At 39.2% G+C, this 71,056-nt stretch overlaps 5 protein-coding genes and 1 long non-coding RNA gene across 8 annotated transcripts; 4 read left to right on the forward strand and 2 right to left on the reverse strand.

Moving 5' to 3' along the window:
- The first annotated feature begins 380 nt into the window (after positions 1 to 380).
- Positions 381 to 2,604, forward strand: LOC141847981 (pentatricopeptide repeat-containing protein At3g24000, mitochondrial-like). Its single transcript, XM_074736088.1, has one exon. It carries the CDS (start codon positions 381 to 383, stop codon positions 2,373 to 2,375), a length of 1,995 nt encoding a protein of 664 aa, XP_074592189.1. The 3' UTR covers positions 2,376 to 2,604.
- Positions 2,605 to 3,468: 864 nt separating this feature from the next.
- LOC141847993 (small nuclear ribonucleoprotein SmD1b-like) lies at positions 3,469 to 5,422 on the reverse strand. The gene is made up of 4 exons (XM_074736106.1): positions 5,351 to 5,422; positions 5,169 to 5,245; positions 3,839 to 4,030; positions 3,469 to 3,748 (listed from the first exon to the last, which is right to left on the reverse strand). The coding sequence occupies exons 1-4, from the start codon at positions 5,362 to 5,364 to the stop codon at positions 3,687 to 3,689; spliced, it is 345 nt and encodes a 114-aa protein (XP_074592207.1). The 5' UTR covers positions 5,365 to 5,422; the 3' UTR covers positions 3,469 to 3,686.
- Positions 5,423 to 6,977: 1,555 nt separating this feature from the next.
- LOC141847236 (protease Do-like 9) lies at positions 6,978 to 14,228 on the forward strand. The gene is made up of 9 exons (XM_074735226.1): positions 6,978 to 7,667; positions 8,903 to 9,102; positions 9,244 to 9,424; positions 10,234 to 10,425; positions 11,598 to 11,830; positions 12,823 to 12,924; positions 13,275 to 13,325; positions 13,473 to 13,577; positions 13,798 to 14,228. The coding sequence occupies exons 1-9, from the start codon at positions 7,112 to 7,114 to the stop codon at positions 13,894 to 13,896; spliced, it is 1,719 nt and encodes a 572-aa protein (XP_074591327.1). The 5' UTR covers positions 6,978 to 7,111; the 3' UTR covers positions 13,897 to 14,228.
- A 2,333-nt stretch (positions 14,229 to 16,561) lies between these two features.
- Positions 16,562 to 21,528, forward strand: LOC141847237 (uncharacterized). The gene is made up of 5 exons (XM_074735227.1): positions 16,562 to 16,834; positions 19,004 to 19,934; positions 20,093 to 20,188; positions 20,380 to 20,516; positions 21,111 to 21,528. Exons 1-5 carry the CDS (start codon positions 16,614 to 16,616, stop codon positions 21,286 to 21,288), a joined length of 1,563 nt encoding a protein of 520 aa, XP_074591328.1. The 5' UTR covers positions 16,562 to 16,613; the 3' UTR covers positions 21,289 to 21,528.
- Positions 21,529 to 36,001: 14,473 nt separating this feature from the next.
- On the reverse strand, positions 36,002 to 42,598 carry LOC141846926 (uncharacterized). 2 transcript variants are annotated; one of them, XR_012603390.1, is made up of 4 exons: positions 42,242 to 42,598; positions 42,090 to 42,167; positions 41,955 to 42,014; positions 36,002 to 36,887 (listed from the first exon to the last, which is right to left on the reverse strand). It is a non-coding gene; the product is annotated as an uncharacterized LOC141846926 (long non-coding RNA). The 2 variants fall into 2 exon arrangements; XR_012603389.1 differs by lacking the exons at positions 41,955 to 42,014; positions 42,090 to 42,167; positions 42,242 to 42,598 and adding an exon at positions 37,288 to 37,964.
- A 15,771-nt stretch (positions 42,599 to 58,369) lies between these two features.
- LOC141847726 (3-oxoacyl-[acyl-carrier-protein] synthase I, chloroplastic-like) lies at positions 58,370 to 67,076 on the forward strand. Of its 2 annotated transcripts, XM_074735794.1 has the most exons (8): positions 58,370 to 58,853; positions 61,130 to 61,561; positions 62,935 to 63,108; positions 63,959 to 64,072; positions 64,154 to 64,255; positions 66,459 to 66,525; positions 66,624 to 66,728; positions 66,916 to 67,076. In XM_074735794.1, exons 1-7 carry the CDS (start codon positions 58,410 to 58,412, stop codon positions 66,689 to 66,691), a joined length of 1,401 nt encoding a protein of 466 aa, XP_074591895.1. In that variant the 5' UTR covers positions 58,370 to 58,409; the 3' UTR covers positions 66,692 to 66,728; positions 66,916 to 67,076. The 2 variants fall into 2 exon arrangements, with proteins under 2 accessions (XP_074591895.1, XP_074591894.1); XM_074735793.1 differs by lacking the exon at positions 66,916 to 67,076 and having other exon boundaries at positions 58,371 to 58,853; positions 66,624 to 66,858.
- The last annotated feature ends 3,980 nt before the right edge of the window (positions 67,077 to 71,056 follow it).

Below are 71,056 nucleotides of genomic sequence, written 5' to 3' on the forward strand. Positions count from 1 at the left end.
TAAATTGATTAAATTGAAATTTTTAAGTTTGAATTATAATTTTTAAGTTTCAATTGTAATTTAAGTGGATCAAATCTACTAATTTATTAAGTTTTTTATTTTAATTTTAAAATTTAAAATAAATAAATAAACTTTCTCAATCCGTGGGTCAACTTAAATCGACCGCAGGCCAACTCAAGCCCGTCACAAGCTAACTCATACAAATTACAGACTTAGACGGATCAATCCATCTGAATCCATCTTAAAATGGATTGACAACATTTCAATCCAATTCCTTTACATTATTTGACAGGCAGGTTAATTCGAAGGACCCAACTTGACTGCTGTATAAATAAGTGAAATGTCAGCTCCAGAATTTTCTTCTCCTGAAATTTGAATCCATGAAGAAGAAGAAGCAGCTCTGGTCGTTTCCACTCTCTCCATTCGCTTCCTCTCCCTCCTTATTCTCGTTCCTATCCACCTACTACTCTTCCTCCGCAGCCTCCGCCGCCGCCGCCACTCCGGCCGCCCTCGACTCTTCCTCCTCCGACGACCCAGACACCGGCCGCCTCCTTCCCCTCTCCTCGATCTTACTCAAGGACCTCCTCCTCAGGACCCCGCGTGGACTCCTCGTCCTCGTCCTCCTCGATTCGGGATCCCTCCGTCCCACCGCTAGCCTCTATTCCTTCCTCTTCAAGCGATGCGCCGACTCGAAGCGGATCGAAGAGGGAAGGTTCGTCCATTCCCACCTTCGTCGGTCCCGATTCCACTCCGATGTCTTCCTCCTCAACTCGGTCGTCAATATGTACTGCAAATGCGGGAGCTTGGAGGAGGCGCGTAAGGCGTTCGATGATATGCCTCTGAGGGACATGGTCACCTGGACCGCCCTCATCACGGGCTACGCCCAGAACAACAGGCCGAATGAAGCGCTGGCGTTGCTTCCGGAGATGCTTCGGATTCGGATGGCGCCCAATGGGTTCACCTTCGCCAGCCTCTTCAAGGCCTGTGGAGCTGCTTCAGTCGATAAGCATGGGGAAGAGATCCATGCTTTGAGCGTGAAGTCTGGCTGCAGTTCGGATGTGTATGTGGGCAGCGCAATACTAGACATGTACGCTCGTCTTGGAAGGATGAAAGATGCCTGCTTGGTGTTCGACCGGTTGCAATCAAAGAACGAGGTATCATGGAATGCGTTGATCGCAGGCTACGCGAGGAGAGAAAAAGTCGAAATGGCCATGAGAAAGTTCTCAGAGATGCAAAGCAGCTGTTTTGAGGCCACACATTTCACCTACTCGAGCATCTTTAGCGCTTGCGCTGGTCTTGGTGCACTAGAGCAAGGAAAGTGGGTGCATGCTCATATGATAAAATCTGGGCAGAAGCTTACAGCTTTCGTCGGCAATACGCTTCTAGACATGTATGCAAAGTCTGGAAGCATTCAAGATGCGAGGAAAGTCTTTGATCGACTGTATAATCGAGATGTTGTTTCTTGGAATTCAATGCTTACTGGGTATGCTCAGCATGGGCTTGTCAAGGAAGCAATCCACTGGTTCGAGGAGATGCGTAGGCTTGGAGTTCAGCCGAATCAAATTACCTTCCTCTGCATCCTTACTGCCTGCAGCCATGGCGGAATGGTGAGGGAAGGACAGTACTACTTCAACTTGATGGCAAGATACAAGGTGGAACCGGAGATTGAGCATTATGTAACAATGGTTGATCTTCTTGGCCGAGCTGGTCTTCTTGCTCGAGCACAGACATTCATTGGTGAAATGCCCATTCCATCTACTGCTGCGGTTTGGGGAGCTTTGCTTGGTGCTTGTAGGATGCACAAGAATGCAGAGTTAGGGAAATTTGCCGCCGAAAAGCTATTTGAACTCGACCCGCATGATGCTGGTCCTCATGTGTTGCTTTACAACCTCTACGCGTGTACCGGTAGATGGACTGATGCAGCTGAAGTGAGGAAGATGATGAAAGTTGGTGGAGTTAAGAAGGAACCTGCTTGTAGTTGGGTGGTGATCGAAAACTCTACCCACATGTTTGTAGCAAATGATGATTCCCATCCAAGAATGAAGGAGATAAATGAAATGTGGGAGAAAATTGATGCAAAGATCAAGGAAGCTGGATATGTTCCGGACACAAATTATGTGTTATTGCATGTGGATGAACATGAACGGGAAGCAAAATTGCAATACCACAGTGAGAGACTTGCTCTTGCATTTGCTCTGCTCAACAAGCCCCCAGGGGCTCCCATTCTAATTATGAAAAACATCAGAATGTGTGGAGATTGTCATTCCGCAATTAAGCATGTCTCCAAGGTAATGGAGAGGGAGATCACTGTGAGGGACACCAATCGGTTTCATCATTTCAGCACAGGTTCTTGTTCATGTAATGACTACTGGTAAGAAGAAACTACTCCTTAAGAATGGTTTGAGGTATGAGGAAGTAGTCACTTTAGCATGAGAGGATATCATGTTGTTCAATGGAACAAGCGCGCAAGATCATCTAGCTTATGAATTATTTGAAGCAGTGCATGATTGGCCAAGAAAGATGATTGCCCAGATTATTTGAGCTAGCTTTCTGCCATCTTTGTCAGGATGCCTAACAGTTAACCTTCCATATCCTATGTTATCTAGCAACTCAGCTCTCCAACCAATTGGCCAAGAAAGATGATTGCCCAGATTATTTGAGCTAGCTTTCTGCCATCTTTGTCAGGATGCCTAACAGTTAACCTTCCATATCCTATGTTATCTAGCAACTCTGAAGAAGGGAATAGAGCTCTCCAACCAATATGCCAAACTAGTCCAAAGTTTTACGAGGTAAGCTGTTGTTTTTTGTTCGAACTTGTTTTATAGGCATACGATCAATTTACAATTTGAATTCTTCTACTGTTTAGATTTGTTGAGCCTCCTACCTAACGCTGTGTAATTTTTCAATGAACATGAATGCTAAGACTTGCTTGATATTGGAAGTCCTCCATAACAGAAATTGTCTTAATGCATACTGTCTGCCAATGTCCACTTCCTATGAACAAGTACCTAGATACAATTGTTAAGCCAATGTTGAATATTAGATCAAAGCCCTTGAGGTATAACTGAGTTGGTTACGATGGAACAGAATTGCAGAAGAGGATAAGAATTCGAATCTTAACAAAGCCGAGATACTATCTTTTTCCGTCATGATCAACTGCAGTCGTAGAGTGAGTGATGAATTAAATTTATTAGTTTACTGAACTTAACAAAATAAACACTTCCATCAATCAGGGAGAACCTTAAGCATATTTGGTTAATTAGGGTCTGTTCACTGGGTGAGTTGGCCAATGAACTCTAGCAACACTATATATTTTTTAAGTGAGTTATTATTCGTATTTATGTTTTGTAGATGATATTTGAAGATTGAGAGGCCTATGCATGCACAATGATCTTTTGTGCTTCAGATGCTGTTCTTAGTAATTCCTTATTTCATTTCTAAGGGTAGAACAAGATTAAAATTGCAAGATAAGTAAAAAAATTCAGCAAATCCACAACAAGAACACACTTTACAAACCAAAATCCATGATGATTTCTAGTGGATTCAAGGTTTGGCTAATTAAAGAGTTTCCTTGGAGCTAAAATAAAGTCTTGCTTGCTGTCTTAAGCATAAATAATATTGACAATAACAGCAAGGTATTTGAACATAAACACATGCGGAAATAAAATCTGAAAAATTTGATGCTGCTAACGGCCACGGCCTCGTCCACGACTGCGCCCCCGGCCACGACCACGGCCCAGCGGTCTCCCTGGGTTTCAGATGAAACAGAACATAGATGTGAATCCTGATAGATTGAACTAACATTGAAGTGGAAAAACATCTAGAGAGAGAAGCATACCGGCAGTTGGCTTTTTCGGCTTCACCCTAGGTGTTTCCTCAACGAGTAAAGTCTCAAGGTTCAGGCTGTCAGGTAGGATATAGTACCGAATGTTATTGCCTCTCACACTGAGGTGATCAAGTGCAACTGGATTTTTCCCCTTCACTGTAAGTTTGACAGTCTTCAAGTGTGTGTTCATGCTGATATCCACACCTGTAAGAAGCAGAAAAGATTAAGCGTGATTAAACAAATGAGGGTGGGCTGTTAAAGTTAATTGTGAAAAACTGTATGTGCTAGCTTCCTAAAGCAAAAGGCATAACATCGTGAGTTTAACAATTTGAATCCAATGAAACTCGTGAAAGTTCAAAAAATTGTCAAATAAACCAAAATTAGAAAACACAATACTTGTAGCCTATCCTTTAAAATATGCATCCATCTTCAATACTTGTTCATCTTCTAAATCATTTTCACTACTACAATAGAAGCCTGATCCTCGAAAAGGCGAAGAAGATCTAAAACATGTCATATTTGCTCAAAAAGTCAAAATTAGTTTGCTCGAACATTTATCTAGAACTATTAAAGAAAAAATAATATTATTATAACAGAGCAATCATGTGCGGCACCAACACGATAGTTTATAGCTCTATCAATCTAAGGAAATCAATAACTATCTCTAGTGACTTTGAATGATAAAAGAGAAAGATTACTTGGCAGCCTAAGAAGTAACTGGAATGAGAGCTTAATTCCAGTGAACTCCAATCACCACCATCATGTTGGTCCAAACAAATTTGAAATCCAAAGTATTATGCTAGATGGTAGATGTTTGGTTGTACAGGTCTCATGAACAATTTTTCTCCCAACATTTGAGAAAAAATATATATTAAAATGAGGACCAAGAAAGCATTCTCCTATAGAATCAGTAGCAATGCCCCCACGGGTGTAGCTGAGTTGGTACTCGAGTGGTAGAATTGCTGCACAATAACAAGTGCTAATAAAAACAGTTACCAATGTAGCATCAACATTCACTTCAAGCACCAAACATGCTCAACAAGGAAGGAACACAATTTTGAATCATTAAAAACTTGAATTATCACTTGCGAATTCCAGGCGAGGGAACCGTATGTTACCAAAAAAGCGCAATTCCAGCACTTCTGAAGCAGAAACCAAGCTTATGCAGCTCAGATCCCAGCACATACCCGGAACCAAACCTCTAAAACAATCGCTTTCACATTGTTGTGCGGCGTTGAAACTATATAGAATTAACACGAATCAAAAACCCACCCTAAACCCTGGTGAAGGGTCTGGCTAAAAGCTCATCTTTTGACCAACAAGCGGGAGCGGAGAGACATACCGGTGATGGTGCCATGGACAACGGTGCCGTTCTTGAGCTCGATCGAGACGGTTTCGTTGCTCAGCTTCATCAAAAACCTAGCGCCATTTTCGCGGCGGGAGATCCATCAAAGGCCAGAAAATGAACAAAAATGCAGGAAAATCACGACAGACAGAGCAGCGAAGAGGTCGAGGGCGGCTCACCTGACGAGCTTCATCTTGGACCGATCACAGAAGAGCCGAAGCGGAGGGCAGTCGCGAGCTAGGGTTCCAAAAAATAGCCTGCCTTGGGCCTGGGAGTCGGGAACGGAAGCTTAAGAAGAGTGGAACAGACTCTGCCGTGCTCGAACAGGAAGATACCGTCCGATCGTTCTGTAGATCATCTGGACCGTTAATTACTTTTACCCTGAATTTCCACGGTCTGGCATTGCTTTTCAAAAGAATGAACATGAAATCATAGCATGATGGATCTTATTAACATACAGTGGGATCCACAGTATACAATTATGAGTGTCATGCTATAATTCTTGCTAATTAAAAATAACTTTATAGATATCTGATTAACTATAAAAGTATTTCATAGTTACACCGTAGTCAAGGCTACGAAAGTCACAAAAATCATAAAAATGTAAAAAGCTTATTTTAATAAAAATTGATAATCAAATTAAGTTTTAATTAAGTTCTTAGTAATTTTTTATACTTAATTAACATTTAATTATTATATTCAAGAGAAAAAATTTATAATCAAAAGGAGCTATTTTAATCAAAATTATTATAATACTATTATATTAAAATTTTATTTATAAATTTAATCAAAATTATTTAAAATTCTATTAAAATAATTTTAAAATTTTAATAACAATAACTAAATAGCTACTATAATATAATAACAACTAATATAATATTATAATAACTATCTAAATAGCTGTTACAACTATTATAATAATTAATATAGCACTATTATAATAATTTAATAATTATTATAAAAATTTTTAAATAATTTTGATCAAATTAAAATAAATTTAATAAGATTTAAATAATTTTATCTAAATTAATAAAAAAAATATTTTAATATAATAATATTTTATATATATAACAATTTAAATAAAAATAAAATAGATAAATTTTTTAATATCAAAGTTGCTTGTCTAATAGCACAACACCATTAAAAGTAAATGCATCTTTTAATTTTTGCCACGTCTCGTCTTAGGCGTCTAGAATAAGTCTCTATACAAAACACTAACAATCAAGTTCACACGAGTAACACGCACGAACTTAATGCTTGATTTAGATTTATTTTTTAATTTTCAAGGTACAATTATTCACCTCTCATCCTTACTTAAAGTTTTTGACTTATAATCCGGAGCTATGGTGTAACGATTAAATCCTCATCTCAAATTTACAATGACATATTATAGAAGATTTTTCCTCCAATAAAAAATGAGTTTTGAAATGTTGACTATGAATGGACTTTCGAAAGTATTTTTTAATTTATCTTGATTATCGATAAACTGAATCTCTAATTCTTAAGAGAATTAATCGATTAAAAAAGTTGAATAATTGATGTTAAAATTCGACTTGTTTCTCCATTTCTAGGATCATTAAGTGCGTGCATTAAAAGGGGTGCTTGCTTTATATAAAATGAGAACCATTCCATTCCATGGGATTTAGCAACGTGAATGAAAACTTCTCTAAATTTTATAAATTTAGCATAATAAAATCAGTGTTTATATCATATTAATATTATATTTATTATTGACCCAATTTTCTTGTCCAGTAAGAAAGAACACGAAAAGAAAAAAAAAAGGATTGAAAAGGTACAGCCACCTTCTTCGCTGCTTCCTCCTGCCATCATCTTCGTTGTTTCCTCTTGCATTTTTGTTTCGCCTTGCCCCCTTTCCCAATCCATCTCCCCCCCCCCTCCCTCCGATTAGGGTTCTGATCACTGGCCTTCTAGCGCGATCCATGGAGCCATCCAAGCGGAAAGGCCGCCGCAAGAGCAAGCGTGGCCGGAAGCTGCAGCCCGCGGCCGCCGGTACGATGGACTTCGCGTCGCCGTCGCCATCGCCATCGCCTTCGGCGTCTTCCCCGTCCCCAGTGCCGCTGCCTCTTTCCACCAGAGGCCGTAGGAAGAACCCCATCCACCTTCAGGATCCTTCCGGCGCCGAGACCTCCCCACCCAGTGCTTCTCCCAAGGCAGATGGCGAGTCCGGTCTCGACCTCGTTGTGGAGGTTGACCCGCAACTTCCACCACCCAGGTGGGGTCAGGTCGTGCGCGTGGTGCCGTCCATGGATGCCGTGGTCAAGGTGTTCTGCGTGCACACGGAGCCCAACTTTTCGTTGCCCTGGCAGCGGAAGCGGCAATACAGCTCGAGCAGCAGCGGGTTTGTCATCTCCGGAAGGAGGGTGCTTACTAACGCCCACTCGGTGGAGCACTACACCCAGGTCAAGCTTAAGAAGCGTGGTTCGGATACCAAGTATGTCGCGACGGTCCTAGCCATTGGAACCGAGTGCGATATAGGTATGGACCACTGTTCTATCGCTTTAGTCATTAACTCCTGATCGTTGCGGTGGATATTAGTCTGATTGTTCTTATGGCATCATTCTTATTCTTGCTTAGGGATTAAGATGGTACTGTTGTTGAACTAAATCTATTCCTCCGTTTAACACTTTCAAGTTTGCTTTCGATACCGAAAAATATATTCTATTCTTCATATTAGCTGGGATTTGTATCTTATACTTTTGAGTATGACGATATTCATGATGCTTATATGTTATATTAGTTTTCTGGGTAGGGCTGTAAATTCGATTGGCAGAATAGAACTGATGGTTAGAATTTTTTGGTCTATGTAATGCTTTGTTCTAGCTTCAGGAACCACTATTTAGATTGTTGATTTTGAACCATGTCAGGTACATCCTAACATCCATAAAGAGCAACTATTTTTGATATATTGATTGAGTATTCATAAATAAATAAAAAGATGAGGACTGAATGGAGAGTATATGAGTTTGTTCCCTTCCTCAATCCAACGTCACAAGTATTGAACTAAAAAAAAATATCCATTGAAACCTTAAACGTGCATTCAATGTGAGTTGAAGAGTTGAGTGCTCTTAGAACAGTCCATTTCTATTCTTGTTTTTCTTCTTCTTCTTTTTGTTTGTTTGTTTGTGTGTGTGTGTGGGGGGGGGGGGGGGGGGGGGATCATTTTGTTTCTTCTAGTCAGCTGGTCATATCCAAATCACATATGGAAGGTGGATCTAACAAATTTCCCTTTAATGGATAATCAATTTGGATAATGATAATAAACTGCTTGAGAATATGTTGTGTTTTTTCCCCCATATGAGAAGAGAGATACAATCTATGCAGTTGACTGGAAGAATTGGTTGACCCATTGTAAGCTAAGGCATTAATGCAATTGTTTTAATTGGGGATGTTGATAGAAAAACTGTGGGTTGATATATATGATTTGGTTTAAATAACAGAAAGAAATTGGACTTTAGTTTTAGTATTCTTATTTGGCTTCTCTTTGAATTTGTATGGACATAGTCAACTTACATGACACAGATTTTGATAACCAAACTGCAAACTTGTATGCTTATTTTTCTTATTATGTACCCAACTGCTGATTCTTACCTGATTATACATCTAAGTGATTTCTTCCAAATTGACTGGATGTGAATGCCATTGATGGTTAATATTGAGTTCATGTGATTTTTTGAATTGCTACATTAAAAATCTTAAATTTCTGGTTGCAGCCATGCTAACGGTTGAAAATGATGAGTTCTGGGAGGGTGTTTCTCCTGTTGAATTTGGTTCATTGCCTGCGCTCCAAGATGCTGTAACTGTAGTTGGATATCCAATTGGAGGGGATACAATTTCTGTTACAAGTGGTGTTGTCTCTCGTATTGAGATACTTCCCTATGTCCATGGCTCCACAGAACTCTTGGGCCTACAGGTTTAAATTGAAAATATTCCATCTTGCAGATTTTTGTTTGTGCTGTTAGTTCCAGTTGTGCCATCAGTTCAGAAACATGCCCATTTATTGGGAATACAAATGCACTTCTTTACTTCAATTGCTTCATTTTGTCATTGCCAGATAGATGCTGCTATAAACTCAGGAAATTCTGGAGGCCCTGCTTTTAGTGACAAAGGAAAATGTGTTGGTATCGCATTTCAATCTCTTAAACATGAAGATGCTGAGAATATTGGCTATGTCATTCCAACTCCTGTCATCATGCATTTCATTCAGGATTTTGAGAAGTCAGGGGAATATACAGGTACTCGAGAGATATACATAGCTATTTCTTCTCTTGCTTTTTGGTGATTTTAATCAACCTTTCCTCTTAATTAGTTGAACACTGTTCCTACTTTGAGGCCTTTTGTTGTCTATGTATAGTTTATCATTGGAAATAAAGTTAGATCCTTTTAGTGTCCAAGAATCGATGATGATTTCCATAATCACATGTCACAAAATTCCAACCGTCAGTAGTCATCTTTATCTGCTTTAAGGTTTCTGAAATGGTAGACGCTAATGAATCAATTATGTCCCAATTTGTGACTTGTTCATACAAAAACTAGGATATTCTAAAGAAATTTGGAATTTTTATAAAGGAATCTTTCAATCAAGTGAAGACAGTTGGCACATTACTTATTTATGATACTTTCTTCGAAATCTAACCATACTACAAAACTCTGGTTTGCATCTTTTATCCTGTTCTGGATTTTGACATTGCAAGACCCAACCTGTCGAATTGGTTCTGCATTACATATTTGTGGCTCAAATTTCAACTATTTGTACCTCTTAACTTCACTTATCGTTTGTTCATGAAAATATCTGTAATCCACCATGATTTGCTTTCAGCTCCTCCTTCAACTGTCATCTATTATATTGTCACATATGATGCTACAAAATTGATATGAATGGTAATGCTGACTGGATTAAGTCTTTCTTATTCTATATGTTTATTTATCACTCTATAATAGTAAATTTCAGTGTATCAAAACCTAATTGTGTTTTTTTTTGCTTGGAATATCTCATCATAAATGTTCTGTTATTTATACATTTATTTGGAATTCACTCTTACAGGATTTCCTATATTTGGGGTTGAGTGGCAGAAAATGGAAAATCCTGATCTACGGAAGGCAATGGGAATGACCTCTGATCAAAAAGGTGTGCGGGTTAGAAGAATAGAACCAACTGCACCTGAAGTTCAGTTCCTGGAGCCATCTGACATTATCTTGAGCTTTGATGGTGTCAACATTGCTAATGATGGAACTAGTAAGACAGCTGATGGCTATGATAATTTCTTGTGCATCTGTTACTTTTTTAATTGTTAATTCTCAGTTTATAAAATTTTACACATAACAATCTATGCAATATACATACAGATGATCCTTGGCTGATTCTCAGTTTGAATCAATCATGGGTAGCTTAAGGCTGAAGAATCAATTCTAACTCTTTAGTTTGGTTTATATAATCCACATTTCTAAAGGGAACAATATCTGAATAAGCATGAGCGTTTTATCACATCTTTGCATGGTTTGGTACCATGTAGCTAACATAGCATCACTAATGGGATTTTGTAGTCTAGGCTATCAAGCTTTGATTTTTTACTAGTAAAAGTTAAACAACTGATGGTGAAGCTTTGGCTATTCCTATTTCAGCTGTTAAATCATAGTAAAATTGTGAGATTGGAGTTGGGCATTGTAGATGCTTTCTATTGATCATATTTCTAATTAAATAGACATTAAACTGGATGAATAGTCTTTAGTTCTAGTCGACACCATGCAAACCCTGAAAAATATTGATCTTAGTTGGCAGAGATGACATCAATCTGGTGCAAGTTGCTGCAATGCACGCCAACCAAGTTAATTGTGTACATCCTTTATAAGTATCTGTTTAATTCCAATGGCTACCACTTCATTAAGTATGTAAACTGTAGCTTATTCTCTATTGAAGATTTATATTGTCAAATAATTTATTTCTAAATTTAATGAAGAGAAGTAGGATAGTTAAAGGAACTTAGCTTGTCATAGTTCTATGTTTTTTTTCAGGGACCTACAGAGATCTGGATTTGATTATTTTTTCTGTCTGGAAATATTTGAGTGATCATGGAAAGATACTATCCTATAATTTTTTTCTTAGAGGAACAATGAATAGAAGTTTAAACATATTCTATGATACCAAGAAGAACCTCTGCGTGGAACAGGCAAAAATTGGTTTTACTGTAGTCTACACCCATGTTTGTTTCAAGGTACCTTGGTTTTGGGTTTCGCTTTGCACAACGCTTACTGCATTGTATGAACATAATGTGATTCTTTGAAATTCTGATGATTGTGAAAAGCTTGGATGATAAATACATCAAGGATGCTAACAATTTCCCCTTTTTTTGGGAAAAAACTGTTAAATTTGTATTGCATGGTTACTTATTGTCTTCACGGTGATTGTAGTTCCTTTTAGGCATGGTGAACGAATTGGATTCAGTTATCTGGTCTCTCAGAAGTTCACTGGGGAGAATGCTGTGATAAAAGTTCTACGAGAATCTAAAGTTTATGAGTTCAACATAAAACTTGCAGCACACAAGAGACTTGTTCCAGCTCACATCAATGGGAAGCCTCCATCTTATTATATAATTGCTGGTTTCGTGTTTACAGCCATATCTGTTCCATATCTTCGTTCTGAGGTGCACTGAAAATAGACTCTTATATATGAACAACTTTCTTTATGTAGCACTCTTTGACCAATACGATTTGTTCATTTTTACATCTCATTTCTTTTATATAGCCCTGTCATTTTCAATCATATAGATACAAATTGCATGGAAAAAATCTGTTATGCAATGGTAAATATTTTAAGCATCAACAATACTGCTTTATTCTGAACGGTAAATTCTTTACCAGTTCCTTTTGTTTTGTCTGCACTGTTCTGAGTGGACAGTAGGTTATCATGTATGACAGCTACAGCTATTCCTGAACCCTGAAGTAATTAGCCTTGATTTTTTTCTTGGATATGGAATCTCTAAACTTTTGTTGTCTTGATATTTTCTTTGATTAGTAGGTTAGAATCTGGTATTATTTACTTGCAAGTTAGTATTGCATTTACATTTTACACTTCACCTTTTGCTCCTTAGCAACTGTCTTCTCATTGGCTTCTGATTCCACATCACGTTTTAATACTCATACTAAAATTAGGTAACTATAATTCCATGCTTGAAAGATCAGTACATGTTCTTTAACCAAACACCTCAGGACCTCCCACTTTGGGGACTATGATAGGTTTATGGACTCGTCAGTAAAACATGGTTCACATGCAAGTGTTGGACTAATAGAGAAGGATTTTGCAAACCATTAATTAAATAATATGGGGAAAGAAAGGTATATGCTTGCTTGGAAATCTATACTTCTGTCCCTTGAGTGTTTGAGATTTTTCAGTATCAAACATAGGGAGAAGAATGATCTGAGCAAATATCATGCTGTGGTTGAAAAGATGATTATATCATCCAGGATGTAATAATTGTTGGACTTTTCTATGATATGACCTAACAGATTATGCCATCCACGATGGAAAAAGTTTCATTTGTGTTTCTGTTGGCTGGTATATATCTTAGTGAATATTGTGTTTCATATAAGATAGTTGGCTCTGTCTATGTTTTTTAAATTGATTCTTATTCTTCAGTACGGGAAGGACTACGAGTATGATGCACCAGTGAAGTTGTTGGAGAAACATTTACATGCAATGGCACAATCCCATGACGAACAACTTGTGGTTATCTCCCAGGTTTTTGTTTATTCCATGAAATTGGTTTGTTATCTTTTTGGTTTTTGGGAATGCTATTTTGCACTATAGATTTACTTATTTTGCAAAATTCCAGGAGTTTATAATCTGAAAACAACCTCAGATTTAAAAAAAAAAAATTAAACTCACTTTACTCTGCTAGTAGTTCAATATCAACAAAATACCCAGAGTTCATGAACCCTATATTCTTGCAAAACTACAGGTTATTATGTGCATACACACATATACATTATATTTGGTTTTTGACTCTAGATAGGAAGCTCATAACTTCTAGAATTTTGTTTTACAACTAAATACAAGAAAGCTTCTGATTAATTAGCCTTTTATTTCAGGTGCTTGTGGCTGATATTAATATTGGTTACGAAGGCATTGTCAACACTCAGGTGAAATAAAGTTCCTGTAGATTTTATTCTGTCACTGCATTTAATTGACTATGATGGCAGTATATGGTGGACTTATGACAAACTTACCATTTTTTTAAAAGATAAGACTGATTTCATACTCACTGTGCTATTTTCAATGTCTTTTAGGTAATGGCTTTCAATGGTAAACCTGTCAAAAATCTTAAAAGCTTGGCAAACATGGTAGAGAACTGCAATGAGGAGTTTTTGAAATTTGAGTTGGAATATCAGCAGGTATGTCACTCATAAGCACCAATTGGATTCTAAACTTCTTATTGCTACTATGGTGTCAGCTTGAATTAATATATTAGTTTAAGTGCGCTTTCACTTCTTTTAATCTTGATGCCCTACATTTCTTTTCCATGGTACATAAACTCTAACCTACCCTGGAAGCCTTGAAATTAGTTTTGATTGGTTAATGTTAGCACTAAAGTTCTGTTATATATGTCGACAGATTGTAGTCCTCCAGACTAGCAATGCAAAGGCAGCCACACTGGATATCCTTACAATGCACTGTATATCTTCTGCAATGTCTGATGATTTGAAGTCATGAAGGTGGTGTCAGGAACCCTTTCCCAGCATTTTTTTGTGTCTAAGTTGATTAGTCAATTGGTTGGATGCCAAAGAACAGGCAACTTATTTCTCGAATCAGAACGTCAGTCCTCTCCTATATAGTTATACTTAGGAATCCATTGTCTAGCTTGTTTCCCAATCGTATTTTTATCCTTCATCAAGGAGTTCTAGCTTCTTTTGTGTAGAGAGAAACCACCTCATTTGTTAAGATCCACAGCATTGATGATGGCTACGGAGGAACTTAAATATGTTATTTGGTTTATATAATCAATTTGAAGAAATAATAATATTTTAGGCCTGGGGAAGTCTCAATCCTGATGCTTTTATATCTTTTACCATTGTCGAGCCATTCTCAGAGTGTCGAGTCTTGACAACTAAATATAATTGCAAACAACCTACCACTATGTATCGGTGATACTCTAAATCATATTTGAGGCTCATTCTGGGTATATCATACCAATTGTCCAAAACTATACTTTTGACTGTTATTTGCCAATAGATTCAAGTAAAACCTTGCCAATTCCAAGATAATCCTGCAATGTGTCTAGCAAAGGAAGAACAAGCAGGAAGAATTTTGGTTTACATATGAGCAAACTAATAGCTCCATGGAATATTTTCTCTGTATTCTATAATTTTGTCATCCACCAGCGTGTTTGTTTCTAGTACATTTTGTTTTAAATATTCTGATTCAATCTTGGGGTTGTCCAGATGCATCATAATCTTGCACTATTTGTTGCCTTTTGGTCTTTTGCATTGACTCGGAGACATATATACACTAGTTTTGCCGCGTGTCTTGCTGCTTCAGTCATTTGCTTAGAATTTTAAACTGCTTTGGAATGCAAAGTTTTTTCTATTTTTCCAGTTTGTTGCTTCTAAACTTTGCAAACTTCATTGTGGAAACCATCCGGTGGGGTTTTTGAAGTTGTAAAGTTTAAGAGAAATCTCAAGACTGGCAAATTGTGGGGTCAGATGACTTCTTTGTTCAGTTAGTATTATCGATATCTTCGTTCTTCATCCTGATCAAATAAATTGTTCTGGAAAATCTTTTGGGAAACCTCCTGACTGTTATATCTTGTGATCTCTGATCCTTGCTTGAGTTCTGGTAAATCAAATAATATTTTTTATTTTTTTAAAAAATAATAAATAATAATAATTTTGTTTTGTTAATTAAATAATCTTCTTTCTCTCAATAGTCTATGTGTATTTTTATTATTTTGCAGGATTATTGTGTTATATTAAATTCTTTTAATGAAGAAGTACATGCTTAACCTTAGATAACCAACTATATGTTTCTGAATTATGTTTTTGAAGTGTAGTAAATTTTTAAAATGCAAATATATTTAGTTGAAAGTTTTTAATAAGGATATATTTATTTTACTAAAGATATTTTACTAAATTTTATCAGATGAATTATCTATTAATGCATGTGCATAACTGTTTGATAGCTATTTATGAAATACATCAACTGTAAGTCAATTCTGTTATTTTAAAATAATTATGCACATTGTCTACATGGATTTTTATTATGAAATTTGATCTCATGCTGTAATGTGTTTGATTTCGAGAGAAAAGGGATTAGAAAATAGCTTAACCATGTGAAAACCGAAGTTAGTCCCATAATCCCCTAATTAGGTACAAAGAGTGAAAAAGAGAGAGTCGAAGTGTAATAAACTCTCGTTTTGATAGACAAAAAGCAGTCTAAAAAAAATCAAAGGTATAGCAAAACGAAGTGGTAGTGATTTTCCTACCTAAATAAGGAATAAGTTTCATAGTTAGCTTTGCTCGTGGCTTATCTCAGAGTCTAAGACTCAGTAATAGCGATCTTTTCGACGAATAATATCAAACAATAAGGGGTGGTATTTTGTTAAAAGACATGAAAAAGAAGGTATAGGTCTCGATCACATGGTCGAGTATGAATCTTTTCAATTACATTAGTTGTAAATAACAAATGAAGGGGCAATTGAAGAGCTAGTCTATTGAGTTTAAAAGTGGAAAGATCTATAAGGGTTTAATATAGGTAATAATATGTTGCATAAAAAGTCAGTATGAAAAGCTAGCATGATAGATACAAGAGGTTGGGTTCTATCTTGCATGCAAACCCCGTGTCTGTCATGCTAAATGGTCATACCCTTAACATAAAGTGTTGATTATATCTATCCAAACTCCTTTTTCATAAGAAAAATATACCCAGTAAACACTGTAGAAGCCTAAAGTTAAGCATGACATACTCAACTGTATGGAATGGATGTATAAATGTGATTGAATGGGTGTTATGTTAAATTTCATACTACATTTGTCATATAATAAATCAGTGCTCTTTTCATAAATGATCATAAACAGTGGACTTTGTACTAGGCCAATTTATATCCGGTAAACACGGCCTAAAGTTAAGCTGGGTTACCTAAAAACATTTGGCCCCTTTCTTAAACCTCGACCGGATCTAATTCACAGAAAACTAACATCAAATACGCTTACTTTATACCCGACCCAGGTACCTCAATGGACGAGTCTCAGCAACGTAGGCCCCAAAGAGGTACCTGCAGGTGCTTCGTGCGGGTTTCTAGCGATCGAGTGAAAAGTATTGCAAATAACCCTCTCTATCGTGCTGTGAAGAAGCTTCGCCATTACTGGCAGCAGTTGCCAGATCCACAGCTCGAGCCCTTCGTCCTCGCCACTTCCCTTCTCTTCAATCTTCCAATGGCGCGCCTCGATCCGTGCATTGCTCCTCCTCTTCTCGGTTTCGTGGTTTTCTGTGGCATTCTCCTCGCCCCCTTCGTGGACGGCTCGGTGCACAGCTACGTCGGCGAGAAGTTTGTCCCCAAAGGCAACGCCTTCGTCCTTCATGGGGGTAGCGAGGGACTCTACGCCACCGTCCCCGGTGGCAACGCCTCCTCCGGTAGCGGGGAGTCCTTCATCCGGTACTTCTGCTTGTCCTTGTTTGTTCGATAGATCTGAGGTGTCTTGATTTGGTTCCTGGGTTTTAAGGTACTGTGGGGACGGGATCCATCGAGAAGCAGGAGATAGGGGAATTGAGAGCTGAATTGTATGTTGGGGGGAAACAAAATTTCCAACATTGAGTAGTTGTTTTGTGGATCTAACACTAGGATCCCTCCACGACTGGAGGTATTAGTATGAATGTGATTTCCCAATGAGTAGTTTTTTTACTAGATTCCAGATTGTTATAATTTGAAATGGAATCAGTTAGAGAAGTGAAATATCATAGACAATCTATTGTAAAGTGACACCAATTTCATTACACGGTTTATATCATAGAGAACTCAACATCAAATGGACTAAACCCACAACAAAAACAACAAATGACTAGTAATACCTTTAATTCTATCCTCAGGTTGGATAATAGATAATATCAATGCTGAAACTGTCACATAACTTATCTTGAATAAATCATAAATGTGGTATGTAGTCAAACTCCTACCTTTTTGATTTTAGAAAATTGTTACATGATTTGGGAAAACATCTCACAAAAAGGAAACAAAAACTAACATTGCAAGGCAAGTAGGTGTCAATTCCTTCAACCTTACATCAATGCATCGAAAAAGAGAGATAGGATGAGGTGAAACCCTAGGAGAAAATGTCTTGAGTGGACATGTCCTTCTATAGCATGACATCACACAACGGATGGATAAAGGTGGTCTGATGTGGTCATTGAGTGGATAAGGCGTGATTCTAGGAGATTATCTCCTGAGTGGGCTTCTCCTTGCTATGAGATAATATCTGACATGCAAACTATAGGTAGAAGGAAAGCACTCAATGAGAACTGATTGTTGTTACTAAGGTTAAAAGGGTTGTCAATGCACAACAATGAGACATAACTTCATGGCAGACAAGATCAACTCGAGAACCACCTACTATTTGGGATTGATTCCAAGGGTTAAATAAGGATCAAAACCCTGACTTGAATATTAGACAAGCTTGAGCACCAAAGTATCTTTTACTGAAGCAAAATTATGCAGGTTTGGCACAAAGAGATGGTCAACATGCCAATCCGCACATTGAGACTGAGAGAAGCACAGCGCTGATGCTAGCACAGAAGATGATAACTCTCAATGGATAGGATTGCATTGGTTCAAGACTTCTGGAGGATTGCTTGGTGCTGCTGGGTGGCTGCGATGCTTGAGAGGGAGGAAATAGATGGAAGGCTATTGCCGAAATCAATTGCCTCACCCTTAGGACATTGCTGTAGGAAACCTCATGCTAAACTGAAATTCTTGTACCATTTGAATAGGGAAAAGAGGTATTGTATATAATGTTATTTTTGGAAAAGCACATGTATTTCTTGGTACACAACACTCAACATAAAACCTAAAAAGATCCATATGGGACTAAACTCACAACACCACAACTGAATTAATAACTCATAATTCCTCTAATGGAGAAAATCCAATCATTTTATTCCTGAGTTAACTAGCATTATTCTAGAGCAAATTTAATAGAATTGGATTGTATTAATTCAAGGAGATCCAAAATATCAGAAGATCTTAAGGTTTCATATCAATAGAACACTGTAAGGTTTTGAACTTTTAGTAATATTTAGTGGCTGCATAAACCTCATACCTATTTTCATTTGAATTATGTGACAAAGTCTCTTCCTGTGAGTCAAATCTGTAAGTCAGTTTTGAGTCCCAAGTTACTGTTTTCATTTTTGGTATATCACACCCTAGTTCTAGTTCACTTAAAAGTTGAACATATGACAATGTTCATCCTACAACATGATCTAAACAAAGAAGTACCTTCATTTTTAGCTAGATATTAAGACTTAAGTGGTCAGATGTGGTGTCAACAACCATTTGAAATGTTTCTACTTTGTGATCTGAATAGATAATTGAGTTATAAAATCATCGCTCCCTCTTTCTATTCCCAATATGAGGCTGCATGGATTGAACCTCTTCAAATTCTGCACTATCAGGAGCCTCATATATTGGGATTCACTGTTTCTTTTAGTAAAGGACAAGTAGTTTACTTGCTTCTTCAAAAATATCTTTCTCAAAGTGTTTTGTGTGTTTTCCCACTTACTTTTCATGGCAAATCCATACTTAGTCACATGTTGACTTTGTTTCCTTTTTCAGCTTTGATAAGATTACATTCACACGAACTGAGGAAGCTGCTCAAAGTAGTAAAGAGACTGATTCTTTTATGGTGCAAGCAATTGTGTTTGAGGTAGAAGATCGAGAAATAATTGGTGGATCAGCCTATGGTGGACAACGAGCTATTTGCTGCACCTCAGATCTGGCGAAATTAGGTGCTTGCACTCAGGGCACAGTCATCTATAGGACTAGCAAACAAAATCCTAACTGGCCTAAAGTGATAACTGCAACTTTTAGTGCAAAAAATCATGTTACAACTTTGCCATCTCACAGTATTTCCATCACAAGAACTGGGATGTACAACCTGTATTTTATATATTGTGATCCATCACTTGAAGGATTGGTGATAGAGGGGAAGACTGTGTGGAAAAATCCTTCCGGCTATCTGCCTGGAAGGATGGCCCCTCTCATGTATTTTTATGGGTTTATGTCTTTTGCATTTGTGATACTAGGAATATTTTGGTTCTCACAGTATGTGAGGTTTTGGAGAGAGGTTCTTCCACTTCAGAACTGCATAACACTTGTCATCACATTAGGCATGCTTGAAATGGCATTGTGGTACTTTGAATATGCTGAGTTCAATGCAACTGGTCTCAGACCGATAGGAATCACCTTTTGGGCAGTAACCTTTGGCACAGTAAAGAGAACGGTGTCACGAGTTATCATTCTTGTTGTTTCTATGGGGTATGGAGTTGTCAGACCTACTCTAGGGGGTCTCACTTCTAAGGTGATTATGCTGGGAGCAACATTTTTTGTAGCGTCGGAGATACTTGAGTTGGTAGAGAATGCAGGTGCTGTAAGTGATATAGCTGGAAAGGCAAGACTGTTTTTGATTCTTCCTGTGGCACTACTGGATGCATTCTTCATTCTGTGGATATTCACTTCTCTTTCCAAAACTCTAGACAAACTCCAGGTACTTGAAGCACTCCAGTTTCTCCTCGATTCCAGTGTCTATGGAATCTAAGTTCACTTCACTTACTGCAATTTTGTTTACTGCATTTACACCATTACAACTTTTAGGTTAATAATATGTTCAAAGATATTTAAGAATTACTTTGTGGTTCTTGACAGGCTAGACGGTTGATGGCAAAGCTGGACATTTACAGGAATTTCACAAATGCTTTGGGTGTCGCTATTGTTGTATCTGTTTGTTGGATTGGATATGAGGTAATAAAGATTAGTTCTGCATATGTTGTCATCTTCAACAGCAGGGACAAATACAACCTTTATGCTCCTTTGACCTCAATCGCAAAGAAACTTGTTTATCTGAAAAGAAAATTTTCCACAAACCCACTTGCTTAATATTACAATTTCGTATATGACTGCCTACACAATAAGATAATGCTATTTTCCTGCAGGTTTACTTCAAGTCAACTGACATATACAACGAGAGCTGGCAGAGGGCTTGGATCATTCCTGCCTTTTGGCAAGTTCTTTCCTTTTCTGTTCTCTGCGTGATTGCTGTTCTTTGGGCACCCTCCCAAAATTTAACTAGGTAAATTCCTGGATCTTGGGGATCCTGCAATTCTGCTAATTTTCTGAACTTGGGGATTAAGCATATAGGCAAACTCCAAACATTGGCAGTGCTTTTCCTATCATATTATACATGAAATCGCAGCTACTATAATGTATCTTCTTCTCTTTTTTTTGAAAAATGCTTATAAACTTTATTATGCTCAAGAACACTGAATAGCACCAACCTCAACTAGTCAAAGAACAACTTGTAGGGTTGAAATGCATTAAAGATTGACAATGCTTAGGATAAGCAGTGCTAGTGTGAGCCTCGAGACAAGAAGTTGATACCCATCTCTGCCTGGATCCCCCTAAACTATTTTGGTCTTTGGAGAACCGGTCCATTTGATTGTTGTGCTCTGATCACAAGTGTTACAGACTTGGTAGTTTGAAAATAGTAGTTGTAGTTGAAAAATTTGGACAAAGAGAACAAGGTCTTAGTAAACTGTTGATTGCTTGCAAAAAAAGATAGCAATGATATTCAAGAAGATAATCTTCAGTTCACACTGCATCTTCAGAATGCAGCATTTTCTGCAAGTGCTTTTCAAATTCACTCTTTCTTTTTCTCCTCTTTTAGATTTGCTTACTCAGAGGATGGATTCGAAGATTTTGATCGAGAAGAATCCCTCTCGTTAATAAAACCCGGACCAATTCCTCCAAAAGATACTCACAGTTCTACTGATGCCAAAACAACATCGGGCTTCAACACCACCGACTCACACAATGAAGACATTGAGGAAGACAAAAGGGAGTAGCAAAATCACATCATCTTCATCTTCTTCATCTCTACCCGCATGTAATTGCTGGTTCATGCCATCAGAGAATTCAATAAGCAGTATCAAATATAACCTTTGTAGTGTTTATAGGGACCTCTTGTTTTATCTTCTTCATTTAGACCTTTATTTATCATGTTGTATACCATGGCCGTGTAGTTAATTTTGATTTCACATTTCTGATCAAAATATTAGTTGGATTGGCTGTATAAAATTGAGTTTTTTATGGCTTCAGTTAGGTTTTTCGCATTTGAGCTTCAGATTCTTGGCTTGTCACTCATTTTGTAGTTCAACTACTAGTTGCATAAATTCAATTTATTAGGTCTATGTGAAACTTGTGGAGTCATGGTGTAATGGATACGCTTACTATTTATGTGTACTTTGTCGATTCTTTACATTTTCCAGATGTAGTTTATATCTTATAGATCAATGTTCACCACCCACGTCATCTTATTTTGCGCTTTTGCTACGCTACCGGTAGAGTTGTCAAACGAGTCAATTCATGGTGGGACGGGCTCATGACGGGTCCATCATATGGCGGGGTGGGGAGGGGAGGGGGCGGGCCGACCCACTAATTTGGTGGATTGAAAAATTTTCAATCCAACTAAATTCAAGGTGGGCTACGAGTTAAGCAGGTCAACCTACAAGTATGTTAAAAAATAAAAAAATATTAAAATTTTAAGTTTGAATTATAATTTAAATCGATTAAGTTGAAATTTTTAAGTTTGAATTATCGGACTCACAGTTTGCTGGTCAGAAGAGACAAGCTCAGGAGTTAGAGACACAGGATTCTTCAAGACGGCAGAAGAGATATAGATTATCTTCAGGATCTTCGAGTGGGTTTCAAAAGGACCAAAGAGAGGATGTTATGGGGGGAAGGTGTTTCCGATGTGGATCCAGTAGTTATCATGTAGCAGATTGTCCGTTAGATCGGGCTGGTTGCTATGATGGTAAGCATCTTAGTCATATAGCTGGAGAATGTACTTTGAAGGCTCAGTTGGAGTCTATCAATGTTGTATTTTCTACAGGACGTTCTACACAGCAGCGATCGCAGAGGATACAGAGAACCAAAGTTTCTCAACAGCAGCGAACCCAGTCATCTCAGTCGCAGATATATCTATTACAGGGGAGGGACCATGCAGCCATACTGACGACATACCAGTACCCTACCAGTTCGGAGACGCAGTATCCTCCACAACATTATGTGTCAGCGGTGCCATACATATTACCGACAACGCCACAGCCAGAGATATGTTATTTAGCTATTTCGATACAACAGCAGTTATCAGCAGTACCGATTTCTTACAGTTTGCCTTCACACCATATTCCTCAAACGACATCAGCACCTCAGAGTTAGAGTTCGACGGAGTGGAGACATCCTACATCTCATCCTGTTACACAGTCGTCCAATGCAGAGGTTGGACGTGCTCATGCTATCACTCGGGAGGCGGCGCAGCGGGCCGATGGATCGGTTTTTCGTGGTATGATTTAATTACTGTATTATTTCTGTAATATAGTATGAAGATAACAAATTTGGGGATCAAATTTTTATTAATGAGGGAGAATGTAAAATACCGAAAGTTCAAAGGTTAATTTGTAAATAAATTTATCCGATTGTTGGGAATTATTTGAGCCGTTTAGGAGGTTAATAAAATTTACCCTAAAACCTAGATTGGAAGTTCAACTAAAACCCAATTAAAAAGCCTAATTACTAGCTAATTAATGGGTTTAGTGGATTGGGTTGAGTTAGTTGGTTCGATGTAGTCAAATAAGGATTTGGGTTAGGGTTAATGGGTTAGGGGTTCAACCCATTAAGGAATGCAACCCGTTAAAGCCCTTTTACCCGATCCGATACCTAAATCTCGATTTTTCTCCCGCGATTTCCTTCTTCCTCGATTTCTTGATAGCGCCTCTCCGCTCATCTCTAGGGGTGGGAAAAAATACCGAATTTTCGGTATACCGCACATACCATACCGATATTTACCATCCATACCGAAAATTTCGGTATACCAAAAATTTCGGTATGGTATAATACCGTACCGAATTTTTCGGTATCGGTATCGGTATGAAATTATTATTTTTCGGTATTTCGGTATATACCGAAATACCTATTATATATCCTCTTATAAATTATTTATTATTTTTAAAATTGATATTGGGTACGGTATTTCGGTATGATCGGTATACCGAACATTTTTATACGATCGGTATGATCAGTATGACCGGTCGGTTGGTCGGTATTTCGATATGATCGGTATACCGAACATTTTGATCGGTATGCATTTTATACTATACTGAAAATTCAGTATACCGAATTTTCGGTATATCGAAATTCCGGTATACCGAATTTTCGGTATGGTAACGGTATAGGTTTTTTTTATGCCGAAATTTTCGGTACGGTATACGGTATCGTATGTAAAATTCGGTATACCGTACCGACCCAGCCCTACTCATCTCTGCCTTGGCTGCGTCCGGAGCTGGAGGCGAGGCGGAGCTAGTCGTCGATGATCCAGGCTTCCATCTGCGGGTTATATCTGGCGAACGAAGGAGAATCGAAGAAGAGGAGTGGATCGGTAAGCAATAGGGTTGATTGGAGTTCTTGTTAGTCTTGATTACTGATTTTCGATTGATTGGGAAAGTGGATATCAGTTTCGGCCGAGCAGCTGGGTTTCCGGTGGATTTCCTTCACGGAGCTCTAACAAAGACTGTCACTGGTGGATTAGGATCTCATCGATCGTGATTGGTAAGGTGATTCCTCGTTTAGTTCCTGGTTTCGTTGAATGTCGTGGTCGGATTGCTGAGATTGAGATTTTGATCGGCAGATTGAGGGCAGAATCTTGGGTTTAGGGCTGAGCAGATTCTAGGGCTTGATTTTTGAGGTAAATTGTAATATGGATTCAATTGGATACGAATAATGATTCCCTGCAAGCCATGTGGTTAATGAATGATGTTATTTCGGTAGGATTCTTTGGAACTGGGCAGAGTTGTTGGTTCACTTTGGATCGGCAACAAGAGGAATCAAACTAATCAAGGTCTTGGCCGGTTCTCATCTATTGGAGGTGAGTTCTTGTTCCTTGAATCCGATTAATACAACTAATTGATTAATTATGTTGTGTTAATTGGATCGGTTGTTGGATGCTTAGAGTTAATTGTTGATTTGGAATTTGGATTTGATTTCAATTAGGGCTGGGTCGGTACGGTATACCGAATTTTACATACGATACCGTATACCGTATCGAAAATTTCGGCATAAAAAAAACCTATACCGTTACCATATCGAAAATTCGGTATACCGGAATTTTCGGTATACCGAAAATTTGGTATACCGAATTTTCAGTATAGTATAAAATGCATACCGATCAAAATGTTCGGATATACCGATCATACCGATCATACCGAAATACCGACCAACCGACCGATCATACTGATCATACCGATCGTATAAAAATGTTCGGTATACCGATCATACCGAAATACCGTACCCAATATCAATTTTAAAAATAATAAATAATTTATAAGAGGATATATAATAGGTATTTCGGTATATACCGAAATACCAAAAAATAATAATTTCATACCGATATCGATACCGAAAAATTCGGTACGGTATTATACCATATCGAAATTTTTGGTATACCGAAATTTTCGGTATGGACGGTAAATATCGGTATGGTATGTGCGGTATACCGAAAATTCGATATTTTTTCCCACCCCTAATTTCAATGAGTTGTAGTGATCGAGTTGTCCTTGACCTTGTAGATTGACCTGTTATTGATAAGTTGCCTTGTTAATTTGCTTAATGGTGGATCTAGTTGTAACAAATGGAATTATGAATTCCATTGATTCAATTGGGTGTTAGATGCTAATCTGATTAGGTGTTTGATTGGATTGGACCAGTAAAAGGGTAATTGATCCCTATCTGGAGTTTGAACCAACTGGTAACAATTGAATTTAATCAGCTGGTTTAGATTTGATTGAAGATCAATGGGATTTAATTAGCTGCGTTAGATTCGATTGAGTGATGAAGGTCCCATTCTAATTGTTTGTCCAACTGTTTTGAGATTTTCATGGGCTGAGGAGATAGAACATTGGCTTCCAACATTGCTGCCAAAGGATATACATCTGGGTACTTTCTAGACGACATATTTCTATCAAGCAATTGTTTACCAGGGTTTGGTTGTATTAAGTTTTACCTTTTGATTTTGTGATGATAATGTTTATAATATGTTTAAAGTAATATAATGTTAATTACTGGAACTGTATCACTGTAATTGGAATTGTTAAATCCGAGTTGAAATGAGAAAACCCCGCATTTTGTTCATGTATCATGATATTAAAACTGAAAGAGCAATTTTCTTATATGTTTGAGTTTGGAATTTTGAAATTAATATGTAATCAAATTTAACTATCATTCAAAGTAAGTTTAATTGTTTTGGTGAATTATATTGAGGATGTATTTATGATTTTTGTGAGCATATTATTATCCAAAATGCTACCGCAACAATATGTAGCCTAACTATATGGAGTCAATTATATTCACTTCTATGTAAGGCCATCATTTTGATTAGCCATGCGACTTCAACCTCTTAGTAAAGTTTTTTTTGGTTCATTATCTTTACACATCAGACCTAATTTGTTCAACTAATAATTATGAAATTTATATCATATCATCTTAGTGTTGTCTATTATCATGTTTTTGTTGGATGTATTGTTTTTGCATTTATTATTGTAAATATGCCTTATCTTAGTTTTTAAGGTTATATTATATCATTTTTTTGTTACAAATATAATCTTTTATGTTTTATAATTCATAGTCAATATACTAATGGTTATAATGTTTTTCTATATACACTGAGGTATATTGTTATACTATAAAAGAATTTCTGGATGGAGTTGATAATTAACTGATCATACCTCCCAGTTCTATTACCCCTTGCACACTTGGAATAACTAATAAAACATTCCATATTCTGTTTCCATGCAAGAGGCTCTTTTCTTCTCTAGGATCATGCTTTTATTACTAGTCTTCTTTGCAAAACTAGTGATACTTCTGTCAGCATTTTCTGGTTATTTGAATTCCTCCAATTTGAGTCTGATGTTGACATTCAACAGATCATTCATTCTTTATTTATCTTACACATCTCTATCATTAGTGTGTTCATGAATGTGCTATGGATTTGTACTTTCACTGTTCTTGTTGAGCTTAAGGATCTTCTGAAACCATAAATTATTGAATGTTGTTATTCTTGAGTCTCTTTTTTTAAATTTATTTTATATGTCTAGCTATGAACTGGGATGTTTGCTCAATAGAAAATTTACTTTTGCTAAATTTTGGGTTACTTATTTTGACTTCACAGCTCTCATACTTTTCTGATTGACTGAGTTTAATGTTGGGGCGAAGAACATCATATGTACAATATGATGATCCTACTTGACTTTGACCAGATATTTATCCGTCTGTGTTAAATCTGCATTTGCTACAAGTTAATAATGGTGGAGGAAACCATTTAGTTTTGTTGCATTATCATTAACTCTGCTTCTGAATCAGGTTCCATTGTCTTCCAGTCAGTAGAATTACTCTCTAAATTGTGGCACTGCCTTGTGCACTCTGAGCACTTAAGAGTTACAATGGTTCTGAATTACATGTTCTCTTTGATTGGCATTGTCTATGTCTACAACATGAACCTTCTGAATGATTCTCTTTTGATTATCTTTTTACCTTGTTGCTTATTTCTCATTCAGGTCTAAGAGAATGAACAACACTGATACGGCCGCCACAGCGGCCGTTGCCACCGCTAAAGCTGCCACCGTTGCCGCCGACCATGCCAACACCAGCGCAGCCACAGCAGCCGCAGCTGCGGCGGCCTCCATCACCGCCATCACCGCCATTACCGCCGTCACCGCCATCGCCGACGGTGGCGATCCCGCTGCAGTCGCCTCCATCTCCATTGCCGCCGCTTCCGTTGCCACCTCCGTCATGGCTGCCATCGTTGCCACGACCCCTGCGGCCCCCGCCGCCCCCACGGCCCCCACCCCCGGGCCCCCCCGCCCCCCGGGGCCCCCCCCCGGCCCCCGCCGCCCCCGCGGCCGGCGCCGACGCCCCCGCCACCCCCCGCGGCCGCAGCCCTCCCCCCCTCCGCCGCGGCCGGCCACCCTGCGGCCGCGGCGTCGCCGCCCCCCCGCGGTCGCGGTCGCAGCCGCCGCGGTGCCGCGGTGTCGCCGCCCTCCCGTCGCCGTTCTCGTCCTCCTCGCCGTCGCCGCCCCCCGCGGCCGGCGCCGATGCCCCTGCCGCCCCCCACGGCTGCGGTCGTCCCCCCTCCGCCGCGACGTCGCCGCCCCCCTGCGGTCACGGTCGTGGTCGCAGCCGCGCGGCGTCGCCGCCCTCGTCCGACGCCCCCGCGGCTGGCGCCGACGCCCTCGCGGTCAGAGCCGACGCCCCTGCGGTCGGCGCCGCCGCCCCCGCCGCCCCCCGCGGCCGCGGCCCTCCCCCCTCCGTCGCGGCCCCCCCCCCCCCCCCCCCCCCGGTCGCCACCCCCCCCCCCCTCGCGGTCGCGGTCGCAGCCGCCGCGGCGTCGCCGCCCTCCCGTCGCCGCTCTCGTCGTCCGTCCCTCGCCGTCGCCACCCCCCCGCAGCCGGCGCCGATGCCCCCGCCGCCGCGGTGTCGCCGCCCCCCCCCCCCCCCCCCCCCCCCCCGCGATCGCGGTCGCCGCCGTCGCGATCGCGTCGCGCCCCCCCGTTGTCGCCCTCGTCCTCCTCGAGCGGTCGCGGCGTCGCCGCCCCCCCGTTGCCGCCCTCGTCCTCCTCGAGCGGCCGCGGCGTCGTCGCCCCCCCCGTTGCCGCCCTCATCCTCCTCGAGTGCCCGCGGCGTCGCCGCCCCCCCGTTGCCACCCTCGTCCTCCCCCCCACCCCCCCGAGGTCGCCCCCGCGCCCGCCCCCCCCCCCCGCCCCCCCCCGGCTGTCCTGGTTGCTGCTGCAGCCGCCTAGCCGGTTGATATAGTATAAAAGTATAGACCCTTGAAGTTTTTTAAATCGGGGGAAAAATATGTCAAACTGTTGAGTTTTTTTTTTTACAGTTTATTTTCTCTGTGTAGGACAAATTTACTCACCTCTGAAGTATAGGTATAGAAGTGTAGGACTCGGCCCGGACCCGGACCAGGTCAACGGGCCGGTTGGCCTGTTGACCCGATTAGCCTGGCCAAACCGTAACCGGCCCGGCATCCTGTCGGGCCGGTTAAGGTTCAATGTCCATTGAACCGGCGGTTCACCCGGTTAATCGACGGTTTGAACCGCCGGTTCAAGTTTTTTATTTTATTTTATTTTTTTGTGTTAGCCGTTGGAACCGGCGGTTCCAATGGCTCCAAACCGCCGGTTAACCGGCGGTTTGGAGCCGTGAGGCTTTTTTTTATTTTTTGATTTTTTTCAACGGCTGAGATCATTTAACTGTTTTTTGATCAATGGCTGTGATTTAGTATCCGTTATGATCCAAATTCTATAAATAGGGAGTTCATTTCATCATTTTCACACACTTTTCTACTCTCTAACTCTCATTCTCAACTTCGTAAGTTCGCGTTCTCTCGTTTCCGAGCTCCGACTCCATCTTTCGACTACAATGGAAGGAGGCCGCGGTGGAAGTTCTTCACATCGATCTCGGAGGGGAAAAGAAATAGCGCACGAGGATCCCAACATTCAATCCACCGATGATGAGATCGAGGCCGCTCAACACCTTCCGACGCCCGAAACACAAGGAAGTACTGATGCCATTACTTCTAAGGTTCGGGAACATCCCCCTCTAAAATCTACTATTTTTACTAAACATTTTGAGGAAGTCACTCTTCCATTGGGAGAAATGCGTGCAAAATGCAAGCATTGTAATGCTTCCTACAAATTCCAAGCCGGCGGCAGCTATGGGTCGATAAAACGACATGTAGAAACGAAGCACCCGACAGAATATGGACTTGACTTATCTCAAACACAATTATCTAGATTTTCTACCGGTAGTAGTACTGATTCTGGTTTATTTTTATATTCTAATAATAAATTAAGAGAGTCATTAGCTAAATTTGTTTCCGTAGAATATCTTTCTTTTAGTTTTGGATCTAAATGCACATTTGAATATTTTTGTAAAGAATCTCTTAATCCAAGTGCTAAACGTGTTCCTAGGACTACACTTACTCGTACAATTAAAAAATTAGTAAAACAAGGAAAAAAGAATTTAATTGGTGAATTTAATAAATTAAATAATAAAGTTTCTTTATGTGCCGATATTTGGAGTGATCATTGGCAAACTCATTCCTATATGGGTGTGACTTGCCATTAGATTGATAGCTATTGGATCCTCCAAAAACGGTTGATAGCTTATAGAGTTTTTGATGAATCACATATTATCCATAACATTGCACAATTATTATATTTAATTTTAGAAGAATATGGATTAACTCTTAAAATATTTTCAATATCATTAGATAATGCTAGTTCTAATACTGCTTCTATAGATGAACTAAAATTTATTTGCCAACCTGTTATTGGTGGTTTATTTTTTCATATTCGTTGTGTTTGTCATGTTTTAAATTTATGTGTTTAAGATGGATTAAGACTTTTAGAAAATTATATTAAACCAATTAGAATTGCAATTTCTTATTTATGGTCTCATCCATCTATGATGAAACAATGGGATAGATTTTGTAGAGCTAATAGAATGAGACCTAAAAAATTTTCACGTGATGTACCAACAAGTTGGAATTCAACATATCAATTATTACAAGATTCATTTCAATATAAAGATTTATTATATTTTTTTTACAGAAAATAGTAATACTAATATACATTGATTTTAACAACAATGGAATATTTGTAGTAGTATTTGTGAAATTTTAAAAGTTTTTAATGATGCAATCGAACAACTTTCCGGTGTTTATTATCCTACTGCTCATTTAGTTTTAGTGAAATTTTGTAGTATAGTATTAATTTTAAATGAACATATCAATAATGAAGCTTTAACTTCTTTAATATTAACTATGAAAACTAAATGAGAAAAATATTTTTATTTAATTCCTGAAATTTATTTAGTTGCATTTGCTTTAGATCCTAGATTTAAATTAGAAGTTTTACAAGAAATGCTAACTTTATATTATGACGCTTTAATTCCTGTTAAAGATTCTTCTTCTCCTAATCTCGCTAATATTATATATATTATTAGAAATTATTTATCTGATATTTATAATCAATATTATGTTAAATATGGAATACAGACTAATATTTCTGAAACACAACAACAAACTACTAGTATTAATTTAAAACTTTCAAAAGCACAACTTTTATTAAAAGAACGGACGAAACGTCCACGAGGATCTTCAAGTTCCACACAGGAACTTGAGAATTATTTTATCACTTCTTTTGATTTTAATGAAGCAGATAGCGAAGATTTCGATATTTTGAAGTGGTGGTCACAGAAGACTCCAAGTTTTCCCGTTCTCTCGGTAATTGCCAAAGAAATTTTAGCATGTCCAGTGTCAACTATTGCTGTGGAGCAGACATTCAGTGCCGGCGGCAACATATTAGATGAATGGCGATCAACTATGTCTCTCGACTCATTGGAAGCCCAAACATTACTCGACGATTGGACTAAAGCCGAGAAAAGAATTCAAGGAATGCAACTTTCAGAAGACGAAGCCGAAGAATTTGATACTGAAGGAACGAATATAACAGGAGGAAATGGAAGTGAGTGAATGAGTGATGTAAAACTGTAAAAGGGTAAAAATGTAAAAGAACTACGTGGGCTTTGATTCCCCTATACCCTAAGGGGATACGTAGGCAACTTAATAAGTGCAAGCTCAATAAATTTTTTTAATAAATTTTAAATTTAATAAATTTTAAATTTTTTAATATAATAATCTGGAACCGTCGCGAACCGTAGCGAATCGTGAACCGAACCATGAACCAGCGGTTCCGAACAGTGAACCGTAACTGTCTTGGGCGGTTAAGGTTAAGGGTCGACCTGCCATGAACCGTCGAACCGGCAGTTCCGAACCGTCGAACCGTCGGTTCTAAATCGTGGTCGGGACTGCAGCCCACACCCATAAAAATAAATCATCCAGCAAGCATAACTAGGAAATCACTATACAACAACAACAACAACAACAACCAAGCCTTATCCCACTAAGTGGGGTCGGCTATATGGATCTTTTTACGCCATTGAGCTCTATCTCCTATTATATCATCATTTATATTTAAATAAATTTTATCTTGTTTTATTGTTGCTAACCAAGTCTTTTTTGGTCTACCTCGCCCTCGTTTAATATGCGTATTTGTCATAGTTTCACACCGCCTAACTGGAGCATTTATCGGTCGTCTAAGTACATGTCCGTACCACCTTAAACGTGTCTCACGGAGTTTTTCCTCAATAGATGCAACTCCAACTTTCTCTCTAATGCTCTCATTTCTTATTCTGTCCATCTTCGTATGTCCACACATCCATCTTAACATCCTCATCTCCGCAACTCTCATCTTTTGCTCATGTGCTCGAGTCATAGCCCAACATTCAGCGCCATATAACATGGCAGGTCTAACTGCCGTTTTATAGAACTTTCCTTTAAGTTTTAGAGGCACTTTACGATCACATAAAACACCTGATGCTCTCCTCCACTTCAACCATCCTGTTTGTATTCTATGTAAGACATCTCTCTCAATCCCTCCATCGGCTTGCAAAAATGATCCTAAATATTTAAAACTTTCAGTTCCAGACAACTCATCATCTCCTATTTTAATACTTGTCTCATTACGTTCTTTATTGCTAAACTTAAATTTCATATATTCTGTCTTTACTCTACTAAGCCTAAAACCTTTCTCTTCTAGTGTTTCTCGCCAAGATTCTAATTTAGCATTTACTCCCTCACGTGTCTCATCTACCAATACAATATCATCTGCAAACAACATGCACCATGGTACGGTATCTTGAATGTGTCCAGTAAGTTCATCCATGATTAGTGTAAAAAGATAAGGACTTAGAGCTGACCCTTGATGTAACCCTATTTTTATTGGAAATGCTTCAGTTAATCCGCCTGAAGTCTTCACTCTAGTTGTTACTTCCTCATACATATCCTTAATTAGGTCAATATATACTACGCTAACACCCCTCTTTTCTAGAATTCTCCATATAATTTCCCTTGGGACTCTATCATAAGCTTTTTCTAAATCAACAAATATCATATGTAGATCTTGCTTTTGCCCGCGATACTTTTCAATTAGTTGCCTGAGAAGATGTATAGCTTCTATTGTCGACCTACCAGACATAAACCCAAATTGATTTTCGGTGACCATGGTCTCTTTCCTTAATCGTTTTTCTATTACTCTTTCCCAAAGTTTCATGGTATGACTCATTAATTTAATACCCCTATAATTTGCACAATTTTGTACGTCCCCCTTATTCTTATATAAGGGAATTAGAGTACTTACTCTCCATTGATCTGACATTTTCTTTGTTTTCAATATCATGTTAAATAATTTTGTAAGTCATTCAATACCTTGTTTCCCTAGGCACTTCCATACCTCTATCGGGATATCATCAGGTCCCACGGCTTTTCCATTTTTCATTCCGTTTAAAGCTTGTTCTACTTCTGAAATTTGAATTCTACGGTAAAAATTTAAATTTCTATACTCATTTGACCTGCTTAAATTACCTAAGTTAAGTTGATCACCTACACTTTCATTAAAAAGTTGATGAAAATACCTCTTCCACCGCTCTTTTATTTCTCCATCATTTACTAATACCCTATTGCATTCATCTTTAATACATCTTATTTGGCTAATATCTTTTGTCTTCCTCTCTCTCACTTTAGCTATTTTATAAATATCTTTTTCTCCTTCTTTTGTATCCAATTTTTGATATAACTGCTCAAAAGTTGTATTTTTAGCTTCATTCACTGCTTTTTTAGCCTCTTTCTTAGCTAATGTATATTTTTTTAAATTTTCTTCATTCTTGCAAATATATAATTTCTTATAGGCTATTCGTTTTTCCTTCACTTTTTCCTGTACTTTCTCATTCCACCACCAAGATTCTTTACTTGGTGGTACATGCCCCTTTGACTCGCCGAGTATACTCTTGGCTATTATTTTCAACTTTGATACCATTTTATCCCATGTCGTAGTAGGGTCACCGTATACTTCACCTAATACTTGTCCTTCTACCTTCTCCTTAAATATGTTTTGTTTCTCATCCTTCAACTTCCACCACTTAATTCTAGGAGTAGTGGATATTTTCTTTTTATGGATATTATGCTTAAGACGTATATCCAATACTACTAACCTATGTTGGGTAGTTAAACTTTCTCCAGGAATGACCTTACAATCTTTACAAATCTTTCTATCCCTCTTCCTAACCATAAGAAAGTCAATTTGCGATTTATTATTCCCGCTTTTAAATGTGATCAAGTGTTCTTCTCTTTTCTTAAAAAATGTATTAGCTAGTATAAGATCATATGCTATCGCAAAATCCAGTATAGTTTTACCTTCCTCATTTCTTGTTCCAAACCCATAATCCCCATGCACCCTCTCATATTCCTCATTTTTCACTCCAACATGTCCATTTAGATCACCTCCTATTAAAATCATTTCATTTGATGGAATATTTTGTAATACTTCATCTAGGTCATCCCAAAACCTTGATTTGGTATTTTCATCTAATCCTGCTTGAGGTGCATATACACTAATTACATTTATAGTGTCTTTCTCCACTACTATTTTGAGAGCTATAATTCTATCCCCCTTTCTATTTACTCCTACAACTTCATCCTTTAACGAACTATCTACAATAACACCAACTCCATTTCTTGTTTTACTCTTCCCTGTGTACCATAACTTATAACCCGAGTTCTCTATCAACTTTGCCTTTTCGCCTACCCATTTTGTCTCTTGTACACACAAAATACTAATTCTTCTCCTAATCATCGTATCTACTACCTCCATTGTTTTACCAGTAAGGGTTCCTATATTCCATGTTCCAAATCTTAGACTATTAATTTTCCTATAATTTTTATTCTTACCCAACCTATGGTGTGAGAACTTTTGCTCATTTAACACTACACCCAAGTTCTCATGGAGATGTAGCGGTCCTTGCCGAGACGTTACAGTCGGACCTTGCAACGCGTTCCTTCCGGGGAACATCCTAGCATTAACACAATAGTTTAATGGATCCATTCATGAGTGTTTGCCTTAGTTTAACGCTGGCTGGCAACCTAACGCAACCCTCCTCCTTTATCCGGGCTTGGGACCGGCAATGATAAGGTAAACTTATCACAGGCGGAGTTTAAAACATATGAACGAGTAGAACCAACCCTAGGCTCACGGATCCAACAGAAACGCTTAGAGTGATTATAAAATTAGCATACCTGCTTCGCAGCGGCCAGCGGAAAAAAACAGTTTATGAATTGCTGAAAAGAAGCTACTGATGCAATTGAGCAGATATAACTAGAAATTGGAAAAGCTGAGGTACATATGGAAAAGGAACTTTACAGATCAGGATGTCGTAAGGCTCTTCACCGCCAATTGTAAGGCTATGTCATCGAGCACGGGGCTCAGAAGTCGACGAGCTCGAAGGTAGCTAGCCTATCGTCAAGCTCTCCACCGCCTGTTGTAACGTTATGTCATCGAGCACGGGGCTTGAAAGTTAACGAGCTAGGAGCTCGATTGCAAGCCTGTCGTAAGGCTCTCCACCGCCTATTGTAAGGCTATATCATCGAGCACGAGGCTCGGAAGTCGACGAGCTCGGAGCTCAGTTGCCAGCCTGTCGTAAGGCTCTCCACCACCTGTTGTAAGGCTATGTCATCGAACACGGGGCTCGGAAGTCGACGAGCTCGGAGCTCGGTAGCCAGCCTGTCGGAAGACTCTCCACCGCCTGTTGTAAGGCTATATCATCGAGCATGGGGCACGGAAGTCGACAAGCTCAGAGCTCGATAGCCAGCCTGTCATAAGGCTCTCCACCGTCTGTTGTAAGGATATGTCATCGAGCACTGGGCTCAGAAGTCGACGAGCTCGGAGCTCGGTTGCCAGCCTGTCGTAAGGCTCTCCACCGCCTGTTGTAAGGCTATGTCATCGAGCACGGGGCTCGAAAGTCGAAGAGCTCGGAGCTCGGTTGCCAGTCTGTCGTAAGGCTCTCCACCGCCTGTTGTAAGGCTATGTCATCAAGCACAGAGCTCGAAAGTCGACAGGCTCGGAGCTCGGTTGCCAGTCTATCATAAGGCTCTCCACCGCTTATTGTAAGGCTATGGCATCGAGCATGGGGCTCGGAAGTCGACGAGCTCGGAGCTCGGTAGCTAGCCTGTCGGAAGGCTCTTTACCGCCTGTTGTAAGGCTATGTCATCATGTACGGGGCTCGGAAGTTGACGAGCTCAGAGCTCGGTGGCCAGCCTGTCGTAAGGCTCTCCACTGCCTGTTGTAAGGCTATGTCATTGATGGTCTACTTATTTTTAATAGCAAGACTCCCGATCAAAATTATTCTAATTATGTAAAAAACTGAAACCCCTTATCCTACACTACAATAGTATAGCAAAGGCCCAGGTCGTCTCTCACGTGGATCCAATGGCGGGATGTTTGGTTCTAAATAATATCTAAAAATGGGATTTCATACACTTAATGAAGCAAGTAACAAACATGCATAAACAAACTCTAAACCATAAACCGAACACTATCCGAAAGCAATCAATTAAGCAAAGATGACACTAAGATAAACAATCAATGGTTCATGAACATGTTGAAATGAAACAAAGCAGTTCAAACAAAATGGACTGCAATAACAACAAACTGATCCCAAATTGTCCGGATAGAGATCCTCTTCCCGGCGAACGGCGACGAAGCTGGACGGCCTTGCCTCAACAGCTGTCGATGAAGCGAGTCTCGTGTCAGATATCCCTCCGACAAGAGTTGAATGCGGATGAAGATGGCTGATATGCTCCGGAAGGAATCAGCTGCCAACAAATCCAATTGGCAGCTACTGGAAAACGTGGACACAGAACAGAGCCTGAATCCTTCACAGGCAAAGGAATCCCTGAAGAGCTCGGCCACAGGAGACTGAGGAAGAATCTGCCTAGTCCCAGTAGTGGAAAGTCACCTCAACCTTCAAAATCCAATCAAGCTGAGGCGTTCAGGTCCTGTGGCCAGAAGCTAGGGTTCCGCCGGCGAAGGGGAAGCGTCCACCTCTTCTCGGTAATCCTTCGCCACTAATCCCGTCGACTTGAACTGCCAATGCAGAGGTGATGGTTGCGATGCTGGCTAATCCCGTCGGTTGGATGGAGGAAGAAGACGCACCGCTGAAGCTCTGTCGCCCGAAGCTTGTCGCCGTTTGGATCTGAGCGGAACCGACCATCGTGTTCTGAGGAAGAAGACGCGCAGCTACTGTTCGCTTGCTTGTTCGGTGCGGGAGAAGACTTTTAAACCCAATTATCATCCACCGTCCATCTTGCAATTGCCTTGATCTCAGCCGTTGATTAAAACCTAGGTCAATTACCTTGATTAATCACATATCTACTTCAATCTTGATGGATGGCTGTGATCGATCCAGATCTTGATGGACGACTCCCTTTATCCCGTTCCTACAAAATTCACATTAAGGTTAGTGAGATTTAATTATGAAATCATAGGAATTACTCAATTAAATGCAAATAAACCCAATATGTATAAACATCCTAAGTAACGATAATTACACACGTAAAGGGCCTAAAATATTCATCCTACGAGTTAAAATCACATAATAAAATGAAGCTATAAAATACCCCACACTTATTTCTGCACGTCTCTCGAGCAATCATGGAAAGAAAACAACTAACTTATTCCCCAAACAATACCCCGATCAATAATCCAAAGTTAGAAAAAATTAGTTACTTAGGATCAACAAATTGATCAGAACTCAAGGTATTCATAGATCCTACTCCTACAACAGACAACATGAATGATGATATCAATCAAATCAAATAGAATAAGCCTGATCAATACCTCACAAGATAGATAATTACACTGGTGCTCACATAATAGATGTAAAAATGGAGAGCACTCAAAACACATGTGTAATCTTGTGCTACCATAAGCTTACTTATTATCTACTTCTCCACCACTATCAATACATCACACACATGAATTAAAAGGATTTATCAAGAAGAATCAGGATCACAAAAAAATAATGAGATGAAGTATATGAAGAAATACCAAGCAAAGTTTCAATGAGAGAGAAAAGTTTGGAAGAATAAACCTAATAAGTTGCAATGATCTTAGAGAATACCATTCTCCCTACCACTCTATATCAGTTGCAATCCAAACTGCACTTGTGTCTAAAAACCTGAGTCAGAGGGAGGTCGGGCATCCATCCCGAACGTGATGTGGTGAGCTTCCTCCCAAAATTTTCAGGGTCATAAGAGCAATTCTGCCTTTATGCAAGAAGAGGTCTGCTTTTTAAAGTCAAGTGCACGCCTGACTTTCTTTCTTATTCATCCATTCGCTTGTAGTACAGTACTCTTGCTTCTTTCTTTGTGTCGAGAAGATCTGAACGGATCACGAAGATTTTATTCGGTGTCGTGGGAGAGCTCGCAAGCTGTGACACGCAGCTCGGCAACCGCGTGCGCTGGATAGAGTCGGCAACCACACGTGGCAACTCTGCCGAGCTCGCAAGCTGCTACACGCCTCTGCCGAGCTCATACTTTAGTGCCGATCTCCACACCTCAGACCTCTGCCGATCTCATACCTTAGTGCCGATCTCCACACCTCAGACCTCTACCGAGCTCATACCTTAGTGCCGATCTGCAGTAGCATCTGACTAGGTGCTTCATCTGCTTCAGCACCTACATCCAATGCATCAGCTCCCGTATCCACATGAACCTCTGGCTGGTCAGCTTCCAGAAGTGTATGATTGGCAGAAGAACCACTCCCTGATAAACTTTCTGATAAACCTTCTGTTCCAAACTTTCAGACAAGATAATCAGAATCAAAGAATTCTGAATGCAGAAGGTTGATTCCAAAATTTCAGACTTAAAGAAACTGAAGGTATGTTTCATGAAGAATTCTGCAAAGGAGATATAATCAGCCCTGACTTGACAAGAATCTCAGTTATAATAGTTGTTGGTCAAGAATAGCAATCAGGTTTGGCACTAAACAAGTTTGTATCAATTTGGTAGCTTCTTTTCACGTGCAGTATTCATTTCCTTTTCATCAACCCAGAAACAAGTATTTCATGCTCTACCAGCTCTACCTTAACTGAAATACAGTTTCAGAAACTTGTAGTAGATAAGAACTCTATGTTGACTCAGTTTTATTTAAGCCTTCTTCCCATTCTATTCTCTTTTCTTCTCCTCAACCATTTCTGAGAACACATCAACCTTGATGAAGCTGGGCCACTTTCAGATTCAGGTTTCCAGAATTCTTCTATGAGTTTTCATGCTTCCAGAATTCCAGAAAATGAATTTGTGAAACTTTCCTACCTTTTAGATGTGAAGCTCTGTTCAGGTATCTGATTTTATAAATCAAGATGATATCATTTTCAGAACTTCACAACTTCAGCAGCTTAGTACAGGTTTACCATAATTTCAGCCCTCTCCAATTCAGAACTGACTTCTGCACTTCTCAGTTCACAGCTTAGTATTAGCTTCTAAACTTTATAGCCTTCCAACTTAGCAGCTTCACAGCAATATAGCTCAGCAATTTACTGTCAAAACAGGTCCACAAAGGCTTCAAAAATTCAGATTGGGCTAAATAGATTTTTGGCACTAAACAGCTCTGATTTTTCTATTGCTGCCATCAACGCTTTGGAAATTTTAGCATCAGAATTTGGTGTTTAGGAAGTAACTGAAATGAAGTAGATTTCCATGGATTCATCCATTGATCAGATTCTTGAAACTTTCTTTAAACAACTTGGCACAAACCACTTTTTTTTTTTTTCTTTTCTGATTTTTTTTCACAGCTTCATCACCAATTTCTGCCCTGATTTTCTGATTTTCCCAGCTTGGTTTCAGCCCTTAAATTCCTTGTCATTTGTACAAGACTGGTATTCCCTCAACCCCTTTACTGATTTACATCGAATTGACTTCAGTAGGTTGGAATCACAGCAGCTTTGCAAGAGTTCAGATTGGCACTGTTTGGCACTGAATCTGCACTCAATAACTTAGCCATTCACAGCTCAAACAGCTCTGCACTCAATAAAAACAGCTCTGCATTCAATAAAAACAGCTCTGCACTTTTCAGAACCGACTTCTCATGCCTTAAAGAATTAGCATCATATTCCTCTAATTTCACAATCGGGTCTGTAGTATCCTTCTTGAGATTTTTCCAGTTTATCTTTGTATTCATTTTCAACTTGACGAAGATGTGTCTCTAAAGCTCTGATAACACCTTCAAGCTCTAATATGTTGTAATTTTTCTAACAGTTAAAAGTTCAGATGTGAGTTGCACTTCATTGGCTGCTGCAGCATCCTGATCTGTAAAGTTCCTTTTCCATATGTACCTCAGCTTTTCCAATTTCTAGTTATATCTGCTCAATTGCATCAGTAGCTTCTTTTCAGCAATTCATAAACTGTTTTTTTCCGCTGGCCGCTGCGAAGCAGGTATGCTAATTTTATAATCACTCTAAGCGTTTCTGTTGGATCCGTGAGCCTAGGGTTGGTTCTACTCGTTCATAAGTTTTTTTCCTTCCTGTTTATTTTTGGAACTGCACTGTAGGTTTGCCAAGGATCTGATTTTTGCTAAACTGTTTGATGAAATGTTTTAAGCTATTTTAATGTTCAGCAGATTATTAGCTAACGATGTATTATGTTTATAGTGGATTAACCTATTGTTTACGATAGAATTGCCAGGAAATTTTTCTATTGTAGTGATTTTCTCAGTTAAGCTTGATTTTTATTAAAGAATTGATTGCACTGTCAAAATCGTCGTATTATACTAAGAAATTGATAAATACATGATTTTGGAGGCTTGCGTTCAAGGTTTGCTTTTGATCAATTGATTTAAAGTATTTTTCATGTTCAGCAAATATATTAGCTTACGATGTGACTTAGTGATGGGAAATAATCCTGGTTGATAGGAGTAGGCTACGGATATATTTGGCTATTTTTATGGTGGATTAGCCTATTACTCTCTAATGCATTATGATTTTTTTTATTATAGTGATTTCCTAGTTATGCTTGCTGGATGATTTATTTTTATGGGTGTGGGCTGCAGAGCCGACCACGGTTTAGAACCGACGATTCGACGGTTCGGAACTGCCGGTTCGACGGTTCATGGCAGGTCGACCCTTAATCTTAACCGCCCAAGACGGTTACGGTTCACTGTTCGAAACCGTCGGTTCATGGTTCGGTTCACGATTCGCTACGGTTCGCGACGGTTCCAGATTATTATATTAAAAAATTTAAAATTTAAAATTTATTAAATTTAAATCTTAACCTTAACCGCCCAATACTTCTTTTGTTTCGGATAATTATGCTACTATACTTGGAAGATAATGATGTGGATGATTTAGGTAATTGTATTTTTTATTAAATTGGTAGTTAATTTAACAAATCTTATAGTTAACTCTTTTTATTTTTTTCTTTTGTAGCATAAGTGGTGTCAAAATTTTGAAGAATTGAAGAATGGAAGAACTTCAAACTTATTGTATCGATTATGCATTAGTTGGATGTTGTTTTAGAGATAATATTTTGTTTTGGAGTTTAATGTTTGGTTTATAATGTTATTTTGCAAGGATTTTATATATATATATATTTATTTATTTAAATTAATATTTAAAAAAAAATAAGACGGGGATGGGGATGGGTATGGGGATACCCATGGAAATACCCGCGGGGAAAGCCATCCCCGAAACCCGCGGGGATCCCCGAAACCAGCTGGATACCCGAAATCCGACGGGGACGGGGATGGTATTTAAATTATGATACCCGACGGGGATGGGGACGGGGATGGTATATGAGTTTGGGTTTCGGGGACGGGGATGGAGAAGGCTTCCCCGCGAACCCCCGAACCCGTTGCCATCCCTACATATAATATGCCATAGTAATCAGAATGATATTAAAAAAACCCATAACTAGCATATGCACTGGTAATAGAGTGATATAAGCCAAGTAGCAGCATATGCACATGTAGTAGGTGATATCAGAATCAATAAAGATCGGATAACCAAAACATGTCAAAGGTATCAGATGATATCAAGATAAATGAATAACTGATAACCACAATAGCCAAAAGGTATCCGATCAAGTAACAGTAATAACTGATAACAGAATCAGATCAAAGTAGCAAGTGTAATAAGTATGAACAGGAACATAAATTACTGATAACTAGCAATTTACACATATCCTTAAGACCGATCTATAAAGGATAAGTCAAGGTACCCGCCTTCAGATTTGTCGCGTATAATCTCAGATAAATCCAATATCTGAGACCAATCAATAATCCGATCAAAGTCCTGCAATTATTATCACAATCCCTAAATCCAGAATATATAAATACAAATCAAATCAAACCCTAACTGAACTAAGATTACACTTTCCAATCCCGATCCCTATCAGAATGATCACCTCATCTTAACTGATCTAAAGCACAACCGATTTTAGTAGATCAACTATAATCCTCATTATTCAAGCACCATGAATAATAGTTAAACAATTTCTAATCAAATTCCATACCTGGAACTCAACTCTGATCTACTCACGCTCCGATTTGGTTTCCTCCTTCCTTGCCAAATTCTACAGAAATCCCACTGGTTGTAAAATCCATCAATCCAACCAAATTCACAATACAACATCGTTTCCAAAGCTTACCTCAATGAAATTTGCCCTAACTCCTTAGATCTGAGCCCTAGAACAGTGCTCTGATTCCAAGCTGCTCAAGATCAAGATCTGCCCATACTTCAACTTAAATCCAAACAACTAATACACCAGTAAATCCAATAGTAAGTTCTTTAAGATCTTACCTTCACCAGTAAATGATCAGCCAAAGAAAACCAATCGGTGAAGAGAGAGCAGGAAATCGGCGAGAATGGAACATCCCTAGACCGGTGATGGCCGCCAAATCCACGAACTGAGTGAAGAGAGAGCAGAGATCGACAACGGCTAAAGTAATCTAGCAGCTTTGACCGGCGGATCGGCCAAAGAGAACAAGAATCGGGCGAAGGTGTCGACACTAGCCGGAAAACCAAGGAGCGGTCGGACAAAGGCTTCTGCAGAAAAGAAGAAAGTGCGGCGTCGTTGCCCTCAATCGGCCAGCGACGATCGCGGCGACAAGCCGAAGGCGGCAGCTCCGGAAGGAGTCAGCAGATTGGCTCAAAGAAGCTCGGCGAAGCATGGCGCAGTTCTGAGAAGGTCGCGAGATCGCGAGTGAGGAGAAGAAACAACGGAGGTGAATCGGGATCGCAATCGATTCGAGTTTGGTTCGCGTGGTTCAGTGGTCAAACGATATCCGATTTGGTCCAAACAAGTTTTATTTGGTTCGTCTTCACAAGACGAATTTATTCGTGTCTATAGTAAAAAATTTTCGGTATCTTACATTTGCTTTCCCCAAGATTTGAATTCTAGACCTCCAAGTTAAGTACTAGAGCTTATGAATCCTGGTAGCCAAGTGAGTCACTCACTTGGCTACCAGGATTCATAAGCTCTAGTACTTAAACTGGAGGTCTAGAGTTCGAATCTTGAGGAAGGCAAAAATCTACTGTCTATGAGTGGGAAGACTTAGTGAGTAACGGCACGACCCAGGGTCGTCGGTGGACAACGTAAGGGGTCGTCAAGGGAGCCGCCAGTTGGGCTGCCCAAGGGACTGCCAGTTGGGCCACCCAAGGGGTTGGGTCGTTACAATAAAAAGGGCACTCACTTGGCTATCAGGATTCATAAGCTCTATTACTTAACCTGGAGGTCTAGAGTTCGAATCCTGAAGAAGACAAAAATCCACTGCCCAGGAGTGGGAAGACTTAGTGAGTAACGGCACGGCCCAGGATCGTCGGTGGACGACGTAAGGGGTCGCCAAGGGAGCCGCCAGTTGGGCCGCCCAAGGGGTAGGGTCGTTACAATAAAAAGGCCCCTTTTTATTGTAACGACCCGACCCCTTGGGTGGTCACTTGGGCGGCCCAACTGGCGGCCCCCTTGGCGACCTCTTACGTCATCCACCGACTATCATCGACCGTACCGTTACTCACTAGGTCTTCCCACCCCTGACTAGTGGATTTTTTCCTTCCCTAGGATTCGAACTCTAGACCTCCAGGTTAAGTACTAGAGATTATGAATCCTGGTAACCACCGAGACGACCTGTTGCACCGATAGAGTCAGAACATAATCTGTTTCAAATTTATATAAATTATTTTAAACTAAAATAAAATCTATTTCATATTTAGATAAATTAGTGACAGATTTGCTATAAAATTACTATTCTATTTCACTTTAATAAAATATGATATTTGAAAAAAAAAATTGAAACAAAATTTTAAATAAATTTGAAACAAAATTACAAATAAATTTTTATAAATAAAAATAAATATGGATTACAAATAAAAATTGAAATCGTATGATTTCTGTCACAAAATTTGTTTAAACTTTAATAAAAAAATTGAGATAGAAAATAATCTATTTTAAATTTATATAAAATATTTTAAACTAAAATAAAATCTATTTCACATTTATATAAATCAAATACACATGAAATTATTAATCTGTTTTATTTTTATAAAGTATAAAATTTAAAATAAAATTGGGATAGAATTTGAAATGAATTTGAGATGAAATTGTGAATAAATTAATATAAATAAAAATAAATACAACTTACAAACAGAAGGGGCCCGTGTAATTTTTGTCAAAAAATTTAATAAAAAATTAAGATAAAAAATAATCTATTTCAAATTTATATAAATTAGTGACAAATATTTTAAATGTAAATAAAATTTATTTCAAATTTATAAATATTTAAGATGAATTTTGAAATGAATTTGTACATATAATTATTTTATAAATAACAATCTATTTTAAATTTTAGTAAATTATTATGAAATTATTGATTTATTTTACTTAAATAAAATATATCTAAAATAAATTTGTATTTGTTAAAAAATCTATTTAAAAAAATTCTATTTTAAATTTATAAAAATTAAAATGAGATTTATTAGATAATATTTTTATTTTAATAAAATTAAATATTCAAAAAAATAAAAATCTATTCTCTATTAATCTATTATCTTCTATTCGCATATCTTTCCAACCCTAAGCTAATCTTGACACCGAATAGAATAGCGATTATTCCGTAGGCGGAAGATTGGAGGAGAATTGGAGAGAGAACAAGGTCAAGAAGTTGAAAAAATAGGTAGAAAGCCGTGAATATTATAATAGGCCATAAACCAAAACCCTAGCTTGACAAAGTCAAAAATACCAAAAAAACTAAAAATAGAAAATTACTATAAATAATTAAAAATAACTTCAAAGGCACAAACGGAGCACTAAATGATGTCGAACGGGAACAAAAGTGAGTTTTACCCTATACCGAATAAAGGTCTCTGAAAGAGCTTCGAAACGCATCCGATCGTAGCTCATTCTGATTCTCGAGTCAAAAGTTATGACCAATTTAACTCCTCATGTATTGCTCCTGCATCAAATCTTTAATTTTTTTTCTCCACTATCGCTTGCATCATCTCTTGTTATTGAAATCATCTCGTGCGACACCTTGGCTACTACCATGACTGTTGGTTTGGCCACGCGCGTGACTATCTCATATGGTGATAATCTCAATTTGACACATATTTTAATTTATTATTTGATATTTTTTAATATTCTCGTATGATTAATTGTTGATTTATTTGTAATCTATTTTAAATTTATATAAATTAGTTATAAATTATGTAAATAAAAATAAAATCTATTTTAAATTTATATAAATCAGAGATAAAGTGGTTATAAAAAAATTTACTATGAAATTATAAATAAAAATAACAAAATACAGAATTTAAATATTTTTAAACAGAAATAATCCATTAATAATTTAAATAATTTGAAAATATATTTATTAAATAATTAAAATTTGATGTTATCCGACAACGAATACACTAACGATATACGCGATTCTTTAAAACCCTTCGCTTTAATTCTTTAAAACCCTAACGAATACGCGAAACGCGATCGACGCTCTGTGCGTTTATCCGGCAACCCTGCGATCGGCGCTCGCGTGTCTTCTCCGGTGACTCTTGCGTGCGTTTTTGAGTTTACACCGATTGACGCTCAGTGATACGCACAGTGCCTCTTCTCCGGCAATCCTAAACGGCTCCGCGGCGTCTTCTCCACCAACCCTAAACGGCTCCGCGGCGTGTCTTCTCCACCAACCCTAAACGGCTCCACGGCGCGTCTTCTCTGGTAAGCCTAATCTTCTTCTCTGGCTATTTCTCTATTGAGGAAAAAAGGCCACTCTGTAGCATCTTGAATGCCTCCCTTCTTGATCCCCCTCTCCTCTTGCTACAGAGAGTCTTTGTGCTTGGAATTAGTATAACTTTTTTATTGGATTGACACGAAATGTGATTCGGACGTGCCATGGCATGAAACCTGGTTTAATGTTTTGTTATGCAACTAAAGCCCAAAAATTAATTTATCCTTCGGGGATCCAACTCTAGAACTAAAAGGGAACAAAAATCATCCAAGAAACTGTTTTCAGGGTACAAAATAGGGATAAATAAGACCTTAACTCATTACTTAATTCAAGTGGACACATGATCATGATGACCAAGGTCCACTTTCCATAGTTTAGAAGAAGTGAAAATGGTAGAATTACTATTGAAGAAATTTCCAAAAGCCATGCTGCATCATGCATGATCAGTCTCAAAGAGAAAGAGTAGAATGCTGCCAAAAGTGCTTCAGTTTCCACTTGAGCACTTGTCTTCAGCACCATCACCAACAAGCCTGAATCCCAAGTGTAGCTGCAGGCCTCCTTTGTAACTCTAAAGTATTGCTTGAAAATCCGAGATTGTTGGGGTATGCATATCTGAAGATTGTCATAGCCATGCCAAGTGTCAATTAGACCACCTGAAACTGCATCATTGCAATCTTTCTGAAGTGTATCTCATCCTGATTTGTAACTGCACATATTCCATCAGTTGGTCTTTAGAAATCCACTACGATAAATTGATTTGTTTCTCTGAGAAATGGACATCCTCCTGCATGTTAAAGTAAGCCATTTGATGCTTCGCCTAAGAAATACAAGTAACTACAAGGATGAAGTTGAAGATGATTGAAAGAACTGTAAGGTTGTAAGATCTGTGAGTGCTTGCTGTGTTGTTATGCTACTCGATAATGTTGGGAATAGTGCCCTCAAAGCATTGTAATTGGATTATATTTTTTTTAATAAAAGCGACATTTATCATTGAACATATTTTGTTTTGAATATCATAGTAAAATCCTTAGTTTATTGGATGTAACCATAATTTAGTATATATAAGAGTTATATATATACAAGAGGATTAAATTATGGATAATAAACTTAAATTAAGTCTGTGATGAAATTAATTAAAGTATGGGATCTTTAATTAAAACATCACTAATGCGGCCCATGAACATTTTGAATGTGACTGTCTTATCCGGACCGTCGATGTGGAAACATCTAACTGGGGGCATTTATATATGATGAGATTATGTAAGACTTGGACCGATTTAATTAGAAATTTCATAATAAATTCCGTTATACTATGAAATTCAAATTAAATCATAAAGATGATCATATATGGATAGATCTTAATCCTTAAGTAATTATAAACTCCTATTTATTTCTATGTAATTCTTAATTTGCTTGTTTAAAGTTTGCAATTACGCATTCTCAACACTTGCATTTTAGATTTACATTTGAAATGAATGGCTGGGAATATAAATTTACAGATATGGAATCCATTCCTTCTTGCGGGAAGCAGAAAGATAATTCCCTCATTTGTTAATTCTGGAACTGAGTGTTGGGCCCAATCGATTTATAATGGAATTATAAATTGAACCACTCACTAGTGGATTAATGGTAAATGAGGTTTAAAAATAATTGGAGAGGTAAACGGAAAATTTCCTAGCTCCAATTATGAATTATCTATGGAGGATTAATCCGTATGTAATGATTATATCAATGGACGACTCTTTTAATAGAGTAAGATATTCTATAATAAAGAAGAGTGCAATTCCATATTTTTAGTGGAGTAATAATGGAATTAATAAATTGAATAAATTAATTAAAGAGTTTAATTATTTATCCAATTTATTGGAGCTTCTTATTATAGGTCCATGGTCCCCAGTACGCCTTCTTTATTGCTGACGGGCTAAAAATGCAATTAGAAATCAAATGTGAAAATGGAAATTTGTTTCCATAATTCCAACGGCTTGGAGATAAATTAAATATGAGATTTAATTAAAATTATAATTATGTGATAATTATAATTTGTGAATTATTATGGTAATATCCAAAAGGATATTAATAATATCTTTAATATATTTGGAATATATTAAATATTATAAAATCCAAAAGGATATTAATAACATCTTTAATATATTTGGAATATATTAAATATTATGAAAGGTCTTTTGATTTTATCGTGAAAAACCAATTAAAAGGGAAAAAGAATTTTGGAAATTCTTGAAATAAATCGGTAAAACAAAACGAAAAAAGGAAGAAGAAAAATCTTTGATTGATCTTTCTTTTAATAAAAGATCTTCCCTTGTTTTCCATAGCCACTCTCTCCCTATATATGTTTTCATGAGTTGGAGACAAGAGATAGAGAGAAAAAGTGAAAAAAATAATTGATTTCTGAGATTTGTATTTTGGAGTGCCCACACACTACCGTCAATAGAAAGATCGCACTGGAAGGCTGTGGTTTCTACGTACCCAGAATTTACGAAAGAGGAAAACTACAAAGAGGTTAGTTTTCTATAAACACTTTCTTTTTGTAAATTTAAATTTTTCATTGATTTATATTCATGTGTTGATTAATAATTTGTGAAATTATATAATCGCTTCCGCTATACTTTGATAGGATCGAGAATTGATAATCTGTATCACCGGAATAGTTTCGGAGGCTCACCGGTTTTCCTACAGATAAAGCCGGTAGCCACCGAGGGAGATAAGCTTTACATTCTTATTTATGTGATTGTTTCAAAGGCGCTGTCATCCAAAGTGGAGATAAACTATATCCGAGAATAATAACTAAATCCAATACATAGTTTACACGATGAAAGCTATCTATAGTTTTTGATGCACATATCTAGTCCTTTTGTCACTAAACTGAATTAATTGATTTTCATTTTAACTGAGTAAGCAGGTTCATAAAGCATAAAATATTGCCTCAAAGAGAGGGAGGCTCTTGATTGAAGACTCTCTGTAGCAAGAGGAGAGGGGGATCAGGAAGGGAGGCATTTCCTGACGCTACCCTGAGTACGCTAATTGATTATGCATTCCAATTAGGCATTTGTTAATTTATTTTATTATCTCTCTAATTTCATATTTCATGAATTTTTTGATTATTGACTAAAAATTTTTCTTTTTGACAAAAACCTTAGAGACGATCTATTTATGTGTTTTAAAATCCACATTCTATCATTTGTTTTGTTTTGTTTATATGTTGTTCTAACTTTCCATACACAGAAATTATCTATATCACCGTAGGGATTGCTTTTTTACATTCTAGTAACTTTGTTTTTACTTTGTTAAAATATTAGAATCATAACTAGCTATTCTTGTTTAAAAAGTTAGATGTTTTTTTTTTTATTTTTTAAGATGTTGCTTATACCTTCATTAGCTTGTTTGGTTGTCTAATTTTGAAGAACACTTAGTTTAGTGCCTTATAAATAGAAACACTAGCAACTTTGTTAAAATATTAGAATCATAACACTAGCTATTCTTGTTTAAAAAGTTAGATATTTTTTCTAACTTTTAAGATTTTGCTTATACCTTCATTAGCTTGTTTGGTTGTCTAATTTTGAAGTTTACTTAGTTCAGTGCCTTATAAATAGAAACATTAGCTTGTATATTTTTTTAAAATGCAGAAAATATATCTACAAATCGTAATTGGATGTGGCATCGAAAAGATGATAAAGGTTATCTTCATCATGAGTTTATTGAAGGGGTCAAAGGATTCTTGAAGTTTGCTTATGAACATGCGACATGTGTTAAATTATTATATCTTTGTTTAATGGTGAAATGTAATTAGATAATGTGAATATTTATTTATTCAATGTTAATAGTATGATATTTTTGCACTAGAAATTAATTATTTTTAGTTTGTTTGATATGTGTGGTTGTTTCTTTAAAGTATAAAATATTATATAGATGAAAAATATGAAAATAAAATATAATTTAAATATAGCAATAAAATTAAAAATGTAATTATATATAGATTTATAAATAAAATTATAAATAGATTTATAAATAAATTTCATATGTTATTTTAGACGGATTAATGACGTATTTAAAACAAACTTTGTGATAGAATTTATATACAAAATTATATATGGATTTATAAACAGATTTAAATTATATTTATTATGTAATTTGAGACAGATTAATGACGGATTTAAAACAAAATTTAAGACAGAATTTATATACAAAATTATAAACAGAATTATATATGAATTTATAAATAGATTTAAATTATATTTATTATGTAATTTGAGACAGATTAATGACGGATTTAAAACAAAATTTGAGACAGAATTTATATACAAAATTGTGAACAGAATTATATATGGATTTATAAACATATTTAAATTATATTTTTTTATGTAATTTGAGACAGAATAATAATGGATTTAAAACAAAATTAAAAACGGAATATGTATTTGAAATTATTTTTATTTGATCAAATTAAAAATAGATTTATAAACAGTTATTTAATTTGTTTTTAAAATTAGAGACAAAATATATCCGTTTCAAATTTAGACACGGGGCTTTTACTAACGGAATTCTGAGACGGAATATTCTGTCTCAAATTTATTTTATAGACAGAAAAAGAACTTTCAGAGACAGAATTTTTCGTTTCTGAAGCCTAGTTTTCTTGTAGCGGGGTTTAGGTTTAGTTTAGGTTCAGTTTTCTAAATTTGTCGGTGTATCGGGTTTATCAGTTCACTTGATCCAGTTGTGAGATAGGACAGACAGCGGCATGAATTCTCCAAACAAGTTGTAAGTAAAATTTCTAGTGCATTATTTCTTGTTCTAGAAATTTATAATGGTTGTGTTGTTAGGTGATATTATGACTCCAGTACAGAACCATGTAAGTGGTCGGAGACGGAGACGACCTGCTAGGTTTGTAGAGTCGGAGATTTTCGAGGATGATATGATTAGTCGAGAGCAGATCCGTAGTCTTCCAGTTGAACAAAGTTCTCGAGCTCCAGAGACATTGTTGACAGATCCGGTACCAGTTAGTAAGACTATGGATACGAGCCGGATATCAATTTTGGCAAAATCCGTTAAGGATCGATTGACTTTATTCCATGGGGGACCTGACCCATGGCTTGCTCGTTCTTGGTTGGTAAATCAGATGGATACCTTTGCGTATATCTTCTGAACTAAAGCAGAGAAAGTTGAGTTGGTTGTATACCACCTCCGTGATTAGGCTATCACGTGGTGGAAGACTCAGTGGATTGTATTCGAAGAGCGGGATTTATCATGATCATTATTCCAAGAGGCTTTCGAGAGATAGTATTGTTAGAAGCTTTACTTCTGATACAGCCGAGCCGAGTGGCCGCTGAGTGCCGAGCCGAATGCTGAGTGCCGAATGGCCGAGTGTCGAATGGCTGAGCGCTGAATGCCGAATGCCGAATCCCGAATGGCGAATGACCGAGCCGAATGGCCGACCGCCGAATAGCCGAGTGCCGAATGCAGAATGCCGAATGCCCGAACCGCCGAATGGCCGAGTGCCGAATGCCGAATGGCCGAACCGAATGGCCAAACCACCGAATGGCCGAGTGCCGAATGCCGAATGCCGAATGGCCGAGCCGAATGGCTAAACCGTCGAATGGCCGAGTGCCGAATGCCCGAACCGCCGAATGGCCGAGTGCCAAATGCCGAATGCCGAATGCCCGAACCGCCGAATGGCCGAGTGCCGAATGCCGAATGCCCGAACCGCCGAATGGCCGAGTGCCGAATGCCGAATGGCCGAATGCCGAATGGCCGAACCGCCGAATGGTCGAGTGCCGAATGCCGAATGGCCGAGCCGAATGGTCGAGGCCTGCGTTCAACGCAGTTTCCTTAAAACAGATTCGTCCCTCACGACGGACGTCTATTTCCCAGGATACAACGACAAAACCGGATCGTTTCCGGCGAACTGTCTACACCACAAAGCTATCACCAGAGGGGTGCAAAGGATAAGAAAGCAGTGATCGAGAAAAGTATATCCCCCCTCTCCTACTGTCGTCGCTGCCTCTTTTATAACCTTGCACCGTATCTGCCATTAATTGGAGATTAATGACAATTAATGGATTAATGACCGCTTGATTCGAAACGTTTGTAATTGCACTCAGACGTTTCAACGCCAGGCAATTAACTCGTCCGTTTCACCACAGCTACGGTTACAAAAAATGGAATGAGATGCAAAATGTTGGTTGATCTGCTTGGGCATATTTTGCCCTGACCGGTCCGACATTCGACGCGCGCAGGTCGCGCTCGCACACAAGTTGCCTTGCGGGCAGTGCAATCCGGGCCCTGGATTTGCACCCCCCCTGCGCACCCACGCGTGAGAGAGAGCCTCTCCCCTTGCATTTGTTCACAACATTAATGCTTGTGATACAATATAAATCAACCAAGTAGCCCCTCAACTACCAATGTGGGACTAAACTCCTCCATATGAGAGTCTTCTCCATCCTTCCATTTCCATATTTCCATTCACATTTCCAACAATCCCCCACATGAATGGAAATTGATTTGTGATAGCTTTCTGCAGTAAAGTCCGGCATAGGATAGGTAGGTTTTATCCTTTGAACCTTCCCTTATGATAATATGTTTGCTTATTGATTGAATTAGTAGACGCGATGTCTTTGAACCAATCGACCATTCATATAAGCATTGACACATTTCATACAGGACTTTCCCTGATGTAGTTCAGTTCTCATGAGTGTGTTCGTTCTTGGCCATGAACACGCCTGGTTCTGCGAGAAGTTTTAAGATTTGTGCCTTCCAAATCTCTTCGAAGCGGCCCCACTTCTTTCTCACATAGGTGATCACTTAAGAGTATTTCACACTACTCTACTGGATCATTAAAAGCTGTTCGCTTATCCTCCATCCTATCACTATTACATTGGGTCACTTCTTCCCATAGTGATGTTCCTTAGTCAGTGCAGTTAGGTTGTCCCTTTGAACCTAGTTCTTGGGATCTCCAGTCTGCATAGGTTGGGTTTCCTTTGCACCAACATTTGCTATCGGCATCAAACCCATCCTTCGAGATGAGCTCGCGACTAACTCTCTATTTAACCCTTTGGTTAGTGGATCCGCTAGGTTATCCTTTGACTTTACATAGTCAATAGTGATAACTCCCGTTGAGAGTAGTTGTCTAATAGTGTTATGTCTACGACGCATATGTCTAGACTTTCCATTATACAAATGACTTTGTGCTCGTCCAATTGCTGACTGACTGTCACAATGTATGCATATTGCGGGCACAGGTTTCGGCCATTTAGGAATATCTTCTAAAAATTGTCGTAACCATTCAGCCTCTTCACCGCATTTGTCAAGAGCTACAAACTCAGACTCCATTGTGGATCTAGTTATTATGGTTTGTTTAGAAGATTTCCATGACACAGCAGCACCTCCTAAAGTGAATAAATATCCACTTGTAGACTTAGAGTCTTTTACCTCAGATATCCAATTAGCATCGCTGTAACCCTCGATCACAGATGGATATCTTGTATAGTGCAGCCCATAATCACGAGTGTAACGCAAATACCTCAGTATTCTTGTTATTCCTTTCCAATGCTCAACACCGGGATTACTCGTGTATCTACTCAGTTTGCTTATTGCGTAGGCTAAGTCTGGTCGTGTACAACTCATTAGGTACATCAGACTTCCAATCACTCTAGAGTACTCTATCTGAGAGCTACTCTGTCCTCGATTTTTCGATAGATGTTGACTCATATCTATCGGAGTTCGTGCCAACGCAGTATCATTCTTATTGAATTTCTCAAGAATCTTATCCACATAATGGGACTGACTAAGAACAAGTCCTTCAGCTGTTCTAAGAATTTTAATTCCTAAAATTACATCAGCCAGACCCATGTCTTTCATGTCAAATCTTGAATTCAATATTTCCTTAGTGGATTTAATTATCTTATCATTATTTCCAATGATAAGTATGTCATCTACATAAAGACACAAGATGACCAAATCATCTTCAATGTTTTTGCTGTAGATACATTTATCACACTCATTGATTCTAAATCCACTATTCAACATGACGTTGTCAAATTTCTCATGCCACTGCTTAGGAGCTTGTTTCAAGCCATACAGTGACTTAACCAATCTACATACCTTGTTTTCCTGTCCTGGAGCAGAAAATCCTTCAGGTTGTTCCATGTAGATTTCCTCTTCTAAATTTCCATTTAGAAAAGCAGTCTTTACATCCATTTGATGTATTTCCAAATTCCACAGTGTGGCAATTGCTAATAACACTCTAATAGAGGTTATTCTTGATACTGGAGCATATGTATCAAAATAGTCAAGGCCTTCACGCTGTCGGTAACCTTTAATTACCAATCTAGCCTTGTATCTATCTATTGTGCCATCCGATTTCTTTTTCCTCTTAAAAATCCACTTACAGCCTAATGGTTTACTTCCAGGAGGAAGATCCACAAGCTCCCAAGTATGATTTTGTAAGATAGAAGTGATTTCAGATGCAATCGCTTCTTTCCAGTGAGGTCCTTCAGAAGATCTTAGAGCTTCTGTATAATTCTGTGGTTCACTTTCCAACATAAAAGTGATAAAATCCGATCCATAGGATTTTTCCACACGAGCTCTTTTACTCCGTCTAAGCTCTACCTCTTCTGGTTCACCCTCATGTTCTTCTTCTTGTGTTTCAAAGGTCCTCTTTGAGGAACTTGCTTCCTCTCTAGACTTATACGGAAACACATCTTCGAAGAATGAGGCATTTCTCGATTCAATTATCGAGTTTTTATGTATTTCCGAAATTAGCGATTCATATACTAGAAATCGGTAAGCACTACTATTCTGTGCATATCCTAGGAATATGCAGTCAATAGTTTTTGGTCCTATTTTAACCCTTTTTGGATTAGGTACCAACACCTTAGCAAGACACCCCCACACTCGCAAGTATTTATAGGATGGCTTTCTACCATTCCATAATTCATAAGGGCTCTTGTCTATATTTTTCCGGGGTACCTTATTTAATAGGTAATTCGCTGTTAGCACAGCCTCTCCCCATAAATTTTCTGGTAGTCCAGAACTTAATAAAAGAGCATTCATCATCTCTTTTAAAGTACGATTTTTCCTCTCAGCAATACCATTTTGCTGAGGAGTATATGGAGCTGTTGTTTCGTGCCTGATTCCATGTTCAGCACAAAACTCAGCGAATGGTGAAACATATTCACCTCCTCGATCACTTCGAACCACCTTAATCTTCTTATTAAGATGATTTTCAACCTCAGTTTTATAGAGAATAAACTTCTCTATAGCCTCATCCTTACTTTTTAGAAGATACACATAACAGAATTTTGTGTTATCATCTATAAAAGTAATAAAATATTTATTTCCACCACGTGTTGGAACCCCTTTTAGGTCGCACACATCGGTATGGATTAAGCCAAGTGGTTATGTGTTTCTCTCAACATGTTGAAAAGATGACCTTGTCATTTTCGCTTCAACGCAAGTCGTACACTTTTGTTTCGGGTCAAGCAGAAATGTCGGAATGCTTTGCATGTTAATTAACCTTCGTATCGAATTGTAATTAACATGACCTAGTCTACTATGCCACAACACAGATGACTCAAGCATATAAGAGGAAGAACTTTCATTTTTATTCATTTTAGGCCTAATGGCCATTACACTGAGCTTAAAAAGCCCATCATTTTCATACCCCTTTCCTACAAACATTCCATTCTTGGACAACACTACCCTGTCCGACTCAAATATAATGCGAAAGCCATGCTTGCTTAAAAGTGATCCAGACACCAGATTCTTCCGAATCTCCGGAACATACAACACATTGTTCAAAGTTAAGTCCTTGCCCGAAGTCATCTTCAGCACCACTTTTCCACGGCCCTTAATTTCTGAGGTTGCTGAATTCCCCATATACAGTTTGTCTCCATCTTTAACTTCTTCAAAGTCATGGAGAAGCTCCTTGTTGCAGCACACATGTTTGGTGGCTCCTGTATCAATCCACCACTGCCGCGGGTTTGAACCGATGAGGTTCACTTCTGAAATAACTGCGCAAAGATCCATATCTGGACCCTCGCTCACATTAGCTTCATGCTTCTTTTTGGGCTTTCTGCAGTCTGAAGATTTGTGACCAACACGGTCACAGTTGAAGCATTTCCCCGTGAATTTCTTTTTGCTAATGCCCCCTTTAGGCTCCATCTTGGAATACTTTGACTTCTTCCGTTTCGAGCCCTCGCCATGTTCAACAACATTGGCTTTGACCATTGGCTGAGTGAATGATCGTTTGTCTGAGCTCCTGTTGTCTTCCTCAATCCGGAGTCGGACGATGAGCTCCTCGATATTCATCTCCTTTCTTTTGTGCTTCAAATAATTCTTGAAGTCCTTCCAGCCTGGAGGGAGCTTCTCTGTGATTGCTGCCACCTGGAAGGTTTCACTCAACACCATGCCTTCTGAGTGAATCTCGTGCAGAATCACTTGAAGCTCCTGGACTTGACTGATCACCGTCTTGGAGTCCACCATTTTGAAGTCCAGGAACCGGCCAACAACAAATTTCTTGGCCCCCACATCCTCTGTTTTGTATTTCAGGTCTAAGGATTCCCATAATTCCTTAGCCGACTTCTTTGTGCAGTATACATTATATAATGAATCTGCCAAACAGTTAAGGATATAGTTTCTACAAAGAAACTCCGAGTGTTTCCAAGCCTCCACAGCATTGAAGGTTTGGGCATCCAAAGTACCCTCAGGTACCTTGGGTGGTTCTTCAGTCAAGAACCTAGCCAGATTGAGAGTGGTTAAGTAGAAAAGCATTTTCTGCTGTCACCTCTTGAAATTCAACCCTATGAATTTCTCTGGCTTCTCGGCATGATTGATTAGGACTGTTGGAACTGTCCCAATCGTGACAGTAGGAGTCGTTACCTGTACTTGTTGAGTAGTAGGCTCCGCTATCGTCATCTCAACTTGGTCCGACGCCATCGCAACAGATAGGAATCTGTTTTAAGATTGTTAGAAGCTTTACTTCTGATACAGCCGAGCCGAGTGGCCGCCGAGTGCCGAGCCGAATGCCGAGTGCCGAATGGCCGAGTGCCGAATGGCCGAGTGCCGAATGCCGAATGCCGAATCCCGAATGGCGAATGACTGAGCCGAATGGCCGAACCGCCGAATAGCCGAGTGCCGAATGCAAAATGCCGAATGCCCGAACCGCCGAATGGCCGAGTGCCGAATGCCGAATGCCGAATGGCCGAACCGAATGGCCAAACCGCCGAATGGCCGAGTGCCGAATGCCGAATGCCGAATGGCCGAGCCGAATGACCAAACTGTCGAATGGCCGAGTGCCGAATGCCGAATGCCCGAACCGCCGAATGGCCGAGTGCCGAATGCCGAATGCCGAATGCCCGAACCGCCGAATGGCCGAGTGCCGAATGGCCGAGCCGAATGGTCGAGGCCTGCGTTTAACGCAGTTTCCTTAAAACAGATTCGTCCCTCACGACGGACGTCTATTTCCCAGGATACAACGACAAAACCGGATCGTTTCCGGCGAACTGTCTACACCACAAAGCTATCACCAGAGGGGTGCAAAAGATAAGAAAGCAGTGATCGAGAAAAGTATCCCCCCTCTCCTACTGTAGTCGCTGCCTCTTTTATAACCTTGCACCGTATCTGCCATTAATTGGAGATTAATGTCAATTAATGGATTAATGACCGCTTGATTCGAAACGTTTGTAATTGCACTCAGACGTTTCAACGCTAGGCAATTAACTCGTCCGTTTCACCACAGCTACGGTTACAAAAAATGGAATGAGATGCAAAATGTTGGTTGATCTGCTTGGCATCTTTTGCCCTGACCGGTCCGACATTCGACACGCGCAGGTCGCGCTCGCACACAAGTTGCCTTGCGGGCAGTGCAATCCGGGCCCTGAATTTGCACCCCCCTGCGCACCCACGCGTGAGAGAGAGCCTTTCCCCTTGCATTTGTTCACAACATTAATGCTTGTGATACAATATAAATCAACCAAGTAGCCCCTCAACTATCAATGTGGGACTAAACTCCTCCATATGAGAGTCTTCTCCATCCTTCCATTTCCATATTTCCATTCACATTTCCAACAAGTATTGCTCAGCGGCATTCTGTCAAGAACGACGCATGGAATTTCTAAGCCTTAAGCAAGGCGACTGCTCTGTTATCGACTATGATACGGAGTTCTCACGACTCACTGAGTTTTGCCGCACTTAATTGCCTAGGATGGTGATTGGATGTTTCAGTTCACTCAGGGACTGACGATAGACATTCAACTGAGGATGGATGGTCTTTCAGTCAGTACGTACAGAGAGGCATTAGATCGGGCATTGAGTATTTTGAATTGTAATTTAAATGGATCAAATCTAGTTTTTAATTTTAATTTTAAAATTTAAAATAAATAAATAGACTTTCTCAATCCTAGGACCAACTCAAGTTCGCCGCGGATCAATCTACGCGGGTCGCGGACCTAGACAAGTCAATTCATCTGAATTCATCTTAAAATAGATTAATGAAATTTTATTTCAATTTGTCTAAATTACTTGATGGGACGGATCAACGTGGGCCTAATTCAATTTACCGGCTATAGTTACCAGCATCGAGTACTGTCCACGCTGTTCCGTGATAACACCGGATCCGCTACACGGCATCTCCTTCCTAGTTCGCATCGCCGCTCTCGCTCGCTTAACAGTACAGAGCGTAAATTACAGAAAAGAGGCTTCGCGACCACTTCTCCTCCATTTCCCCCGTCGCCGCCGCCATGCTCGCCCTCCGCGCCTCCTCCATGGACGGGCTCCGCCTCAGCTCCTCTTCCCCCCTCCCCGACCACCGCCGCTCCAGCTCCGTAGTACCCCGTCGGCTTCTCGCTGTTCGAGTCTCCGCGGCCGCCCCTCGCAGAGAGACGGATCCCAAGAAACGGGTGGTCATCACCGGGATGGGACTGGTTTCGGTGTTCGGCAACGAACTGGAAACCTATTACGAGAAGCTACTCCAAGGGGAGAGCGGGATCGGGCCCATCGACCGGTTCGACGCTTCCAAGCTCCCCACCAGGTTCGCCGGACAGATCAGGGGGTTCTCTTCGGAGGGGTACATCGACGGGAAGAATGATCGAAGGCTGGACGACTGTTTGAGGTATTGCCTGGTTAGTGGCAAGAAGGCCCTTGAGAGCGCCGGCCTCGGCCTTGGGAGCGAAGCCATTGCCAAGGTTAGATTTGCATCCTTTGTGCTTGACTGAGGCTTTCTTCTTTACTGCCCTCTATCAAATTCGATGTGTATTCATTTTGATGCTCACATTTTGGTTTTTCCCTTTCGTCGTCACGACCGTTGCTTCTGTGGCACATGAATGACATCTGCTGGTTTGTCTTGTCCGATGAGATCCTTGTCAGTACCGTTCCGGCATCAATCTCCCTTCCGTTCCTCATATTCTCAGGAGGATCTTCCTTCCTCTTCGACGACCTCTATTGACTCTTCATCCAGTGCAATCCCTCCGTAGATTCTTCGTCGATGTATGAACATCAAATGGCTCAGGATAAGCTTGAATGAGTACAACTCAAAAGGACAAACCAAAAGTGTGGAATTGTTTATATAACGACCAGAATGGTTTGGGCAAATTTACGTTGGATTCAATAGAAGCAGTCTTTCTTCTCATTCCAGCGATAAAGGTCTTCTTCCTCCTTGCAGACAAAGTTGCCCACCGAAATTGCGCACTATATTAGCGGGCACATTCTAGCGATCTTGTTTCTGAGTCGGGTGGACTGTGGTTCTTCCCTAGGAAAGTGTACGATCTCGTTGTGTGATTGTATCCTAGAGGAAACTTTCTAGACTGCAATTGGACACCATTGGTGAGGCGAATTAAGGTTTAAGAAAGCAACTATGTGCTTCGGGATCGTTGATTGCAACAACTCGACAGGCCATCCTTCTGATCAACTGGTGACCAAGTTCCACAAATCTATCTTTTAATTTTATATCTACAACTCTTATTTAATTCCATTCAGTCTCTAGTTTCGGCATCAAAAGATCAGTCTTCTCTTTGACCCCACACCTATAATTCTCCCTATAGACCTGAACCAACAACGCCAGTGCTACTTCTCTCAAGTTGAAACATCATGTGTTTTTAATCACATCATCGAACAGTTCTTCGTTTATACATCTTATCATCATCTAAGAATGCACATATAATCCTATGACCAAGTGGGTCACTCAATCTTGCATTTGGTGGTAACTCAGTGGTCACACATTTGTAGATGTGTTATTAATAGCCTGTCATCCTTAAGATTATGCAAATAATCCTTAGGCAGGTGTGTCATTTGTTCTGATCTAATTGGTAATCTGAAGTTTTTTGCAATATATGATCATCCTTAATCTTGTTTATTGAAAATTGAAGAAATTTGCAACGCCTTAAGTTTGAAAGGGTCTTAAAGGAAGAATATTTTCTCATAGTCTCCTATTTGATTTACATTAATTCCTTCTTGATTCGCTTTGTTTATTTTTCAATTCACCAAAATATATTACTATGTATATCATTGTTATTATTATATTAAGTATGGTATCATTGTCCCTCATATTTTATCAGCAGGCTCTAAAATTATTATTTAAAACAGATAGGATTTGAATGGAAATTCCTAGTTTTGGGGTGAAACTGATAAAAAAAAGTTTACACTTGGAATCTTGCTTTATAGTTTGTCTTTGACATTCATTAACATAATCCATTTAGAGCTACTGGGACAACAACTTCAGCTGTTTTGGTTCTATATCTTCCTTCACTAAATTCTGGTGCTTCTTGTCAAATCTATTCCTTTCTGTAATTCATAAGCTATCTGGTGGAGTCCTTGATCTTCTTTTCATGGGTGAGTTGTTGAACTATTAAGCTTATTTCCTAACTGAGTAGTTTTATCTGGTAAGAAAAAGTGTCCTTGCTAACTATTTAGTAAGGAATTTCAAGCAAACCTCATTGATGAAGCAAAAAATGCAATAATGTTGAGATCATTGGAAACAGCAAAGAAGATGTATGCTCTGATAATCATTAATGTTTGCACTTTTCCTAATCTCATCAGACAACAGGTTTGGTGATTAATTTTTCAAGAAGATCTGGCACGATTAACATCCAAGATGTTTCAATAAAAGTTGATGCCAACAACAGACCCAAATTTTAGCGCCATACATTAATTGAGGGCATGCCAAATTGAAAGCAAATGAGCCAGTTGACGTTATCACATCAATAAAAGAGAATGTGAATATGCAAGAACCATGTAGAACTTACAAAAATGCGATGTAGGCCAGCAATAAGCATGCCCTTCTTCCTAACTTCTATATGTTTAATACAGAGTTAAACTGTTCAAGTTTTTTCTTGAAGTGGTTAACAAATGAATGTCCTTATTCAATGGTATTCAATGGTGATTGGTGAACTTTTTTTTTGTTACTTTCTTCATTTCATTACTTAATATCTTGGTTGTCCTTTTTAACTAGCTAGTTTCTTTGCAGATTGACAAGGTTCGTGCTGGTGTTCTTGTTGGTACTGGCATGGGTGGCCTTAGTGTCTTTTCTGATGGTGTTCAGGCTCTTATTGAGAAAGGCCACAGGAAAATAACTCCTTTTTTTATTCCATATGCAATAACAAACATGGGCTCTGCACTACTTGCAATGGACATTGGTTTCATGGGTCCTAACTACTCAATTTCTACTGCTTGTGCAACTTCAAATTACTGCTTTTATGCTGCCGCTAATCATATTCGTTGTGGTGAGGCTGATATAATGATTGCTGGTGGTACTGAAGCTGCAATCATTCCAATTGGTGTGGGAGGTTTTGTTGCGTGTAGAGCATTATCTCAGAGGAATGATGATCCTGAAACTGCATCGAGACCATGGGATAAGGACAGAGATGGTTTTGTTATGGGAGAAGGTGCTGGTGTATTGGTATGAACTAACATATATTTATTATTCTTTTGCCACATACTTTGTTGAGATGGGTTATCTTTTCTTGATGAGCTTCAATGAACTATTCTAAGTCTCATATGTACAAGCACTTTCCCTCAAGTTTTACAATCTATAAACAGGATCCATTGTGGTTCCTGTGGGGCTCACCAATTTCATTTATTTGTGCTGTGGCAAGTTCCCATCGACCACTGGCCAAATCTGCTACCCTCTTTTTTTCTTGGAGTCTTTCCAACTTAGTAGTGGTCTGAAGCTGAAATATAGATCCCAGATCAATACAGAAAGATGTTGGAAAATGGTGGCCATTGATAATTATTCATTATTATATGATTGTTTTTTTTTCTTCTTCAAATGGTTACTTGCTGCATTCCTATTATTTGTATAGATCCCAGATCAATACAGAAAGATGCTGGAAAATGGTGGTCATTGATAATTATTCATTATTATATGATTGTTTTTTTTCTTCTTCCAATGGTTACTTGTCACATTCCTATTATTTGTATAGATCCCAGATCAATACAGAAAGATGTTGGAAAATGGTGGTCATTGATAATTATTCATTATTATATGATTGTTTTTTTTCTTCTTCAAATGGTTACATGCCACATTCCTTTTATTTGTTTTTGGTACCAAATGGCAACTTGCATTTTGGGATATAAAAAATTACTAATTTGAGGAACTCAAGCTTATGCAAGTCTGCAGCATGGTTGCATTTATGCTAAGTTCTGGTGCGGTGCAGTGGCAGGTCCATCAAAGGAAAAAGGGTTGAGAATCTTTTCATCATCCGACCCAATTTTTTTGTAACTTTAGTGTTCTGTGATCCAAATATACTATGAGAGATTTGTTCAAATTTGAGCTAGTTATTATTATTTGAAAAATCATAGGCCTTTAGCTATGCAAGTCAATGCCACTAGTGACAAAACATTTTAGAATATTATACTGTAGGATAACTGGAACCTTGCTAATTCGTGATTTTAGTTTGATAAAGTATGAGAAAGTGGACATCTGGAAAATTGATGGTGTTGGCATGACAAAATACAATCGGTCATGTCATGCATTGTGATGAACCCAACTAATTCTCAGAGTTCCACAATTTTTAAAACTTGGTTAGGCTTGATAACTGTGGACTAGATAGGGATACCTCAACATTTTTTGCTTTTCAACTTCTAAAAAATTAGATGGTGTTATCCAATTCCAAGATTTATGTTTAGTTACATATGATTTTTAGTGCTTAATGCCCATGTAACTCATCTAGCATGACAAATAGTAACATTGGCTAACTTGGGCAATATGACAGTGATTCATATGGATATTGTTTTCTTTCCTTTCTTACTGTGTGGAAACACCTTGTTTAGGTTCTGGAGAGTCTTGAACATGCTATGAAACGAGATGCTCCAATTATTGCCGAATACCTTGGAGGTGCTGTAAACTGTGATGCCTACCATATGACAGATCCTCGAGCAGATGGACTTGGCGTTTCATCTTGCATTCAGAAAAGCCTTGAAGATGCTGGTGTGGCTCCAGAAGAGGTAATATAGATAGTTTTTGGTTCAACTCTCAAAGCATTCAGATAATTTATCTTCCAGTTTGAACTTTGTTTCACTCCTCATTGACTTTAGACAAGACATTATTTGATTGAGAAATGATAGACTGCATGAAAATGCAACATGAAATTTCAGCATGACACACTATAGGCCTGGGTCCCATCTCCATGCAGTGTGTGTGTCATGCTGGAATTTTATGCTGCATTTTCATGCAGTCTATCATTTCTCTATTTGATTTATTGTTAATCAGATGAAATTCCATGTTAATCATTTTGATCAAACTTACATGCTTATCTCCTTGTATGTATATATCATAAAAATATTCGTTGTTTTATATATCTGTGTCATATAGTTTTGATCAAAATTTCTTTTGTTTACCTATCACATATTTTTCTGGGTATTTTGTGTCCTTGTTTTGCAAGCACATGATTTGTCAGACAAAAAAACTGCAAACTGAATGCTCTAGCTACTGCTAAATGGAAAGTTTTCTCTAGGTTTGTTGTCTTTATTTATGTCCAAATTAGAATGCTGTGTATCTGGAATCCATCACTTTCCTTACAAAATTTTGTAATTTTATACGGTTCTACTCGTAGTATAACTCCTAATATGGCAATAAAAGAGCAATTTGTTACACTTACATCTCTTATAACCTATATATTGTCTCTTACCAAGAAAACTGCCACTTAACTCACATGAAATTTGACATTTGAAACTAAATATGCCACATGTGAGAGCGACTCTAAATGGTGTAATGAACAGCACATCAGCACTTGCAAGAGGGTCCTAATTCTGAAAATTCTTTCCATTCTTCTCTGGAAATTCTTTCTGTTTCCAGGTTAATTATATAAATGCTCATGCAACTTCCACACTTGCGGGAGATCTGGCGGAGGTGAATGCCATTAAACAAGTTTTCAAGAATCCATCCGGGATCAAAATGAATTCTACGAAGGCAAGGGCCTTCTTGTCATCTTTGAATGACTTGGTTTTGCTTCACGTTTTTCTGAGATGCTCTTGTTCCTCCTTTTTTCAGTCTATGATAGGACACTGCCTTGGCGCAGCAGGAGGTCTAGAGGCTATTGCTACTGTGAAAGCCATAACTACAGGATGGCTGCACCCCTCAATAAACCAGTTTGTAAGTGAAACTATTTTTCTTATTGAAATGGACAAAATGAATGTGATATTATTGCAAAGTTGTAATGAAATATATCAATGTTTTATTGACAAATTCTGGCCAGATATTTTATATATACAAAAGCAATACACTAAATTGGTAGATGTAATAAAATATGAAGAGTAATGATTCTCTGCATGAAAACCCAGCAGGAAATTGTACAGGACAGACACAGGCAGGCGGTTGGGTCCCACTTGCATGCAGGTGGGCCCCATTTACATGCCTGTGTCTGTCCTGCTACAATTTCCTGCTGGGTTTTCATGCAGAGAATCATTACTCAAATATGAATTGGGATACAATCATATTTTACTTAATTAGATAATAAGAGATGGAATTGAGGTTAGTCCAGATAATATAGTCTACTTGCTGAAAGATATATGATATGTTAGATAATTAATTTGATGTTTATGCTCATAGCTATATAAATCCTAGTTGATAGTTGATACCAGCCGATCCAGGGGGTTTGTTGGTGAAAGAAAGAACCCCCTAGTCTATCATCTGTTGGTATATAAAATCACTATTGTTGATACCAATATTGATATTAAACCTTCCAAAACTTAGGTTTCATTCTTATCGGACCAGTAGGATTGGAATTAGTGAGAAAAATTCAAAAAAGCAAAACATTTAAAAAGGTAGATAATATTAATCTATTAAAGATTGAATAAATTAATAAATAATATTTGATAGTAAAAAATGACATGATTTACTTGTTTTATTTTTAATTTACCAATAAAAATGACTATTAGTATAATCTTTGATTATAAAATTACTAATAATGGAGTTAGTATTTACCATATCTATATTACTTAATTAAATAATATTAATTTTATATGATATGGTAAATAATATATTGCTATGTAATATAGTACTATCTTAATATAATATCTTAAACTATTAGCTGATTATTATTATTTTAGATAATTATATTTCCACAAGATGATCCACCAATGATGTCGAACTCTTATGTTACTCCTTCGACAATTAGATCCATGAATCCTTTGTCAATTGTGGATAACAATAGGATAAGACATTGGAGTGAAGATTTAACTTCTCGCTCTCACCTTATATGAGAAGCGGGATAGAGTAACTTACGGGGTGAATTCCTTTCTATCCAAGCCCCATTCCCCTTCTTGTATAAGTTGAGTTTGGGGAGAGACAGCAAAACCTAAAATAAAATACATATAGAGCTGTGAACCACCTCCTCTAGAAGTCATGCTCTTCTTCAGAGGCAAGGTCTCACTCTTCCACAAGATTCTTTTAGGATCCCTGAGTTAGAATCACCAGGTCGATTCAGAAATTGTCAACCTACAACAAAAATCATTGATATCTTTCAGTTTTGGTGTGATTCCATCATTTTGTTTTGAGATATAAGTGGTTTCATCTTTCAATTTCACAATTTCGGTGACCCTCATAGAGAGGTCAAATGACCAGAATCAGATTGCCTTTTGCTGACTCTGATCCAACTTCGTTGATCCAAACTGTATCGTGATAAAATGAGTTAGGAAGATTGTAAAACCTTGCTTCTTTTTCATTTCTGGTGTATAAACAGAACAAGTCCACGATCCATTCTTTTGTAACTAGACCCACTACATGACCCACAACAAACATGTATTCTCATTACACATTACCAACTTCTATAACAATTCGATGATGCTCTTCTACAAACGAAACCACACCAACACCTTTACAACACAGTTTTAATTAATGATTAAATACAGAACAATAAGAACTAAACCATTACTCTACTAACATAGTATTTAATATACCTTCTCCATGTGTTGGACTTGTTCTAGGTTAGGTTTGTATCAACAATGTTTTCGTGCCTTAGCTGAATGGGTACTAGTGCTATTTGGTGTAACATGCACTCTGTGGTGTTAAATAACTCGTTGGGCCATAAAAACCAGTAACATCGTTCAGCTATATCCAGAAGGATGAAATGGCTCTTACCTATACGTACACTTTTATGAAATAATATAAGATTTCTGAAGGATTTGAATTTAATAAAAATCAGTTATTGTGTGGATTTGACATCTCGTCTAAAATCAAGTAGTTATTTAGCAGTCAAGTCTCAGATTCACAAGGCAATCTATACTTCAATTTGGAACAGACTACGAGCACGGAGTTGCACTAAGTTAAACTCTCGTTTTATTTGCAATAACTGCAGAACCCAGAGCCATCAGTGGAGTTTGATACAGTCGCAAACAAGAAGCAACAGCATGAAGTCAATGTCGGTATGTCTGTAATTCTTCTCATCTCTTGTTTTATTTCCCTAATGCACCTTTCTGTATTCATTTAATTCCGTCTCTCATGTTAGTTACCTCTCTTGCAGCTATTTCCAATTCATTTGGTTTTGGAGGGCACAATTCTGTGGTGGTATTTGCACCTTTCAGGGCTTGATTCCTTTTCTTTCTGCGTTGATGGTTACCTTCCTCAAGTGAGTTCAGGAAAATTGGTGTTTTTAGTAGCTGAATTTTCTTTATCGCAATTTTTTTCCCGCAAACACTTAGTTATGATATGAAAAAAAAAAGAAGCAAATTTCCAGTAACTCACTGCACTGCGTGATATGTTGGGGGGTTCATGATTCTTGCAATTTGTGTTTCATTTGTTTGGTCAAAATCCAGATAGTGTGGAGTTTTATGTGGGGAAAGGAGGAAGTTTCCTCCTTAAACTGAGGCATTCACCTAAAGCATCCCCAAATATGAACTAATTGGTGCATTTGCCAGGTAGAATGGAATTGAGAAGAAATGAAAAGTATGTACTCTTTGGAGAATGAAATGAAACCTGAAACTAATAAATATGCATTGTTTAGTGTTTTTTTCGTCTAGTGAAATAGATGGTCTATGCTATGCTGCCTTATTGGAAAATTGTAATAGCATGCTTAGAGCAAGCGACTCAACCAATTTACTAAGCTAGTTCATTTGGCTAGCTCGGTTCAATTCAAAGTCAATTTTTGCAACTCTTTTACCATCTAGTTTGCTCACTTCACTTGGACATACAACTTAGTCATCTCACTTTCTTTTGCTTGTACATACCACTTAGACATCTGGCTCACTTTTGCAATTATTGTCACGCTCAGATGACTTGACTTAAATCTACTTGTTTGGCCACTGTTCCGGCTCTTTGCCGACGATAGCTACAACACCAGGCAATAGGAGGTCGCGTCAACTTGTACTTCCACGTCGAGGAGGGAGGCCCTGAGGATATAACAATTGAACGTACGGGTCAGCGAGACGTCAGGGAGTCCCGGCGTGGCCACTCCGACGCTCAAGTCAGGCAACGAGCAAAGGAGTGTGTATTCGGAAAAATTTCGAGAGTTCATTGTCATACCTGTGCAGTTTATATAGAGGTTGGGGGGGTGATATTTTAGGATCTTAGTGTCGGTGATTGGCTATCAATCCACTATTAATGTGGTAAGGATAATCTTCGAGGGTTTTTGGTCATCCGACGGCTCAGATTTGTAGATCTTTATCTGACAGTTGTGCCCGCGTGAGGTATCTTCTTTGGGATTAGGTTGGGTCAAGTAAGAGACTTGGTCTATGTTCTTGCAGGTGAGCCGCCGATTCTTGTGGAGAGGTTGGTGGGGTACCCCGCTAGTATGCATGCCGTAGACGAAGGTCGGGAGTGGCCGATTTGGGAAGACGCGTCTAGAATGTCTATGTATTGGCGGCCCTGTTGTAGTGGGGGAATCTCTGTGGAGATGGTGCATTATTGTTGAGAAATGGCTCTCAGTACGGCAGAGAGGGGGTCTGGGTCGTTCACATGAGGTTTGTGTCTTTTGTGTTAAGGGAGGTCGATCTTCCCTATCTTTTCATTAATCTCCAGAAAATACCCTTCCGGGCTTCTATCCATCCTCTATACGTATTTCTCCCTCGGGGAGGGATATTCGTACCGGATCACAAGCCTCCCGACTTAGTTTAGTCGAAGGAGACAAAGGTGACTGACTGAACTTGAGTCGGACCTAAGTGACCCTCCTTTCTTCTACCGCGTTATCGCTGTAGCTAGGGTAAGTTTCGTGCCCGATTTATTACTCTTCCTAGTCCGTCGATCTGAGGTTTTGATGCATCAATGGTTGAGATCGGCTGACCGTTTGATTTATCTCCTCTTCCTTCTGCCTTCTCCGATTACTCCGCCTAACCCTAGTCTTTGCTTTCGCGCCTTCGATCGCCTGTGCTTTCAACTTTCTTCGCGAACCCCTCGCTTTCCGGAAGTCTTTCTTCCTTTCCTTAAGCGTTTTGTTCGCCTTCCTTGCATTCCTCGGGTTCTTCTTTCGGTCCTCTTCGTTTTCTCTCGCCCTGGTTTAAGACCCGTCGCAGTGTGTACGATTCTGATGCCATTAGCCTATTTAGGAGTAAGTTTGAGATACCTTGCGATCATGTGCTTTTGGTACCTTTGCCGGACCAGCGGCCTTGCCGTCCTCCTGCAGGCTACCTAACTATTTTTTATGACCAGATGACTAGTGGTCTCAGGTTTCCCCTTCCCCTTTTCTTTTTAGAATTGGCGCGCTATTACCATCTCAATCTTTCCCAACTTGCTCCGAATTCCTACCGTCTTATCTGCGGTACCATCATTATCTGTCGGCTGTATCAAATTTCGTTGACCCCGGCCTTGTTTAATGCTTTGTATGCCTTGCGGCGGTTCGAATGCGGGGTTTTCTATTTTTCCGCTAGGCAAGGACTTAGCTTCTTGACCAAATATCCGACCTCCCATAGGGGCTGGAAAAATTGCTTTATTTTCCTGAGGCCTCCGCAATCTTATGCGGGTGCCCTACAGTGTGGTCTACCGATCTCCCTTTGGTTCCTGCTTTAGGTCGGATACGTAGATCCCAGCTTTCTTGGAAGCCTCTGCTAGGTTAGAAGGGTTAAGTTTTAATGTCAATGACTTGGTAGAGAATGAGGCGTTACTGCATCGAGCGGAGCTCAGTCCCATCCAAGCCCGGCTAGGGGACCGCTTAAGTAAGAGTTTCCTTGATCAACTAAGTCTTTGGTTACTCATTAACTTTTTATTTTCCATGCAGGTCGCATCATGTTGAATGCCTCTATGAACAAGGTCCTCAAGTGGGACCTGACCCGTTTAGAAAGTATGTGGGCGTCTGGAGATCCTACCGAAGATCCTGGCGCTTTGCCCCCTTCCAGAATTTCCTCGAGAGACCGAGTCGACCGTGCTAGTCCTCGCCCTTCTTCCCGAGGGGATGGGTCGATTTGTGATGTTTCTGGATCGGGGAAGGCAGATAATCCTGGTGATTTTTCCAGACCTCCGTTGTCTGAGTCTGGTCGGCTAAAAAAACAGAAGGCCCGACCTTGTGGTGAGGAGGATCCCCTGAACAAGCGTCAGTGCTCGGTGGATGTTGAGCTCGCTGGTTTAGTGCCACCCGTGTCCTCCCGATCTCCCCCCTCCCGATCCCGAGGTCAGGACGGTTGTGTTGGAGGTTTCGGTGAGGCAGGACCTGCTTCCCGTTTATCTGGCGCGGTGGTGGTCACAGAGCAAGGTGTAGTGGAACCCTATGTGCCTCACTCCGTCTCTGTCCCCAGGCGTGCAGATCGACCCGGGGAGCTTATTTTCCCGTACTGTTTGCGAGGCTGCTACAGAACGCCTTGAGGCTCACCAGAAGCTTCTTCCCTCGGCTTGGGAATGCTGGAACTGAGTGAGCATTTATATGAATCCTATATTAAGGTATGTTGCTTTGCATTTGGTGGGTGCTTCTGTGATGCTGCCAGTTAATTGATTTTCTTTCCTGGCAGATCGGTATGGAACAGAAAGCTTTACACCGTCAGCTAGTCAAGTCGGATAAGCGGATTGCTCGGATGGACAGCGAGATGACTAGGTTACGGGCGGAGTTGGCTGACCGACCTACCCTACCTCAAGGTTTGTCTGAAGCTTTGAGGGATGTGGACTTAGCTCGGGCCGAGGTGATGGTGGCTCAAAATGCCCAGGCAAAAGCGGAGGCGGAGGTCGGGCGTTTACAGGCGGAGATTCAAGAATTGCGTAATGAGGGGGATCAACTTCGAGACTCCTATCTCCACGCGGAGCGTTTGTCGGCGCAACGGGAAGCCGAGTTGGTTGGAGTTAGGGCTCAACTTCAGAGGGTGCAGGCTGAGCTGGTCGAGGAACGCGAGCAGGGGGTTCGGCATCTATCCGAGGCTCGGGCTAAGGAAGAACAACTGGTCTCTGAGCTTAATGCGGCTCAGGTGGAGATGGAGGATATACAGGCGAGAGAGGAGGCTCGATTTGCGAAGCGTCATCAGACCTTCCTCTCCTCACCTGACTTTTACCACCTGGTTGCCTTAAGGGCGAGCAAAATGATGGAGTATGGTTTTGAGGGCGCCATTCTTCAATTCATGAGGTCGGGTTTGGTTGATCGAAACGCCGACCTCAGTTTCTTGGATTTGAAGGCAGCCTGGAATGCTTTACCCGAGACCGTTCGACAAGATCTTCCCAATCCCGAAGGCGTCGTTGGCTCAGAAGTTCTGGGAGCTTCCCTTGATCAGGTGCGGGCTTGTTCGATGCCCGCCGTTCCTCCTTCCACTGATCGCCCGTCCTAGCCTACTGGGTCCTGGGCTCCCTTATGCTAAAAATTGTCTGTCGGGGTCTAGCAGACCTCGTTTTCCCTTTTTTAGTTCCTTTTTCTTGCTTTTGATATTTCTTGGTTTGTGTAAGACTATTCTCGGCATTCCCGCGGGAGCTCCTTTGTTTGATCCATTGATATCTAAACCTTTTGTTTGTGTTGCGTCCTCTAGTGGGTGTCTATCTCGTGGTTGTCTTAGC

Source organism: Curcuma longa, chromosome 16 (assembly GCF_044706935.1).
Source record: "Curcuma longa cultivar G26 ecotype Majalengka, Jawa Barat chromosome 16, ITB_CL_G26_1.1, whole genome shotgun sequence".
NCBI classification, from domain to species: domain Eukaryota; kingdom Viridiplantae; phylum Streptophyta; class Magnoliopsida; order Zingiberales; family Zingiberaceae; genus Curcuma; species Curcuma longa.

What these genes read in the sequence shown, in the direction of transcription:
- LOC141847726 (XM_074735794.1), top strand. Translation starts at nt 58,410, where the DNA reads ATGCTCGCCCTCCGCGCCTCCTCCATGGACGGGCTCCGCCTCAGCTCC. An exon ending in TCAAAATGAATTCTACGAAG is followed by an intron (nt 64,073 to 64,153) that starts GCAAGGGCCTTC and finishes TCCTTTTTTCAG; the next exon opens with TCTATGATAGGACACTGCCT. An exon ending in ACAGCATGAAGTCAATGTCG is followed by an intron (nt 66,526 to 66,623) that starts GTATGTCTGTAA and finishes CCTCTCTTGCAG; the next exon opens with CTATTTCCAATTCATTTGGT.
- LOC141847993 (XM_074736106.1), bottom strand. An exon ending in TGTCCATGGCACCATCACCG is followed by an intron (nt 4,031 to 5,168) that starts GTATGTCTCTCC and finishes TGCTTCTTACAG; the next exon opens with GTGTGGATATCAGCATGAAC. An exon ending in GCCGAAAAAGCCAACTGCCG is followed by an intron (nt 3,749 to 3,838) that starts GTATGCTTCTCT and finishes TCTGAAACCCAG; the next exon opens with GGAGACCGCTGGGCCGTGGT.
- LOC141847981 (XM_074736088.1), top strand. Translation starts at nt 381, where the DNA reads ATGAAGAAGAAGAAGCAGCTCTGGTCGTTTCCACTCTCTCCATTCGCT.
- LOC141847236 (XM_074735226.1), top strand. Translation starts at nt 7,112, where the DNA reads ATGGAGCCATCCAAGCGGAAAGGCCGCCGCAAGAGCAAGCGTGGCCGG. An exon ending in CAGAACTCTTGGGCCTACAG is followed by an intron (nt 9,103 to 9,243) that starts GTTTAAATTGAA and finishes TGTCATTGCCAG; the next exon opens with ATAGATGCTGCTATAAACTC. An exon ending in TTCCATATCTTCGTTCTGAG is followed by an intron (nt 11,831 to 12,822) that starts GTGCACTGAAAA and finishes CTTATTCTTCAG; the next exon opens with TACGGGAAGGACTACGAGTA.
- LOC141847237 (XM_074735227.1), top strand. Translation starts at nt 16,614, where the DNA reads ATGGCGCGCCTCGATCCGTGCATTGCTCCTCCTCTTCTCGGTTTCGTG. An exon ending in TTTGTTGGATTGGATATGAG is followed by an intron (nt 20,189 to 20,379) that starts GTAATAAAGATT and finishes ATTTTCCTGCAG; the next exon opens with GTTTACTTCAAGTCAACTGA. An exon ending in CCCTCCCAAAATTTAACTAG is followed by an intron (nt 20,517 to 21,110) that starts GTAAATTCCTGG and finishes CTCCTCTTTTAG; the next exon opens with ATTTGCTTACTCAGAGGATG.